Source organism: Scylla paramamosain, chromosome 25 (genome assembly GCF_035594125.1).
Source record: "Scylla paramamosain isolate STU-SP2022 chromosome 25, ASM3559412v1, whole genome shotgun sequence".
Taxonomy (NCBI): Eukaryota; Metazoa; Arthropoda; class Malacostraca; order Decapoda; family Portunidae; genus Scylla; species Scylla paramamosain.
The window spans coordinates 4,192,607-4,264,099 of NC_087175.1; the positions used below are offsets into that span (position 1 = coordinate 4,192,607).

The 71,493-nt window shown below is 39.6% G+C and overlaps 4 protein-coding genes and 1 long non-coding RNA gene across 16 annotated transcripts in view; 2 read left to right on the forward strand and 3 right to left on the reverse strand.

Annotated features, from left to right (window-relative positions):
- Nucleotides 1-2,297: 2,297 nt before the first annotated feature.
- LOC135113118 (apolipoprotein D-like) lies at nt 2,298-13,770 on the forward strand. 4 transcript variants are annotated; one of them, XM_064028171.1, is made up of 8 exons: nt 2,298-2,386; nt 5,037-5,112; nt 5,483-5,639; nt 6,279-6,412; nt 6,984-7,078; nt 7,431-7,526; nt 8,171-8,291; nt 13,638-13,770. In XM_064028171.1, exons 1-8 carry the CDS (start codon nt 2,338-2,340, stop codon nt 13,744-13,746), a joined length of 837 nt encoding a protein of 278 aa, XP_063884241.1. In that variant the 5' UTR covers nt 2,298-2,337; the 3' UTR covers nt 13,747-13,770. The 4 variants fall into 4 exon arrangements, with proteins under 4 accessions (XP_063884241.1, XP_063884240.1, XP_063884242.1 ...); XM_064028170.1 differs by having other exon boundaries at nt 13,635-13,765; XM_064028172.1 differs by having other exon boundaries at nt 8,171-8,318; nt 13,638-13,754.
- On the reverse strand, nt 10,572-18,265 carry LOC135113119 (succinate dehydrogenase [ubiquinone] cytochrome b small subunit, mitochondrial-like). Its single transcript, XM_064028174.1, has 4 exons — nt 18,151-18,265; nt 15,837-15,943; nt 14,789-14,988; nt 10,572-13,272 (listed from the first exon to the last, which is right to left on the reverse strand). Exons 1-4 carry the CDS (start codon nt 18,188-18,190, stop codon nt 13,095-13,097), a joined length of 525 nt encoding a protein of 174 aa, XP_063884244.1. The 5' UTR covers nt 18,191-18,265; the 3' UTR covers nt 10,572-13,094.
- A 1,375-nt stretch (nt 18,266-19,640) lies between these two features.
- LOC135113120 (uncharacterized) lies at nt 19,641-31,190 on the forward strand. Its single transcript, XR_010274713.1, has 2 exons — nt 19,641-20,940; nt 31,015-31,190. It is a non-coding gene; the product is annotated as an uncharacterized LOC135113120 (long non-coding RNA).
- Nucleotides 31,191-39,847: 8,657 nt separating this feature from the next.
- LOC135113121 (SWI/SNF-related matrix-associated actin-dependent regulator of chromatin subfamily B member 1-like) lies at nt 39,848-57,907 on the reverse strand. Of its 6 annotated transcripts, none has more exons than XR_010274715.1 (11): nt 57,753-57,907; nt 57,032-57,149; nt 54,994-55,132; nt 54,278-54,418; nt 53,620-53,747; nt 52,845-53,011; nt 51,655-51,845; nt 51,090-51,224; nt 50,268-50,322; nt 45,396-45,441; nt 39,848-42,028 (listed from the first exon to the last, which is right to left on the reverse strand). XR_010274715.1 is itself a non-coding variant. In XM_064028179.1 (10 exons), exons 1-9 carry the CDS (start codon nt 57,828-57,830, stop codon nt 50,283-50,285), a joined length of 1,122 nt encoding a protein of 373 aa, XP_063884249.1. In that variant the 5' UTR covers nt 57,831-57,907; the 3' UTR covers nt 49,744-49,927; nt 50,268-50,282. The 6 variants fall into 6 exon arrangements, 4 of the variants coding, with proteins under 4 accessions (XP_063884249.1, XP_063884248.1, XP_063884247.1 ...); XR_010274714.1 differs by having other exon boundaries at nt 45,387-45,441; XM_064028179.1 differs by lacking the exons at nt 39,848-42,028; nt 45,396-45,441 and adding an exon at nt 49,744-49,927 and having other exon boundaries at nt 51,090-51,221; nt 57,044-57,149.
- A 6,836-nt stretch (nt 57,908-64,743) lies between these two features.
- The window catches only part of LOC135113122 (serine/threonine-protein kinase Nek8-like), an 18,229-nt gene continuing 11,479 nt past the window's right edge, over nt 64,744-71,493 (reverse strand). For 3 of the 4 annotated variants that reach the window (XM_064028181.1, XM_064028180.1, XM_064028183.1), the window contains 9 exons: nt 70,610-70,784; nt 69,670-69,780; nt 68,648-68,752; nt 67,852-67,956; nt 67,444-67,651; nt 66,754-66,859; nt 66,193-66,314; nt 65,302-65,485; nt 64,744-64,885 (listed from right to left, as the gene is read on the reverse strand). In XM_064028181.1, the coding sequence (XP_063884251.1) occupies nt 65,403-65,485; nt 66,193-66,314; nt 66,754-66,859; nt 67,444-67,651; nt 67,852-67,956; nt 68,648-68,752; nt 69,670-69,780; nt 70,610-70,784 (1,015 nt within the window). In that variant the 3' untranslated portion in view covers nt 64,744-64,885; nt 65,302-65,402. Of the gene's footprint in view, nt 64,912-65,301; nt 65,486-66,192; nt 66,315-66,753; nt 66,860-67,443; nt 67,652-67,851; nt 67,957-68,647; nt 68,753-69,669; nt 69,781-70,609; nt 70,785-71,493 lie in introns of all 4 variants that reach the window. The other variant, XM_064028182.1, reaches the window with a different exon arrangement.

A 71,493-nucleotide genomic window follows, 5' to 3' on the forward strand; every position in this document is an offset into this window, starting at 1 on the left:
TTTTTTCCAATGGTTATATGAAATGTGTTTAGTATTCCAAAGAAGTGTAATTTCTTTAAAACCTTATAAGTTTCTTCACTTCAAAGATGGGAGGTTCCTGAGGGCGTGTGGCATTCAAAACTGTACGAATTACTTATTGTTTATTTGAAATTAGTATAGAATATGTGTTTGTCATTTCAAAGAGGTGAAATTTGTGACAGGAAATATACATGAGATATTTGGGGAAAAAAAATATGTATAGCCTTGGGAGATTGTTCGAATAATTCACTTTACGCTTGAAATTATTATGGTAAATGTGTTTATCATTACAAATAGCGGTTTGTTTGTTTGTTTGTTTGTTTGTTTGTCTTTTTTAAGATGTTATGCCTTCAATTCAAATACGGAAGGTTTCTTAGAATTTGTAGCTTTCAAAAGTGTAAGCAGCATTTTTTTTTTTTTTTTTTTTGGTAGTGGTTATAAAAAGTGTTTTATCGTTGTAAAGAACTGTACATTTGAGGAAAAGAAATGTTTGAAATATATGAAAAAAAGGAGAGAGAAAAGGAAAAAAAAAGACTCAGAAACAAAAAAAAAAAAAAAACGAAGATTTTCATGGCAGCAGAAATTTGTGTAAATATATGAGTGAAGAATAATGACGGTAATGTTTGGCCCTGAAAGGTTTGCAAAAATGTCTAGTTCCTAATACGTTGCAAGGAAAGACAATAATGATAATGATGTACAGCATGAACACACTTCCAATTTGATAAAGTGCATAGGTGTGCGGAACTTTGCAAAGATGTATAACCTTCCACATTTTAGCAAGGTGTATAGTCTCCACGCCACATATACAGGGATTGGCTGACTCGACGCCACTGCTGAAGCCCGCGGCCGCCATCTTGCTTTCCTTTTTTTTTTTTTTTTTTCTTGGGTTATGAAAAGAAAGAAAAGAAAAAAAAAGTTTAACAATACACACTGAAATGTTCAGTTGTGTCCCTCTGGTTCTCAGGGAGTGTTGACGGCACTCGAACTGAAGGATTTCCAAGATGGCGGCAGTGGGCTTCAAACATGGCGTCGAGTTAGCCAATCTATGTATTTTGAGATCCGTGGCTGCAAAGACGCGGGAGATTTGAGAAGTTTAGATTAAAAAAAACAAATAAAATAAGATAAATAAGAATCTACATGAATAAAGCGTGTATGAAGCAAGAATCTAAGAGTAAAAGTTATTATAATAACAAAAAAAAATCATTAAAATTATATATATATAACGGCTTGTGAAATTAAGTTCTCTTGTATATAATGATGTTTTCCTGTGTTGTTATTATTAATTAAGTGAACTAGTGTGATATTTTGTACCTTTGTTTAGAGTTAAGAATTACTATTAATATTCATTATTATTATTATTATTATTATTATTATTATTATTATTATTATTATTATTATTATTATTTCAGAATAGTTAATCTAGGTCTTTTTTATGTATTTATTACATTTGTGAATGTTTATAACAAGGAGAGAAGGAGAAAAGAGAGAGAGAGAGAGAGAGAGAGAGAGAGAGAGAGAGAGAGAGAGAGAGAGAGAGAGAGAGAGAGAGAGAGAGAGAGGAATAAATAGTGAGAGGGAAGAGGAGAGGAGGGAGAGTAAGAGGAAAATAATAGTAATAATGATAACAATGATAATAATGATAATATCAATAATAATAATAATATCAATAATAATAATAATAATAATAATAATAATAATAATAATATAACAAATACAGCAACAACAATAATAATAACCTCCTTTTATAAATCTCAAAAAAAAACTTTCATTCACTTTCGAGTTTTCTTCACTTCTTTTCTTCTTTCTTTCTCTACAAAAATTCAAACTACTTTATAATAATAGATTTTTTTTTATTATTATTATTACCATTAGCCCAAAAAATTCCCCTCTATTTTCTTGTCAACCCAAATATAAAGAATAAGATTTACAAGTGAAGTTAGTTAGGTGACTTGTGAATGCTTCCTTCTCTTCCTCTTCCTCTTCTTCCTTCTCCTCCTCCTTCGTGACAATACAACCACTACGGTCTGTAACATTGACAGCAGCGATGGCGACCTTAAAAAAAACAGGAAAAGAAATATATATCTATGGCTTTGGTTAATACACCTTTTATTCTCCTTAAAACACTTTATTAAGCCCTTACCTTTAAAACTGATATTTTTAAGTATATCTAGACCTTTATAATTCACTACATAACCCTTAATATAGGATGGAAAAACGTGACATCTAATAACTATGCTTGTGACCGTACCCAGCAAGCCATCTAGCGTCCGCCACCAGCACCGAATCCGAGCTAGTACCAATGGCGGTGAGAGAGAGGATATGTCTTCATTTATCTTCAAATATCGGCGCTATCAAGCCACTGAGAAAGGTGAGTAATGGGTTATAGGTGCACTAGGGATTGAGGTATCGGTATATGGTGTTGATAGCAATGGTGAGCGGAAAACTAAGGAGAAAGTGGGAAAGTAGTTTGGTGGGTTGAGGAGGGAGCGATGCTGCACCCGAGACTGGATGAATGGAGTGTTGGGTTCAAAAAGGCAACAGTGAAGGAGTAATTGTCTTCATATATTCTCAAATGTCGTCGCTCCCAAGCCTCTGAGGAAGATGAGAAATGGATTATAAGTGCAGTAATGTCTAGGCTATCAGTGTGTGGTGCTGGCAGTGATGATGAGCGGAGGGGTACGGAAAAATATGACTAATTTTAAAGAAGGTGGTGTGGCGGTCGAGACATGAAAAAATACTGATAAATTAAGTGTTTATCTCTCCATAATGAGATTCTAGAGATGAAAAGACGAGGAGAATAGTAAAAGGGAAAATGTGGAAAGCTTTTAGTACTCAAGTCAATACAGGTAACAAGAACAGGTGACTTAATTAAGGTACTTGGTGCGCAATTATTGAGGCAAACTTCACAAGATTAAAAACTTAATTATAAAACACTATTCACTAATCCACAAACACAAAGGTACAATAGGCTGTAGGGTTTGCCATATCAACATTAATGAACCGAGGACGAGTTGACGAGAGAAAACGGGAGATAGCCATGAACGAGTGACAGAAAACGAAGCACCGAAGCCTCACTTTTAAGGTTCATATTCTCCAAATTCTCTGCTCTCCCACCACGACCATTATCAAAGGCCGCAGAGTGGTTAAGCAGTTTCCAAAGATTATTTCACCTGTTAATTATGTAGAAATCTTGTTAATCTGTCACTAGAACAAGAAAAAAAAAAAAACCCACAAAAATACTCGTCTCATTACTATTTCAGAAGGCCCCACTTGAATTGTCGGATTTTCAAGTGTTTCCCTAGTTAGTAATGTAGGTTATGAACGAACTAGGAACTCTCTCTCTCTCTCTCTCTCTCTCTCTCTCTCTCTCTCTCTCTCTCTCTCTCCTTGTTCTGGTATTTGCTCCTCTCCTCCCCCTCTCCTCTTCCTCCCCTTCTTTCCCTTCCCTCCTCCTCCTCCTCCTCCTTCCTCTCCGTCTCTCTTACCCCCACCCCCTTCCTTCCTCTCACCTATTTCTCCTTCAATCTCCCTCTCTTCCCTTCTCTCCGCAAGCTCCTTCCTTCCCTTCCCTTCTCTTCTCTTCTCTTCCCCCTCTCTTCTCTTTCCTTCCCTCTTCCCTCCTTCGTTTCCTTCTATCCTTCGCTTTTATTATTAAATTCCTACTTTAGAAGAAATGTAGATAAATAGATTAATATTTGAGAGAGAGAGAGAGAGAGAGAGAGAGAGAGAGAGAGCTGACATCTGCTATGTGGTTTGAGGTAGAGAAGAGAAAGTAAAAAAAAAAGTGCAGTTTAGCGAGTAATAACAACAACAACAACAACAACAAACAATTTCTATTTATAATGTACTGTTATATATTTTCTTTTTCATCAGATCAAGAGAGAGAGAGAGAAAGAAACCAGTGTAAGATGCGACCTCGATCTGAAAGTAAAGAAAAAAGTAGTAAATAAATAAATAAATAAGCAAGATTTTTTTTTTTTTTTTTTTCTTTTTTTTTCTTTTTTTCTCGCGCTAGGCTAGACTCAACGCAACCAGTTCCGAGACACACTGGCCCTGGGAACCGGAACTGTAGCGCACTCCAGGCTGGTGTAGAAACTGAGGCTATTGGGGCCACGTGCATGGGCTGGGGGCGCGAGTGATGAGTGGAGATGAGTGAGACAAACGAAGATGAGTTAAGAAAAGGAAATAAGTGGAGGTTATGATGTAATGAGGGAAGAGGAAGAAGAAGAGGGAGGGAAAAGTGAAAGGGAATGACGGGGAAAGATTATGAGAAGGGAAGGCTGTGCTGGTAGTAGTAGTAGTAGTAGTAGTAGTAGTAGTAGTAGTTTAAAAGCCAAGACAAACGAAAATATGATAGTACAGACTGACTAGCACAGAATTAAGATGTATGACGGTAGTAGTAGTAGTAGTAGTAGTAGTAGTAGTAGTAGTAGTGAAAACAGTAGAAGAGGACGTGCTGTGAATATGTATCATTATTTTTTAGATCTACATGTGAAAGTTAATGAAGAGAAAGTTTGTTATCTAACCCTGCATATCCCTCCCTCTCCCTCTCCCTCTCTCCTTCCCATCTCCTCCCTTTTACCTAGTCTGCCTGCGTCCCAAACATTCCCTCTCTCCTTTCCTTCCCCATCTTCCCTTTTCTCTCTCTCTCTCTCTCTCTCTCTCTCTCTCTCTCTCTCTCTCTCTCTCTCTCTCTCTCTCTCTCTCTCTCTCTCCCTTTATCCTCATTCTCCAGTCTACCCCTCCCTTCCTTCATTCCTCCCTTTCTAATGCCTCTCTCTCTCTCTCTCTCTCTCTCTCTCTCTCTCTCTCTCTCTCTCTCTCTCTCTCTCTCTCTCTCTCTCTCTCTCTCTCTCTCTCTCTCTCAGCGTCTTTCCTCCTCATCTTCCTCCTCCCCCTCTCTCTCCCTCCTTCCTACCCTCCCTTCGTCCTCCATCCTCCTCCTCCTCCTCCTCCTCCTCCTCCTCCTCCTCCTCCTCCTCCTCCTTTTCGCGTGTTCCCAAATTCTCTCTGTTCAGTCTTCAGTTCACCGCGTCAGTTTGTACGAGTCAGTGGTGTGGGTGGCTGCTGCTCTCCGCGTCTTGGTCAAAGGAGGTAATGCTTTCTCTCTCTCTCTCTCTCTCTCTCTCTCTCTCTCTCTCTCTCTCTCTCTCTCTCTCTCTCTCTCTCTCTCTCCATTTCAGCTTCTTTTTCTTTCCTAAAATCTTTAATGACGTCCCTTTAAATGTATTTCTTTTTTTTCCTTCTTTCTATTTACATACAATATTTTCAGTTTTTTTTTTTTTCCAATCGAGATCTATTTTTTTCTGCACATCCTCAATTTTACTTCATTTATATACATTTCCACTTCGTTTCTTTCTACATACCCTCAATTTTACATTATCAAAATACATTTCAATTAATTTTTCATTCCTCACACCCTCAATGGCATTTCTTTAACTTCATTTCATCTCTTTCCCTACAGATCTATAATGGCGTGGCCCCGTCTGTGTCTTCCCGCTCTCCTCCTCCCGTCACTGTTGCTGCTACTACTGCTGCAGGGGAGGCGGGCAGACGGACAGGTGGTGCTGCCTGGACGTTGCCCTTCTATTCCCTCCAAAAAGGACTTCGACCCTGATAAAGTGAGTGAGAGGTGTTCTTTAAGGTGATCTTATTGGTTTGATTTTGTTTTATTTATTTGTTTGTTTTTCTTTTGTTTTCTTTTTCTATTTTTTTCTTGTTCTTTCTTTCCTTCTTTCTTTTCTTCCTTTCGTTCCCTCCTTTTCCTTTTTTTTCTTTTATTTCTTTTGTCTTGCCTTTTCTCTTTTCATTTCTTTTTTTCTTTGTCTTTTTCTTTCTTTCCTTTTCCTTTTCTTTTCCTTTTTTTCTTTCTTACTCTTTCCTTTCCTTTGTTCTTTTCTCTCTCTTTTTATTTTTTCTTCATTCTCTTTTTTTTATGATTTCGACAGTTCAACAGAATCTAGTGGATGGAAGTTAGTGTGATTAATACGTGGTAGTTTAATAAGTATATTCTACATCAATAACAAAAATAAATAAATAAAAATAAATACCTTCTCGTTTTAATTTATTTTTGTTTTCCTTTGTGTTCTTTTCTTTTGTTTTTATCTAGAATACTTATTAAACTACCACAAGAGTTTACTTTGCTTTTAAAAATAGAAGCCTATCCCAGATTTACGGTTACACTTCATCTGATTCCTCTCCTCCCTCCCCTTCCCCTCCCCTTCCCTTCTTCTCCCTTCCCCCCATTCTCTCTCCATCAGTTCCTGGGCGCGTGGAATGAGATCGAGCGGTACTTTGTGTCCTATGAGCATCTGGCGGGGATCTGCTGGGTGGAGAACTACCTCTTTGAAGCAGACCGAGGCTACTACACCCGGCTGGATTGGACGGACAGGCTGTATGTGGTGGTGGTGGTGGTGGTGGTGGTTTTTATTAGTTTTTTTTATGGATGGTGCTGTGCTACTACTACTACTACTACCACTACTACTACTACTACTACTACTACTACTACTTCTTTTATGGGTGTTTCTCTTACTGTTATGGATGCTGATGTTACTTATTATTAATACCATTACTACTTATGTGTGTTCTCCTCCTCCTCCTCCTCCTCCTCCTCCTCCTCCTCCTCCTATTCAGAAGATTCCGACATGACTAATGCCCCATAATGCTAAACCAAGGCTAAACCAGCTCTTGCCTTTAGGACTTTAATAAGGACCGACTGAGCTTGCCTATGGAATTAATGCTTGTAAATTTGTATTTACGTATGCATGTATGTATGCATGTATGTATATATGTATGTATGTATGTATGTATGTATTAACAATTTGAAACAACTAGAACGTGACTAATGATATATATAGCCTTGGGAAACAGAGTAAGAATGTATGTATGTATGTATGTGCCTTGTCTCAACTACATTTGAAGAGGGAAGTGTTGGAATGTGTTGATGAATTTTCTTGTTGTTCCAGGTTGGGTCATGTCAACAGTATTGAGAACGCGCTTACCTTTGATGAGAAGGAACCAGGAAGACTCTCGTATGTTGTGGAACAACCCAACATCCCCTGTACGTGTGTGTGTGTGTGTGTGTGTGTGTGTGTGTGTGTGTGTGTGGAAAGGAGGAAGGGAAGGAGGTTTTGTGCTCATAAGTTTATATATTCGAGGACTGCTGCTACTATTGTTTTTTTTCTACTGCTACTACTACTACTATCTATAAGCATTTAGTCTGATATAGTTTTTTTGAAGATAGGTAGTAGGTTTAATTTACATCCTTCAGAAAATACAACTACCACCACTACTAGAATCTCCCCAAGCATTTAATCCACCGTAGTTTTGAAAGTGATGAGATTAATTTGTGTCCTTTGCCATAAAAAAACATGTATTACCATCACCACCACCACCACCACTGCTCCTTTCAGTCTTGAGGGGGCAGTACCAGATCCTGGAGACTGACTACACCCACTACGCCCTGGCCTGGCAGTGCAAGGACCTCCCCCTCGGTGTGGCCCACACTGGTACGGCTTGCTACATGGCCTGCGTCTGGTCCTTTATCAGTTCACTAGCATCTCTTAATGATATACCAGGGTGGCCTAGACAAAGCACCACACAGATAGATAGATAGATAGATAGATAAGGTTATTGTCCACAGCTTATAAGTACAGACAATATAAATAGTATTGGAATATAAGTAAAACATCATTTATACAATTAGAAAGCAACTGCAGTCCACACACACACACACACACACACACTCTCTCTCTTTGCCTTGTCCTCTGGTGGTAAGGTAAGCCTTGTTCCATCCTCCTACACCTCAGGGGCTTAGGCACAGTACAGCTGGCCACACACATCCACAGAAAGGCCCAACAACATATGCTGCTTCATACCCTTCCCTTCATAATGACACTCGCTTACCCTACACCTACTCCTGAGACCCCTCCTCCTCACTCAGTTCCCCAATCTCCACCCTTCATCTATTCCACTCCTGAGACCTCCCTTACTCCTTATTCAATTCCCAATCCCTACCCTTCATCTCCTCCACTTCTGTGACCTTCCTACTCAGTTAGTTCCCCAAACACAACCTTCTTTCACTTCCTACACTCTCGGTTCACAGCCTCAACCTTCACACTTCCTGCCCTCCATAACACAGTCACTCCTGCAGAGATCCTGTGGCTGCTGTCCAAGATGCAGATCCCAACGGCAGTCACCATCCAGCAGGCCAAGGAGGTTGCCACATCGCTCGGCCTGGACACCTCCCTCCTCATACGGCAGGACAGAACGAGGTGCATTAACAACCATCAGTAGTGAAGGTGCTTGTGGTGATGTGTGTGTGTTTTTATGTAGTTGTAGTATAAGATGCACTGGCCAAGGGCAATAAAACATAAAAAAGAAAGGCCCGCTAGAGTGCCATTTGTTAAACCGAGGTCAAAAAAGATCATTGAAATTGGAGGATAAGTGTCTTCAAACCTCCCTGAGCTACAATTAAGTGGTTCTGTCTGTCTATGACCTGTGTTCTGAAATGCTTTGCTCTCTCACCACAACTTGTCAAAGGCCACAGAGATGATTAGCTGGGTCCTCAAGAGGGTTTCTCCAGTTAATTATGAAGAAATGTTATTAATCTGTCATTGGAACCATGAAAATGCTCTTAAAAACATATTTATCTTCAAGTAGAGCCTTTTGAAAGTAGTGAAGGTGTGGCCAGAAGTGTTTCAGAATATGGTCCTGTATTCATCCAGTCTTTTATCCTTCAGTTGATGTGCTTTCCTTGCCTCTCATCTCTTGTAGTCTTCACTCTGCTGGTCAGGGTGATGTGTGTGTGTGTGTATGTGTAGCTGTACTGTAGTTGTTTATGTAACCTAACTTAACCTGAAGGGAGAGGAATGCACTAGACAGGTTATTGGCAACAACACTTAATACCAGCCAACCCCACCAGGGATTAATAAGGTCAAGGAGAAGAAGAAGAAGGGCAGTGTTTGGAAGGGTTTAGGTCAGTTTGTATTGAGGCAGGTGGGTGTGTCAGGGGGGAGGAAGAGCTATAAATGGCCTGAGTTTAGTTAGATATGTTCTTGTGTGTGTGTGTGTGTTTTTTTTTTTTTTTTTTTTTTTTTTTTTTTTTTTTTTTTTTTTTATCATCCCCCCCTGATTGATGTGTGCTCCTCGCCTCTTTATCTTGTTGTTTTTATTTGTCTGAAGTATCTGTATTTCTGTGGGGAAAGCTATATTCATCTTTCAAACTTTTCTTGTTCATCTTCCTTATCTATATTTTTGTGTTGAAGTATTTATTAGCATTCATACTTTTCTTGTAGTTTATCTCTAAGTATTTGTGTTTCTGAGTTGTAGTTGTATTTATTAGCACTCATACTTTTGTAGTTCATCTTTAAGTATTTGTATTTTGTGTGTTGGTCGTATTTATTATAATATTCAAACATCTTCCCTCTCTTTACTCCTCTTTGTTTTTATTAGTATCCAGTCTCTGTGTTTACTTATATATATATATATATATATATATATATATATATATATATATATATATATATATATATATATATATATATATATACTCGTATATATATATATATATATATATATATATATATATATATATATATATATATATATTTTTTTTTTTTTTTTTTTTTTTTTTTTTTTTTTTTTCCATATTAGAATATGTGTATTTACATTGTGTGTGTGTGTGTGTGTGTGTGTGTGTGTGTGTGTGTGTGTGTGTGTTTACAGAATGAAGTCTAACTGGTTGAATTCAATTTCTGGTGTGTGTGTGTGTGTGTGTGTGTGTGTGTCATTAGATATACACTCCAGCAGTAAGTCAGCTGGTCTGGAACTGTCAATTATAAATATGTAAAAGTGTGTCAGCCTCACAGTAATTGTTCCGTGTCAGTGCAGTGACCTGCCGTCCATCCTCAGGCACTTGCTTTTCACCAGTAACTTAATTTCCTTTATGAAGTAGAAAGTTGATAAACAGCTTTCTACATTTTCCTATCACCTGCTTGTCTTGGGAATTTCTGCATTTCACTTCAGCTCTAAAGAATTATTGTGTGTGTGTGTGTGTGTGTCTCTCACTTATTCCTCATTGAAGGGAAGGTGCATATGTGTGTCGTCTCACTTATTCCTCATTATAGAGATGCCAGCCTGTCTGATAGATGAAGAGAAAGGCATGATAGTGATAAGGTTAATAGACTGACACACTGAAATACTGAACACTTCATCTGGAAACTCAGTTAACTCAGAGCTTGAGGAGAAAGGTGTCGCGTTAGAAGTCAAACCCTTGCCTCACTTTTTCTTCATGGTAGAGATGCCAGCCAGATTGATGGAGTGATGAATAGAAACATGATAGTGGCAAGATTAATGGATAGACTGATACACTGAAATACTGAGCAATTTATAGGGGAACTTAAAATCTGAACTTAAGGAGAAGGGTGCCATAGGAGTCCAACCCAGCAGCTGAGCATGAGAGGCCAGCACATTACCAATCAATCAGCAAGGTGCAGCCGACACTCAGGCAGTACTGTACATGGGTCATAAGTCACCAGAAATACAAAGTCACGTTTAACAAGTCCGATACTTTATTCATATATGTACAATCAATCCAGTGCAAAAAAAAAAAAAGATAAATTCCACGATACATAAATCCTTGCCTTCAGTTGCATATTAACAAGAATTTTTCAAGTTTCGGGTGGCAGTGAAATTCGACCAATTTCACTTATAGCTCATCCTCCTCGTCTGCCTTGCACCTCAGAGACAAGGAGGATGTGGTGGTGTTGCTGGTGCCTTCTCCTGCAGCAGTCATACATAAGTGGAAGGAATGGGAGCAGAAGGGAGGGACGTGAGAGGGGACGCACTAAGCTGTTGTGATTTGTGCTGCTGTGACCTCTTCACTTAACACTTGGCATGAAACTGTAGGGGAGATTGGAAGTTCTTTATTTGTTGGGTGATGATGGGTAAGTAGTTGTCATTTCCACCCTGAACTGAATTGTCTATGTATTGGTTTTCATTGAGATAAGCATGAAATTGTCCCTTCATTTAAATAGCAACAGATGAGTATTTTTTTCTAAATTTCTTATGCATGCCTCTATATTTTCTTACAAGTTTGGAGGTGTGCATGAAACTGTTCTAAGACACAAGCAAGGAGTGACAAGGGTTATTTTTAGATATGTACTTAGAACTGTCTCATGACGCAAGTAAGGAGTGATGTTTTCCTCTCTCCCCTCAGCTGAGATGCAAGTGTTGAGTGTAGAGGCTCCAGGTTTCAGTCACATTACATCCATTGCATTGACACCCTAACTGAGCGCTCCATCATGCAAGGCTGCTTTTTATCATGCGCTGCTTCCCTCTGTTACTTGTTGTCTCAGCTTGCATGTTGCATTTATAATATATACTCAAAACTGTTGTAGTAGTGAGGTCATTTAACAATTTTTTTTTTATCATTTTGTTGCCCAGGCCAGTGTCCCTCTTACATAAAAAAATAATAAAAAAAATTAAATGTGTAAGGTTAATATTTTAATGCTGCTCTCAACAAACTACATCTTCAATTAATATATTCAACCAGTGTAGTTGTGAAGCAAACATTAACATTTCAGCCAGGGAACTGCATTTTCAGGTATACATTCTCGAGTCAGTGTAGAAATAGTAACATGCTGTCTCCCAATTAAAGAATAACATTTCTAAACATTCACCCATTGAAATCACAGCATTTAGGCATGCACCACAGCATCATGATGGGGCAGCCAGGTAGGGGTGAAGAAAGAGTGTGATGGGATGGGTGGAGTGAGAGCGTTGAGTAGTATAGGGTGAAATAAGAGTGTAATGGAGCGAGGTAGTTTTTGCCGTCATCGGTTGAATTGAACTGTATGGGTTTTAAGCACAAAGCCAACAGTTGACCATGTGGCACTTACTAACCTATGCATGACAAGGGGGACACTGTTGCTCACCCAGAAACACTCATATTTCTCCCCACATTTCATCAGCAGTCACCACCACCACCACCACCACTAGTAGCACATTATACACCTCTGTAGTGCTTGCATCATAACCAACTACTTTGAGTGCTTCAGGTGCTGTCCAGGGAGGTTCTCAGCAAGTGCCTGTGTGAGTGATTGCCATGTGCAGAAATCAGTAGAGTTAGGGGTAAGTCACGCTGTAAGTTGGGTGTGTCTTCAGAGCATCAAGACAAATAAAAAGGCACAGTGTATATGCAACTTACATCTTTCCCTAGACAGCACCCAAAGCATTAAGTATGAGCTTTTTTATCATCCTAGTCACCGAGCTCAGCTTGATATTACAGGGAGTATTTCCTTCATAAAACTGTTGTTCTCTTGCTGTGCATTCCTATAGATTTGGCCCAGAAATCCTTTTATGGGAGTGTAGCATTTGTGATGATGCCTTCAGTACATTGGTTTTGTTTGGCAAATTCATTATATATTACCTCTTTAACAAAGTATCTCTGCCACAACAATGAAAGGAATGTTCAATGAAGGAACAGCAGTTTTATGAAGAAAGTACTTCCTCTGCAATATGTTGGGAGTAAACCAAAGCAAGTGGAAGTCAGTGTAAATGTAACCTAACTCCCAAAAGCAGTGTTTTTCTCAGACAGCTTACACACGAAAGACACACCTCCACTGACTCCTGACAGCTGACTGAGAAATAATCCAATAAATAGGAAACAGTTTAAATGATTGATTTTCAAACATCATTCTCCTCAGATGGATCCTGTATGAAAGACAAGCCTCCATCACCTGTGCCTTGTTCTTAGGGACGCCTTGCTGTGGAACAGTAAGACAGTAGTAATCACTTTAACTTATGATATGACTTCAATTTGCAGTGTGACCTTCTCACTAATCCAGAGAGACAGAAGACCAAACCGAACTTCCCTCTTTCAATACAATTTATTTACAAAAGACAATGACAAAAAAAACAGCATAATTTAACAAAAACATGGCTAGCAATCTCTACTTAGTTTAGCTGCAGCCCGGCAGTACTTTGGAGAACAGTTCACCCAAATAATAGTACAGAGACGGAAGCTGGAGAACAGAGAGGCAGGGAGGATTAGGGAAGGGGTACAGATGACACCATTATAGTTTCCACAGAAGCTTGACAGCGTTGACAATGCCAACATCAGTGTAGATGAAGTAGCAGAGTCCACCGAGCGTCGCGATGGACAGGGCATAGACAGCGCCGACAGCCAGCTTGGGGATGATCTTGCCAAACACAGAGGGTCTTATGTAGTCCACCACAATGGCCTCCACTCCCCTGCAGAGGATGTGAGGGGAGTTTAGGGTAGGGGAGGTGGTGATGTGCAATGTGTGATGGAAGGGTAGGGTGTGAGGTGAGAAGCAAGTCAAGGCGCACTGACTGTATTGAGGGAAATTTCTATGCAAGGCTGTAGTGAGTGACTGTGGTTTGTAAACATACTGTGGGGGGACATCCTGTGGGTCTGTGGCCTGTAATGTAGTGTGTGTGTGTGTGTGTGTGTGTGTGTGTGTGTGTGTGTGTGTGTGTGTGTGTGTGTGTGTGTGTGTGTGTGTGTGTGAATTATTTGTAAGAAGTCCTCAAACTTTAAAAGTAATGAAATATGCACACATTAATCCATCACATTTCCTCTTTTCAACCAGCAGACAAACAACACTTGCATCAATCACTAATCATGGGAGCTACCGAAGTAAAGCACCATCCAAGGTCACCTGCCACTTTGGAAACCACAACAATACAACAAGAGTGCATTAGATTAGTTTAAGATCAAGTTGGTAAGTTACAAATGTTCTGATAGTTTAGATAGCTTGAAGGGAGGATTGCCAGCATGGGGTTAAGGTGGGAAAGTGTGGTGGTTGTGATGACAAATTTTGAGAGTGAATTAAGTCATCGGTGGTACAGCCATCTCAATTGTGATCTCACTTTGGATGTCCTCCCCCCTCTCTTTTTGACTCCTTTTATGGTACTGTAGGGATATTGTTTGGAGAGAGAGAAAGAGAGAGAGAGAAGGGACATCTAAAGGTTTTTCCCTGTTATTACTCTCTCTCTCTCTCTCTCTCTCTCTCTCTCTCTCTCTCTCTCTCTCTCTCTCTCTCTCTCTCTCTCTCTCTCTCTCTCCTTGCATCCATCACTGAGTTAGTCACAGATTCTACCAATGTTCTATTTTTATCCATCTCAGATTAATTTAGGTAACAACAGAATGAGATGAATTAAGGTATAGCAAAGTTAGCTGGGGTGGCAATCAAAATTAATCAACAAGGATTTAAATGGACTAATTTCAACTGAGATGGAAAAAAACACACACTTCACACTTGACACACTGCAAATCTGTTATGTCGATGACAATGAACATATTTTTGGCAGCCTTTGAGATGATAGCATAATTTTAGTAGTGTCATACAGTACAGAGAAAAATGTACACTAAAATATCATACAGTACAGAGAAAAATGCACAAGTGAGCATCAAATGAGGTGCATAAATAAAGGCAACACATCAGATTAGCACCAAACAATACTCATAAATGCTGTATCACAAATGCACACAAGTACATGAAAACATAAAATAATCATGACACCAAACACTGCATAAATAAATAAATGAAGATATAGAAATGCTAATATCAATGATGTTTGCTAATTTGAATTATGTTTATATACAAAGAACAAATTAACTCCTTCTTAAACAGTAAACAAAAAATTAAGTCTATACATAAATCAATGAAGAAAAATAGAGAAAAATAAAAACCCTCCCTTCCCATCAAAAAGAAAGAAAAAAAAAAAAACACCAAGCACTGACCAATGGGAGTGTAGCGTGAGGGACAGTGCCATGAAGTATTCAAGGGAGGGGGTGGGCCAGACGAAGGCTGCTGGGATGACCCCCATCAGCACCAGCGTCAGGATCCTCTCCGCCGTCCAGTGCAGAACGTGGTCATGGCCGGCCTGCTCGATCTCTGGGGCTGTGGACCGCACGAGGGAGGTGGCCAGGAGCTGCTGTGGCTGTGGGGAGGGGAGGGTGAGATGGACAGGGGTGTGGGAGGAGAGAATGGGGATTATTGGGGGGTGAGACAGGGAAGATGGGGCTGATGTGGAGGTAAGTGTGGGAGAGAATGGAAGTACATGTGAGGTAAGTGGAGGAAGATGACAAGGTGATGTGGCTGTGTGGGAGTGACAGCCATCACAGGGAGAACAGGGGTGTGAATCTTCTGCTTGAGTTAAATTTAATTTTTTTCACTTTATAGAATAAAAATCAATGGTGACAAATACAATGGCAAAAATGAAATGCAATCATCTTGTACAGATTATACAAAAAACAAAACTGTAATTCTTCTCAACAGTTCATGTCAATAAGAGGGTTGTTTGGCTTCCATGAGGTGAGCTGTGCTGTTTTTCACAAGGTAACGTGCTTGTCATCTGTGACGTCCAACCAATTTTAAATTTTGACAAACTAATACAATATAAAATTTATGAAAAATATTATAAAGCCATTACACTAAAGCAACAAAAACTAAGAAAAACAAAAATAGCAAGATCCTAATAGAATATAAAAAAATTGAGCAATGGGAGGAAGAATACACACCAGTACACAAAAAAAATGCAATAATCTAAAACCAAGCATTGCACAACAACACCAAAAACTGATAAAAAAAGACAAACATAAGATTTCAAGAGAATAAAAAATTAAGAAGAATAAGGAACAGTAAAAGAGAACACCCATCAAATCAATCAACAGGTGAGGGCAGGTGACCCAGGTGGTGGAACATGAGGTAGTGATGGGAGACACACCTGTTTAGTGCTGAGTGAATAACCACCTGTGGGATGAGGATGACAGGCTGGGGGAGGCTTACCTGACTAGGGGGCAGGGCCTGGGTGCAGGTGGCTGGCAGGAGGGGTCGCGAGGTCACCCTGTACAGGCCATTTAGTCTCAGTGCCCCAAACCGTGACGCCGCACCACCTGATGAGACACACACACACACACACATAATTATACTGATAGATATTCAAATAGAAAAGTACATAGATAAATACAGAGCATAAATCAGCATTCACGGCGCCTGCCAAGATAAACACACATAAGTACAAACACACAAATTGACATTCAGATGGAGAGGTGCAGGGATAACTAGGTAGATAAATAATTGAGTACAAAGCAACATTCAAGAAGACACAAACAAGAGATGCAGTAATCCATGTTGGTTGACAGGTAGTTGCCCAAAACACAATTACACTCCAAAAAAGGATCCAGATATCTAACCAAAGCATGTTTATGTTGAATGGAGTGCTTGTCTTAGCTCCCCCTACTTGTCAGATGGGCTTGTTAACCACCACACATTCATTAACCCTCTGACTGCCACTTGGTACACCTTTCCCTAATCACCAATCACTGTGAGACATCTTTACTTGTTCTATGGCCACAACCAATCTTCAAACTGGAAAGAAATTGCAAAATGTGTTCTTTTTCATCACTAACTTTATTGTAGATGCTTGTAAAGACTTCACACATTGCTTTTGTTGCTGCTAACTGTTTGTGTCACAGTGAAAGGGTTAACAAGACTAGCTGACAGGTAGTTAAGACCAAAACAATTACACCCCACAAAAACCCTAATATGTAACCAGAACAAATTAACAATGAACAGCATGAATGTCCTGACTAAAACATGATGAGACAGCCTTGTTAGCCACCACACAGCCAGTAACAAGGCTGGCTGACAGTTCAAACACCAAAATAACATTAAGCCCCACAGAAACAATTGAATCCAACCACAATAATGGCATGCTGGTCTTAACTACCTAACGGTCTGCTACCCTTGTTAACCACCACAAGCTCACCCGACAGCTCACCCAGCTCACCTGACAGCTCGTTAAGAACACCCCGAAAGTAAGTCCAACCAAAACACTTCAATAATGGCAGGCTGGCTACAACTAAACTGTCAGATGGTCTTGTTAACCACTACATCAGCATTGCACCAACAGTTTTAACACAACACCACTACACCACAAAAAAATAAAAATAAAATAATAATAATAATAATAATAATAATAATAATAATAATAATAATGATGATAAATAAATAAATAAATAAATAAATAAAACCGTTAAATGCAACAAAAACACATCTGTCATGACATGAAGGTCTTAACTACCTGACTGTCAGATGGCCTTGTTAACTAACCATCACACAAACTTTATCCAAGCCAGCTGATGGTTCAGTAATTAACACAACAAAAATAATGGATAAATAAGTCACATCAAACCAAAGCACAGTCATAAACTCACACAGCTCCGAACTACCTAACTGTCTGACGGCCTAGCTCATTCACCATCCTGATTGGTTGTATCCTATCATTAGTCTATCTTTAATCGGACAGGTAAAGACTAACACACCATTAAACCACCCTGGAAAAGAGAAATAAAAAGTCAGTCTTCGATACACTTAGAAACCATGGTTTTATTATAGTTTAAGCCATTACACACTACGTGGTAATAACCTACCTCATTTTGTTCTTCTCACTATTCACATCATTTCTAATGATTACACTACTTGTCGGAAATTAATAATAACGCCATGGGCCGTGGGTAGAGATTGGGGACATTGGCTTAAACTATAAATTTACCGAAACCATGCACAGTTTGACATTAAGTAATAAAAAAAAAAACATCACTCCTATATTTACACTGTTCGTCTTTTCTAATAATGCCCAATTTTAAACCCATCAAGTAAGCCAACAAACAAACAAACCCCAGCCCTCAAAATAAACAAAACCAGTCCTAATATAAAATTTATTCAAGTCACCGGCTGTCTTAACATACATACATTCATACACACACATTTCCCCTCATATCTCCCTTATCCTACCTTCATCTCTCCTCACACCACCCACACACAAGCCCTAGACACACCGCAACCTCCCCCCCCCACAAGCTTCTAACTAAAAGAATTCCAGGTAAAATAAAATAAAAACTTAGTAATAATTTTTCTCCCTTTCCCTGGTTAGGCACGATTGCGTCATTGCCGTCCCAAATAAACATCTTATTTATCGCCTTATCTCCCTATTTACCGCCCTTATTATCCACCCCACAGGTACATGGAGGCCTTAAATTACGGGAAATACAGGTAAGGTTAAGGTATTAGTGGTTTAAATGGGCGTTTTTAGGCTTACAGTTTCTAGAGAGGCCGCGAAGAGCCAGCAACCCAGCCATCTTGGATCTAACTGCCACTACGAGCTTACGGGATGTTTAGGTATAGACTTGGGTTTAAAGATTTATTTTGGTGTTTTAGGTTATCTTAGGGATTCAAGTAATTTTTTTATGTTTAAATATTAACGTACTTATTAATTTAATGTTGTGGTATATGTATAATAAGCAGGTTTATGTAGATTTAGAGGTTTCTTTAGGCATTTCAATATATTCCACTAGTTTGTTACCTTCAATATATCAACGTATTCATTTTTTTGTTTACATTATTCTATGTATTAGGTATGTTTAAGTGAAAAGTTACCAGCACGAGCCTAAAATATTTCACACTTTTTTTACTTATAAATACGTATATACCTTATTTATGGATTTCATGTGCATCCAAATAATTTAATCGCATTTTTGCTGGACCCGTAAATCCTTAAATAAATAAACCCTCATGATAACATTTCAAGGTCGCTATCATCATTATCCCCTGCAACCATTACCTCAGACAATATCACCTTCCTTATACCATCCTCTCAGCCCCTCGATTTAAACAGGAGCTAATAAGACGATGTGTTCCCTCCACTCTCAGCTGAATTAAAGGGATTGAGGAGAGTGTGGGAGACATGAATGAAAAATAGCACATATGCATAAAAAAATAAATAAATAAATAATAGAAATGATAATAATAATAATAATAAAATAATAATAATAATAATAATAATAATAATAATAATAATAATAATAATAATAATAATAAAAATAATAATAATAATAATAAATTAATAAATAAATAAATAAATAAATAAAGATAAATAAAATAAATTAGATATTATTATTACAAAAATTTTTAATTAAAAAATGTTAACTTAAATAGATATTACAGAAGTTGATAATGACAGACAAAAAGTATATAAAAATTGATAAATATAAACAATATAAATGATACGTGAGTAGACAAATAAAATCAATAAATAAACGAGAGAGAGAGAGAGAGAGAGAGAGAGAGAGAGAGAGAGAGAGAGAGAGAGAGAGAGAGAGAGAGAGAGAGTTAAATATAGATGTATTCCTGTTGCCAAAGCAGATAAACTTGTCATAGAACTGTGTAACCTACGTTCCTTAAGTTATATATTATATAAATATATATTATATCTATATTGCTTGCCATGATCTTAGGATACTGTGTGCTGAGAGAGAGAGAGAGAGAGAGAGAGAGCTTGTGTGGGGCTTGGAGACTGTTTTAGACTGGTGAGGTGTGACAGACAGACAGACAGGCCATACACTAAATTGTCTTAACAATACATCATTTTAACCATACAGAGCCAGTGTCTGACAGACAGACAGACAGACAGTAAAGGAGGCTGTGGTGGGGAGTGACAGACAGACAGACAAACAGACCATATACCAGACTAACTTAGCAATGCAAGACAGAGACAGACACCCGTCACTGAACCTTATATAGTAATGAAGTAACAATGCAATGACAAACAGACAGACAGACAGACAGACAGCCTTAACCTTTTTGAGTAATGAAGTAACAATGCAGTGTTTTGAGGAGCAGTGACAAACAGACAGACAGACAGACAGTAACTCACCCTTAGGTCACTTCTTTGCCGCAGTGAGCTCATTCACAGGTCAGCCCAGGAGAGGAGAGGTAGAAAGTGAAGATTTTGTAGGAAGAAAGATAGTTTTATCCCAATCCAACCCAGACACACCCAGACCTAGCTTAACCAGACCCAACCCAGTATTCAGAGCAGGCACAAAGTCATGACCTAACTTAACCTAACACAGTATTCAAGGCAGGCAGAAAGTTAAGATTTTGTTAGAAGGAAGTTAAAATTTGATCCCAACCCAACCCAGACAAGACCTAACCTGACTTAACACAGTATTCAAGACAGGCAGAAAATTAAAATATTGTTAAGGGACACATAAATTTTATTGCAACACAGACCAGACCAGACCTAACCCAACCTAACCTAACCAGACCTAACCTAATATTCAATACACAAGAAAGTTGACGTTTTGAAGGTGTACAAGTCAAGATTCCTATGGTAACCCAACAGCCAGACAAGACCAGAACCTCCCCTCTCCCCGCCCCCCACCTCCCTAGCGTGCATGCCAGCAGCCTCCCAGCCTCCCAGTGTGCACGAGAAGACCCGTACCTGTGTGTGCGTGTATGTATGTGTGCGCGTGTGTCTGGTCCCTACTTCCAAGATTCTCATTCGTCTAATGGCAGACGAAAAAAAAAAAAAAGACAGAGGTTGTGGGTGTGTCTGTACGTGTGTGCTTGCGTGGGGAAATTTGGATCCTTTCAAAGATTCCTCACTCCACTCACTCCAATACAACACAAACAAGAAAACCTAACCAAAACAAACCTGCCTGCCCCCCTGTCCCCCTTCCCCCTTTTTTTAAATTTGTAAGAAATGCCATTTTTCATATCTTTAAGTCTGAATAGGAAGAAGAAGGAAAGAAAGAAAGAAATGTTACTATTTGGTTGAATGGAAAATTATTTTATGGAGAAATTTATCAATCTTTTTATTATTTGAAGTCATTTATTATTATAGCAACATGTTATGAAAATAAATATACCAGCTATACAATCCACCTGTTTGTTTATGTTCCTTGCAGGGAGGAGGGAAACTGGAGAGTGGAGGGAAAAAAGATGGAGGGGAAAAAATGATTGATGGAGAGAAAGTAAAAGAAATGGAAGGAAAAGTACAGGAGAGATGGAGAGAAGGGGGGAAAAAATAAGGGGAGGAAAAATACTGGAGGTCAGAAAATACTTGATGGATGGAGAGAAAACTAAGATATGCAAGACAAATAGTGGAGAGATGGAGAGAAACATACTTGATGGAGATGAAGGGAAAAATAAGGGAAAAGTGGAAACAAAAATACTTGGAGGAAAAAATATTGCAGTGAAGGAGAGAAAATACTGGAGACATGGAGAGATGGAGAAAAAAATACTTGGAGATATGGAGAGAAAAATAATAAGAAAGAGAGAATTTCTAGCATTGGAGAGAGAGAGACTTTCCTCTGATCACCGCCCCACGTCCTTGTCCCCTTTGTTCCTCCGCCTGTGCTTCGTGGACTTCACAACCTGCCGGGGGATTGAGTTGTTATAAGTTGGGGTTTGGTGAGGTTGTGTGTGTTTATTGCGATTCATTATGTGTTGGAAGAGTTAAAGGCTGGAGTAGTGAGTGAGAGAGGCAGGGAAACTTTTTTCACGAGTACCTGTGCAATGTCAGGCGTGTGGCAAGCCCTTGTGGGTATAACAGACCAGAAAAGATTGTCCTGTATATGTTACGGTAAGATCTGATGAGGTTGTGGTGTTTAAGTTATGTTATTTGGGTTACTGGGGGGCGTGTGTGGTCAAAATACCCTAAAACACACTCAGAACACAAGACACGCACAAAGTTCACCCAAACTGCACTCAGAACATCCTTAACTACAACAAAACTCACCCAAACACACACAAATTGCACTCAAAACAACCCAAAACACACTCAAAACATCCTTAAATACAACAATAATGACTCAGACACACCCAACAAATTCAAACTATCCCAAAATATAACCAAACTCATCCAATCACACCTAACACACATTTAAAACATTCAAAATACACTCAAAACATCCCCACAATACCCAAATATATCCATAAAACTCACCCAAACACACCCAAAACACCGAAAACACACTCAAAACACACCACATCACCTCAATACCCAAAAAAACTCATCCAAACACATCTAAATCACACTAAAAACACCCAAAAAGCACTCAAAACACCCTGACGTGTCCACAAAACTCAGCCAATATAACCAAAACACAGTAAAAATCATCTAAAACACACACAAAACACCACATAACACTCTATATTTGGGGAGAAGTGGAGACAAAAATACTTGGAGGACGGGCGTGTGTGGCCAAAACATCCTTAACTACAACAAAACTCACCCAAACACATACAAACTGCACTCAAAACAACCCAAAACACGCAAACTGCACTCAAAACAACCCAAAACACACTCAAAACATCCTTAAATACAACAATAATGACCCAGACACACCCAACAAATTCAAAATACCCCTATATATATATCCAAACTCATCCAATCACACCTAACACACGTTTAAATCATTCAAAATGCACTCAAAACATCCCCAAAATATCCAAATATATCCACAAAACTGACCCGAACACACCAAAAAACACCGAAAACACACTCAAAACACCCCACATCAACTCAATACCCTAAAAAACTCATCCAAACACATCTAAATCATGCTAAAAACACCCAAAAAGCATTCAAAACACCCTAATATGCCCATAAAACTCAGCCAATATAACCAAAACACGCTAAAAACATATAAAACACACACAAAACACCATATAACACCCTATATAAGGGGAGAAGTGGAGACAAAAACACTTGGAGGAAAAAAAATTGCAGTGAAGGAGAGAAAATACTGGAGACATAGAGAAAAAAATACTTGGACAGATGGAGACAAAAATACTAAGAAAGAGAGAATTTCTAGCATTGGAGAGAGAGAGACTTTCCTCTGATCGCCGCCCCACGTCCTTGTCCCCTTTGTTCCTCTGCCTGTGCTTCGTGGACTTCACAACCTGCCGGGGGATTGAGTTGTTATAAGTTGGGGTTTGGTGAGGTTCTGTGTTTATTGGTATTCGTTACGTGTTGGAAGAGTTAGGGGCTGGAGTAGTGAGTGGGAGAGGCAGGGAGACTTTTTTCACGAGTACCTGCGCAATGTCTGGAGTGTGACAAGCCCTTGTGGGTATAACAGACCTGATAAGATTGTCCTGTACATGTTACGGTAAGATCTGATGAGGTTGTGGTGTTTAAGTTATGTTGTTTGGGTTACTGATGGGGCATGTGTGGCCAAAATATTCTAAAACACACTGAAAATACCCTAAAACACACTCAAAACACAAGACACCCACAAAGTTTACCCGAACTGCACTCAGAACATCCTTAACTACAACAAAACTCACCCAAACACATACAAACTGCACTCAAAACAACCCAAAACACACAGAAACTGCACTCAAAACAACCCAAAACACACTCAAAACATCCTTAAATACAACAATAATGACCCAGACACACCCAACAGATTCAAAATACCCCTATATATATCCAAACTCATCCAATCACACCTAAGCACACGTTTAAAACATTCAAAATGCACTCAAAACATCCCCAAAATACCCAAATATATCCACAAAACTGACCTGAACACACCAAAGAACACCGAAAACACACTCAAAACACCCCATATCACCTCAATACCCCAAAAAACTCATCCAAACACATCTAAATCATGCTAAAAACACCCAAAAAGCACTCAAAACACCCTGATATGCCCACAAAACTCAGCCAAAACACGCTAAAAAACATCTAAAACACACATAAAACACCACATAACACCTTATATAAGGGGAGAAGTGGAGACAAAAATACTTGGAGGAAAAAATATTGCAGTGAAGGAGAAAAAATACTGGAGACATAGAGAAAAAAATACTTGGAGAGATGGAGACAAAAATACTACGAAAGAGAGAATTTCTAGCATTGGAGAGAGAAAGACTTTCCTCTGATCGCCGCCCCACGTCCTTGTCCCCTTTGTTCCTCCACCTGTGCTTCGTGGACTTCACAACCTGCCGGGGGATTGAGTTGTTATAAGTTGGGGTTTGGTGAGGTTGTGTGTGTTTATTGGGATTTGTTATGTGTTGGAAGAGTTAGGGGCTGGAGTAGTAAGTGGGAGAGGCAAGGAGGATTTTTTCACGAGTACCTGCGCAATGTCTGGAGTGTGGCAAGCCCTAGTGGGTATAATAGACCTGGTAAGATTGTCCTGTATATGTTATGGTAAGATCTGATGAGGTTGTGGTTTTTAAGTTATTTGGGTTACTGGGGCGTGTGTGTGGCCAAAATACCCCAAAACACACTCAAAACACAAGACACCCACAAAGTTCAAGCAAACTACACTCAGAACATCCTTAATTACAACAAAACTCACCAAAACACACACAAACTGCACTCAAAAACAACCCAAAACACACTCAAAACATCCTTAAATACAACAATAATGACCCAGACACACCCAAGAGATTCAAAATACCCCTAAATATAACCAAACCCATCCAATCACACCTAACACACATTTAAAACATTCAAAATACACTCAAAACATTCTCACAAATATATCCACAAAACTCACCCAAAACACCGAAAGCACCCTCAAAACACCCCACATCACCTCAATACCCAAAAAAAAAAACTCATCCAAACACATCTAAATCACGCTAAAAACACCCAAAAAGCACTCAAAACACAATGATATGCCCACAAAACTCAGCCAATATAACCAAAACACGCTAAAAAACATCTAAAACACACACAAAACACCACATAACACCCTATATAAGGGAAGAAGTGGAGACAAAAATACTTGCAGGAAAAAATAATGCAGTGAAGGAGAGAAAATACTGGAGACATGGAGAAAAAAAATACTTGAAGAGATGGAGAGAAAAATACTAAGAAAGAGAGAATTTCTAGCATTGGAGAGAGAGAGACTTTCCTCTGGTCGCCGCCCCACGTCCTTGTCCCCTTTGTTCCTCCACCTGTGCTTCATGGACTTCACAATCTGCCGGGGGATTGATTTATAAGTTGGGGTTTGGTGAGGTTGTGTGTTTATTGGGATTCGTTATGTGTTGGAAGAGTTAGGGGCTTGAGTAGTGAGTGGGAGAGGCAGGGAGATCCAATCACACCTAACACGTTTAAAACATTCAAAATACACTCAAAACATCACCACAATATCCAAATACTTCCACAACCTCATCCGAAAACAACCAAAACACGTTTTTAATCATCGAAAACACACTCAAAACACCCCACATCACCTCAATACCCAAAAAACTCACCCAAACACATCTAAATCACGCTAAAAACATCCAAAAAACACTCAAAACACTCTGATATGCCCACAAAACTTAGCCAATATAACCAAAACACGCTAAAAAACATCCAAAACACACACAAAATACCACATAACACCCTAGAATACCCACAAAACTCACCCAAAAACTCAAAATATCCAAAACACACTCAAAGCACTCTGAACTTCCTAACCATCCACAAAATTCACCAACACTCAAAACACTCAAATTCACCCAAAATACCACACAACTCATTGAAGCACACTAAAAACATCCCAGCACACCACAGAATATGCGCAACACACACCAAAATGCACCCAATACACCCCACTCACACTCAAATACACCCAAAAAACCCCACACACACACCAAAACTCACCCAAAACACTTAAAGCACCCAAAACAAACTAACAGCACTTTAATATATTCCCAGACACACCCAAAACACACCAAAACACTCCATAATATACTCAAAACACTCCACAAGACTAAAAACACGTAAAATGCACCTAAAAACATCTTAAGCGAAACTTAAAACACCCTAAATTCACTGCCCCCTCCAAAAAAAAAAAAAAAACACACAACAGCAAGTATACATCCTAAACACACCTAAACACCCCCAAAACTTAAAACACCCAACACTCCTAGATACACCCAAAGCAGGTAAAACACCCAAAACACACGAAATATTAGAGAAAGGCAGGGCAAGAAGGGAAACTAAACTAAACATTCGTATTTACACCTTATGCACTCCTCCTCCTCCATTTCTCCTTACTTCTTCCTCCTCCTCCTCAATTTCTATATTTTTTCTCCTACTACTAGTACAACCTACACACCTGAGTATGGGAACAGCTGGAAACACTTGAAAAAACACTGGAAATTAAGGAAAATACTGACGAGGAGACACCGGAACCGAGCGGGTCCCGGCTTGATGACGTCACAGGCGAACTGCCACCAGCCCGCTGGCTTACGTACGTAACGTATTTCATTTTAAAATTGACCCTTAGAAAAAATGAAGCTAGGCTCGAATGCCTTATATATTCTGACTTGACAATTACTTAAATTAATATTCACAATATCAAAACATCTCCAGCCTGAGTAGTTGTAAAGAAATATTAATATGAAATATGGAAAAGTGTTGGAACCTTTGACACCATTAAAACCATTGAAAAGTCCACCCACTTCACTTTACAACAATGAAAAAACACTTTAAAAAATCTGAACTATTTTTTAAAACAGTGTAAAGTTAGTTACAAGCTGAAATTGAGAAATAAAGAATCTAAAAAATGGCAAAATCAACACTTTTAACGGGATTAAAAGCTATTTTAAATTCCACATACTTAACTCAATAGGAACGCAAAACATTTTAAATATCATAAACGATTTTTTAAAGCAGTAAAATCTTCACTAAAGGCTCAAATAAAAAAGCCAAGAATCGTCTTGGGTAAAAATAACCGTACAAACCGCCCCTTATTTACGCAAAAAAACAACAATAAATTCAGCACATTTACTTAACTGAAGCATGAAACACACTTCATAAGCAACAAAATATTTTTAGAAACCACAAAATTGTACTATAGAAGCCAAATAAAGTAATTCAAAAAAAATAAAAAAAATATTGGAACTTGCGAGCTGGAACATGCAGGAGTCCATCATGGCCGCCCTCGGCGGCGACCACAGTGGGGAAGCCGGCGGCCATATTTCGTTAATTATTCGTTCATGACACCAAAAGCAGGCAATGGCGGCTTTATCTGACCAGCGGATATTAAGGCTAGACATGTGGCTACGTTTTGTGATATGTTTGGCTTACAATAAGTGAAAGACGAGGCAAATAATGGCTGAAATAACTGAAGCCCCGCCTCTACCCCAGCTGACAGCTTGTTTACATATTGACCAACATTCAATATTTGCCTAAATCTCCAACTGTTTCCAGACTCTGATGTAAACGAAACCTAAAAATAAATAAATAACCAAAAAAAATACCTAAACAACGAATAATAAGACCTAAATAAACGAGTACAACACTACAGGGAGGAGGAGGATGCTGTAGGTGAAGGCAGTGAGGCTGGCACTGCTGGACTCACCTTACGTACTCGTGCCTCTCTGGTGCTGCCTGGCGGTGCTCGGTGCAGGGAGAAGCTGCCAGGAATACGGAAACACTGGTTAATAGAGCGTGTGTGGTAGAACTGACCAGTGCTGGCCAAAACACTGCGGGTGGCCAGCTAGCCAGCTGCCCGCTCTCCCTCCCCAACGCCATCTGTCAATGCTCTTGAACCCATCCACAGTCCACACACTCATACACACACACACACACAAGTTGACATGTTATCAAATAGTAATTCAAATAATATAAATATTTTCACTTCCTCACTCCCCTTTCCAAACTTCACACCAGCTACGTGATTATTAACGAAAATTTCACTCACTGCTGCACCGTTACCGCAGCAAACACGAACCAGCCCAGGATAGGCTCAACTAAAATGCTCCTCTCTCTCTCTCTCTCTCTCTCTCTCTCTCTCAGTAGTTGCACAGGTTTTCAAGGGTGGTTTTACAGTTCTAGTGACAGATTAACAACAATTCTATATTAGTAACAAGAAACACGCTTTTAAAAGGTTCTAGTCGAGGTGACAGGTTTTCAAGGGTGCTTTTTACGGTTCTAGTGACACAATAACAACATTTCTACATTAATAACAGGAGAAATACCCCTGAAAACCCAGGAGGGAGGGGAGGGGAGGGGATAATTGGGTTGTTGTTGTTGTTTTTTGGGTTAATGTTTATCTTTGCTTGTTTTTTATTATTATTATTATTATTTGTTTGAATTTGTATTTTTTTTTCTTATTGCTGTTCAACTATTTTTTTATTTAGTTTCGTTTTTCTTTTTCTCTTACTGTTTAACTACTACTACTGATCCCTGTGGCACCCCACTAATTACATGACCCTACTCGGATTTCGAGCCGTTTATTACCACTCTCTGTCGCCTGTTACCAAGCCATGACCCTATCCAGCCTAACACTTTCCCATCTATCCCGTGTGTCCTAACCTTTCTCTGGAGCCTTTGATTGGGTACCTTGTCAAATGCTTTACTAAAGTCCAGATATAAGATATCATAACTATCACCATTATCTACTGCCTCATACACCTTACTGTAAAAACTTAACAAGTTTGTCAGGCAAGACTTCCCCTTCGTGAAGCCATGCTGTGACTGATTTATCAAGTTATGTTTGTCTAAATGTTCCCTAATGTTCCTTGCTATTATTGACTCTAACATTTTACCTACAACTGAAGTTAAGCTGACAGGTCTATAACTAGACACTAAAGTTTTATCTCCTTTCTTAAAGATGGGTACTACATTAGCCTGCCTCCACATTACTGGTACCTCACCCGACTCCAGTGATTTCCTAAAGACAGAAACTAACGGCTCACTAATAATCTCTTTACATTCCTTGAGTAATCTGGGATATACTTCATCAGGTCCTGGTGACTTGAACTTTTTTAGCCTATCTATCTCCTGTTCCACTATCTCCCTATTTATTAAATATTTATTTTATTAAATATTTATTAAATCCTTAACAAGTCATCATAAATAAACCCTCATGATAACATTTCAAGGTCGCTATCATCATTATCCCCTGCAACCATTACCTCAGACAATATTACCTTCCTTATACCATCCTCTCAGCCCCTCGATTTAAACAGGAGCTAATAAGACGATGTGTTCTCTCCACTCTCAGCTGACTTAAAGGGATTGAGGAGAGTGTGGGAGACATGAATGAAAAATAGCACATATGCATAAAAAAAATAAATAAATAAAAAATAAAAAAATAAATAATAATAATAATAATAATAATAATAATAATAATAATAATAATAATAATAATAAAAATAATAATAAAGAAAGAAAAAGAAAGAAAGAAAAAGAAAATAAATTAGATATTATTATTAGAAAATTTTTAATTAAAAAATGTTAACTTAAATACATATTACAGAAGTTGATAATGACAGACAAAAAGTATATAAATACTGATAAATATAAACAAATAAATGATACGTAAGTAGACAAATAAAATCAATAAATAAACGAGAGAGAGAGAGAGAGAGAGAGAGTTAAATATAGATGTATTCCTGTTGCCAAAGCAGATAAACTTGTCATAGAACTCTTTAAGTGTAACCTATGTTCCTTAAGTTATATATTATATAAATATATATTATATCTATATTACTTGCCATGATCTTAGGATACTGTGTGCTGGGAGAGCGAGAGAGAGAGAGAGAGAGAGAGAGAGAGAGAGAGAGAGAGAGAGAAAGAGAGAGCTTGTTTGGGGCTTGGAGGCTGTTTTAGACTGGTGAGGAGTGACAGACAGACAGACAGACATGCCATACACTAAATTGTCTTAACAATACATCATTTTAACCATACAGAGCCAGTGTCTGACAGACAGACAGACAGACAGTAAAGGAGGCTGTGGTGGGGAGTGACAGACAGACAGACAAACAGACCATATACCAGACTAACTTAGCAATGCAAGACAGAGACAGACACCCGTCACTGAACCTTATATAGTAATGAAGTAACAATGCAATGACAAACAGACAGACAGACAGACAGACAGCCTTAACCTTTTTGAGTAATGAAGTAACAATGCAGTGTTTTGAGGAGCAGTGACAAACAGACAGACAGACAGACAGTAACTCACCCTTAGGTCACTTCTTTGCCGCAGTGAGCTCATTCACAGGTCAGCCCAGGAGAGGAGAGGTAGAAAGTGAAGATTTTGTAGGAAGAAAGATAGTTTTATCCCAATCCAACCCAGACACACCCAGACCTAGCTTAACCAGACCCAACCCAGTATTCAGAGCAGGCACAAAGTCATGACCTAACTTAACCTAACACAGTATTCAAGGCAGGCAGAAAGTTAAGATTTTGTTAGAAGGAAGTTAAAATTTGATCCCAACCCAACCCAGACAAGACCTAACCTGACTTAACACAGTATTCAAGACAGGCAGAAAATTAAAATATTGTTAAGGGACACTTAAATTTTATTGCAACACAGACCAGACCAGACCTAACCCAACCTAACCTAACCAGACCTAACCCAACCTAACCTAACCAGACCTAACCTAATATTCAAGGCACAAGAAAGTTGACATTTGAAGGTGTACAAGTCAAGATTCCTATGGTAACCCAACAGCCAGACAAGACCAGAACCTCCCCTCTCCCTGCCCCCCACCTCCCTAGTGTGCATGCCAGCAGCCTCCCAGCCTCCCAGTGTGCACGAGACGACCCGTACCTGTGTGTGCGTGTATGTATGTGTGCGCGTGTGTCTGGTCCCTACTTCCATGATTCTCATTCGTCTAATGGCAGACGAAAAAAAAAAAAAGACAGAGGTTGTGGGTGTGTCTGTACGTGTGTGCTTCCATGGGGAAATTTGGATCCTTTCAAAGATTCCTCACTCCACTCACTCCAATACAACACAAACAAGAAAACCTAACCAAAACAAACCTGCCTGCCCCACTGTCCCCCTTCCCCCTTTTTTTAAATTTGTAAGAAATGCCATTTTTCATATCTTTAAGTCTGAATAGGAAGAAGAAGGAAAGAAAGAAAGAAATGTTACTATTTGGTTGAATGGAAAATTATTTTATGGAGAAATTTATCAATCTTTTTATTATTTGAAGTCATTTATCATTATAGCAACATGTTATGAAAATAAATATACCAGCTATACAATCCACCTGTTTGTTTATGTTCCTTGCAGGGAGGAGGGAAACTGGAGAGTGGAGGGAAAAAAAATGGAGGGGAAAAAATGATTGATGGAGAGAAAGTAAAAGAAATGGAAGGAAAAGTACAGGAGAGATGGAGAGAAGGGGGGAAAAAATAAGGGGAGGAAAAAAACTGGAGGTGAGAAAATACTTGATGGATGGAGAGAAAACTAAGATATGCAAGACAAATAGTGCAGAGATGGAGAGAAACATACTTGATGGAGATGAAGGGAAAAATAAGGGAAAAGTGGAAACAAAAATACTTGGAGGAAAAAATATTGCAGTGAAGGAGAGAAAATACTGGAGACATGGAGAGATGGAGAAAAAAATACTTGGAGATATGGAGAGAAAAATACTAAGAAAGAGAGAATTTCTAGCATTGGAGAGAGAGAGACTTTCCTCTGATCACCGCCCCATGTCCTTGTCCCCTTTGTTCCTCCGCCTGTGCTTTGTGGACTTCACAACCTGCCGGGGGATTGAGTTGTTATAAGTTGGGGTTTGGTGAGGTTGTGTGTGTTTATTGGGATTCATTATGTGTTGGAAGAGTTAGGGGCTGGAGTAGTGAGTGATAGAGGCAGGGAAACTTTTTTCACGAGTACCTGTGCAATGTCAGGCGTGTGGCAAGCCCTTGTGGGTATAACAGACCAGATAAGTTTGTCCTGTATATGTTACGGTAAGATCTGATGAGGTTGTGGTGTTTAAGTTATGTTATTTGGGTTACTGGGGGGCGTGTGTGGTCAAAATACCCTAAAACACACTCAAAACACAAGACACGCACAAAGTTCACCCAAACTGCACTCAGAACATCCTTAACTACAACAAAACTCACCCAAACACAGACAAATTGCACTCAAAACAACCCAAAACACACTCAAAACATCCTTAAATACAACAATAATGACTCAGACACACCCAACAAATTCAAACTACCCCGAAATATAACCAAACTCATCCAATCACACCTAACACACATTTAAAACATTCAAAATACACTCAAAACATCCCCACAATACCCAAATATATCCATAAAACTCACCCAAACACACCCAAAACACCGAAAACACACTCAAAACACACCACATCACATCAATACCCAAAAAAACTCATCCAAACACATCTAAATCACACTAAAAACACCCAAAAAGCACTCAAAACACCCTGACATGTCCACAAAACTCAGCCAATATAACCAAAACACAGTAAAAACATCTAAAACACACACAAAACACCACATAACACTCTATATTTGGGGAGAAGTGGAGACAAAAATACTTGGAGGACGGGCGTGTGAGGCCAAAATACCCTAAAACACACTCAAAACACAAGACACCCACAAAGTTTACCCAAACCGCATTCAGAACATCCTTAACTACAACAAAACTCACCCAAACACATACAAACTGCACTCAAAACAACCCAAAACACACAAACTGCACTCAAAACAACCCAAAACACACTCAAAACATCCTTAAATACAACAATAATGACCCAGACACACCCAACAAATTCAAAATACCCCTATATATATATCCAAACTCATCCAATCACACCTAACACACGTTTAAATCATTCAAAATGCACTCAAAACATCCCCAAAATATCCAAATATATCCACAAAACTGACCCGAACACACCAAAAAACACCGAAAACACACTCAAAACACCCCACATCAAATCAATACCCTAAAAAACTCATCCAAACACATCTAAATCATGCTAAAAACACCCAAAAAGCATTCAAAACACCCTGTTATGCCCATAAAACTCAGCCAATATAACCAAAACACGCTAAAAATATATAAAACACACACAAAACACCATATAACACCCTATATAAGGGGAGAAGTGGAGACAAAAATACTTGGAGGAAAAAATATTGCAGTGAAGGAGAGAAAATACTGGAGACATAGAGAAAAAAATACTTGGACAGATGGAGACAAAAATACTAAGAAAGAGAGAATTTCTAGCATTGGAGAGAGAGAGACTTTCCTCTGATCGCCGCCCCACGTCCTTGTCCCCTTTGTTCCTCTGCCTGTGCTTCGTGGACTTCACAACCTGCCGGGGGATTGAGTTGTTATAAGTTGGGGTTTGGTGAGGTTCTGTGTTTATTGGGATTTGTTATGTGTTGGAAGAGTTAGGGGCTGGAGTAGTGAGTGGGAGAGGCAGGGAGGATTTTTTCACGAGTACCTGCGCAATGTCTGGAGTGTGGCAAGCCCTAGTGGGTATAATAGACCTGGTAAGATTGTCCTGTATATGTTATGGTAAGATCTGATGAGGTTGTGGTTTTTAAGTTATTTTTGTTACTGGGGCGTGTGTGTGGCCAAAATACCCCAAAACACACTCAAAACACAAGACACCCACAAAGTTCACCCAAACTGCACTCAGAACATCCTTAATTACAACAAAACTCACCAAAACACACACAAACTGCACTCAAAAACAACCCAAAACACACTCAAAACATCCTTAAATACAACAATAATGACCCAGACACACCCAAGAGATTCAAAATACCCCTAAATATAACCAAACCCATCCAATCACACCTAACACACATTTAAAACATTCAAAATACACTCAAAACATTCTCACAAATATATCCACAAAACTCACCCGAACACACCCAAAACACCGAAAACACACTCAAAACACCCCACATCACCTCAATACCCAAAAAAAAAAACTCATCCAAACACATCTAAATCACGCTAAAAACACCCAAAAAGCACTCAAAACACACTGATATGCTCACAAAACTCAGCCAATATAACCAAAACACGCTAAAAAACATCTAAAACACACACAAAACACCACATAACACCCTATATAAGGGAAGAAGTGGAGACAAAAATACTTGAAGGAAAAAATAATGCAGTGAAGGAGAGAAAATACTGGAGACATGGAGAAAAAAAATACTTGAAGAGATGGAGAGAAAAATACTAAGAAAGAGAGAATTTCTAGCATTGGAGAGAGAGAGACTTTCCTCTGGTCGCCGCCCCACGTCCTTGTCCCCTTTGTTCCTCCACCTGTGCTTCATGGACTTCACAATCTGCCGGGGGATTGATTTATAAGTTGGGGTTTGGTGAGGTTGTGTGTTTATTGGGATTCGTTATGTGTTGGAAGAGTTAGGGGCTTGAGTAGTGAGTGGGAGAGGCAGGGAGATCCAATCACACCTAACACGTTTAAAACATTCAAAATACACTCAAAACATCACCACAATATCCAAATACATCCACAACCTCATCCGAACACAACCAAAACACGTTTTTAATCATCGAAAACACACTCAAAACACCCCACATCATCTCAATACCCAAAAAACTCACCCAAACACATCTAAATCACGCAAAAAACATCCAAAAAACACTCAAAACACTCTGATATGCCAGCAAAACTTAGCCAATATAACCAAAACACGCTAAAAAACATCCAAAACACACACAAAATACCACATAACACCCTAGAATACCCACAAAACTCACCCAAACACTCAAAATATCCAAAACACACTCAAAGCACTCTGAACTTCCTAACCATCCACAAAATTCACCAACACTCAAAACACTCAAATTCACCCAAAATACCACACAACTCATTGAAGCACACTAAAAACATCCCAGCACACCACAGAATATGCGCAACACACACCATAATGCACCCAATACACCCCACTCACAATCAAATACACCCAAAAGACCCCACACACACACCAAAACTCACCCAAAACACTTAAAGCACCCAAAACAAACTAACAGCACTTTAATATATTCCCAGACACACCCAAAACACACCAAAACACTCCATAATATACTCAAAACACTCCACAAGACTAAAAACACGTAAAATGCACCTAAAAACATCTTAAGCGAAACTTAAAACACCCTAAATTCACTGCCCCCTCCAAAAAAAAAAAAAAAAAACACACAACAGCAAGTATACATCCTAAACACACCTAAACACCCCCAAAACTTAAAACACCCAACACTCCTAGATACACCCAAAGCAGGTAAAACACCCAAAACACACGAAATATTAGAGAAAGGCAGGGCAAGAAGGGAAACTAAACTAAACATTCGTATTTACACCTTATGCCTCCTCCTCCTCCATTTCTCCTTACTTCTTCCTCAATTTCTATATTTTTTCTCCTACTACTAGTACAACCTACACACCTGAGTATGGGAACAGCTGGAAACACCTGAAAAAACACTGGAAATTAAGGAAAATACTGACGAGGAGACACCGGAACCGAGCGGGTCCCGGCTTGATGACGTCACAGGCGAACTGCCACCAGCCCGCTGGCTTACGTACGTAACGTATTTCATTTTAAAATTGACCCTTAGAAAAAATGAAGCTAGGCTCGAATGCCTTATATATTCTGACTTGACAATTACTTAAATTAATATTCACAATATCAAAACATCTCCAGCCTGAGTAGTTGTAAAGAAATATTAATATGAAATATGGAAAAGTGTTGGAACCTTTGACACCATTAAAACCATTGAAAAGTCCACCCACTTCACTTTACAACAATGAAAAAACACTTTAAAAAATCTGAACTATTTTTTAAAACAGTGTAAAGTTAGTTACAAGCTGAAATTGAGAAATAAAGAATCTAAAAAATGGCAAAATTAACACTTTTAACGGGATTAAAAGCTATTTCAAATTCCACATACTTAACTCAATAGGAACGCAAAACATTTTAAATATCATAAACGATTTTTTAAAGCAGTAAAATCTTCACTAAAGGCTCAAATAAAAAAGCCAAGAATCGTCTTGGGTAAAAATAACCGTACAAACCGCCCCTTATTTACGCAAAAAACAACAATAAATTCAGCACATTTACTTAACTGAAGCATGAAACACACTTCATAAGCAACAAAATATTTTTAGAAACCACAAAATTGTACTATAGAAGCCAAATAAAGTAATTCAAAAAAAATAAAAAAAATATTGGAACTTGCGAGCTGGAACATGCAGGAGTCCATCATGGCCGCCCTCGGCGGCGACCACAGTGGGGAAGCCGGCGGCCATATTTCGTTAATTATTCGTTCATGACACCAAAAGCAGGCAATGGCGGCTTTATCTGACCAGCGGATATTAAGGCTAGACATGTGGCTACGTTTTGTGATATGTTTGGCTTACAATAAGTGAAAGACGAGGCAAATAATGGCTGAAATAACTGAAGCCCCGCCTCTACCCCAGCTGACAGCTTGTTTACATATTGACCAACATTCAATATTTGCCTAAATCTCCAACTGTTTCCAGACTCTGATGTAAACGAAACCTAAAAATGAATAAATAACCCAAAAAAATACCTAAACAACGAATAATAAGACCTAAATAAACGAGTACAACACTACAGGGAGGAGGAGGATGCTGTAGGTGAAGGCAGTGAGGCTGGCACTGCTGGACTCACCTTACGTACTCGTGCCTCTCTGGTGCTGCCTGGCGGTGCTCGGTGCAGGGAGAAGCTGCCAGGAATACGGAAACACTGGTTAATAGAGCGTGTGTGGTAGAACTGACCAGTGCTGGCCAAAACACTGCGGGTGGCCAGCTAGCCAGCTGCCCGCTCTCCCTCCCCAACGCCATCTGTCAATGCTCTTGAACCCATCCACAGTCCACACACTCATACACACACACACACACACAAGTTGACATGTTATCAAATAGTAATTCAAATAATATAAATATTTTCACTTCCTCACTCCCCTTTCCAAACTTCACACCAGCTACGTGATTATTAACGAAAATTTCACTCACTGCTGCACCGTTACCGCAGCAAACACGAACCAGCCCAGGATAGGCTCAACTAAAATGCTCCTCTCTCTCTCTCTCTCTCTCTCTCTCTCTCTCTCAGTAGTTGCATTGGTTTTCAAGGGTGGTTTTACAGTTCTAGTGACAGATTAACAACAATTCTATATTAGTAACAAGAAACACGCTTTTAAAAGGTTCTAGTCGAGGTGACAGGTTTTCAAGGGTGCTTTTTACGGTTCTAGTGACACAATAACAACATTTCTACATTAATAACAGGAGAAATACCCCTGAAAACCCAGGAGGGAGGGGAGGGGAGGGGATAATTGGGTTGTTGTTGTTGTTTTTTGGGTTAATGTTTATCTTTGCTTGTTTTTATTATTATTATTATTTGTTTGAATTTGTATTTTTTTTTTCTTATTGCTGTTCAACTATTTTTTTATTTAGTTTCGTTTTTCTTTTTCTCTTACTGTTTAACTACTACTACTGATCCCTGTGGCACCCCACTAATTACATGACCCTACTCGGATTTCGAGCCGTTTATTACCACTCTCTGTCGCCTGTTACCAAGCCATGACCCTATCCAGCCTAACACTTTCCCATCTATCCCGTGTGTCCTAACCTTTCTCAGGAGCCTTTGATTGGGTACCTTGTCAAATGCTTTACTAAAGTCCAGATATAAGATATCATAACTATCACCATTATCTACTGCCTAATACACCTTACTGTAAAAACTTAACAAGTTTGTCAGGCAAGACTTCCCCTTCGTGAAGCCATGCTGTGACTGATTTATCAAGTTATGTTTGTCTAAATGTTCCCTAATGTTCCTTGCTATTATTGACTCTAACATTTTACCTACAACTGAAGTTAAGCTGACAGGTCTATAACTAGACACTAAAGTTTTATCTCCTTTCTTAAAGATGGGTACTACATTAGCCTGCCTCCACATTACTGGTACCTCACCCGACTCCAGTGATTTCCTAAAGACAGAAACTAACGGCTCACTAATAATCTCTTTACATTCCTTGAGTACTCTGGGATATATTTCATCAGGTCCTGGTGACTTGAACTTTTTTAGCCTATCTATCTCCTGTTCCACTATCTCCCTATTTATTAAATATTTTTTTTATTAAATATTTATTAAATCCTTAACAAGTCATCATAAATAAACCCTCATGATAACATTTCAAGGTCGCTATCATCATTATCCCCTGCAACCATTACCTCAGACAATATTACCTTCCTTATACCATCCTCTCAGCCCCTCGATTTAAACAGGAGCTAATAAGACGATGTGTTCTCTCCACTCTCAGCTGACTTAAAGGGATTGAGGAGAGTGTGGGAGACATGAATGAAAAATAGGACATATGCATAAAAAAAAATAAATAAATAAGAAATAAAAAAATAAATAATAATAATAATAATAATAATAATAATAATAATAATAATAATAATAATAATAATAAAAATAATAATAATAATAAAGAAAGAAAAAGAAAGAAAGAAAAAAATAAATTAGATATTATTATTAGAAAATTTTTAATTAAAAAATGTTAACTTAAATACATATTACAGAAGTTGATAATGACAGACAAAAAGTATATAAATACTGATAAATATAAACAAATAAATGATACGTAAGTAGACAAATAAAATCAATAAATAAACGAGAGAGAGAGAGAGAGAGAGAGAGAGAGAGAGAGAGAGAGAGAGAGAGAGAGAGAGAGAGAGAGAGAGAGAGAGAGAGAGAGAGTTAAATATAGATGTATTCCTGTTGCCAAAGCAGATAAACTTGTCATAGAACTCTTTAAGTGTAACCTATGTTCCTTAAGTTATATATTATATAAATATATATTATATCTATATTACTTGCCATGATCTTAGGATACTGTGTGCTGGGAGAGAGAGAGAGAGAGAGAGAGAGAGAGCTTGTTTGGGGCTTGGAGGCTGTTTTAGACTGGTGAGGAGTGACAGACAGACAGACAGACATGCCATACACTAAATTGTCTTAACAATACATCATTTTAACCATACAGAGCCAGTGTCTGACAGACAGACAGACAGACAGTAAAGGAGGCTGTGGTGGGGAGTGACAGACAGACAGACAAACAGACCATATACCAGACTAACTTAGCAATGCAAGACAGAGACAGACACCCGTCACTGAACCTTATATAGTAATGAAGTAACAATGCAATGACAAACAGACAGACAGACAGACAGACAGCCTTAACCTTTTTGAGTAATGAAGTAACAATGCAGTGTTTTGAGGAGCAGTGACAAACAGACAGACAGACAGACAGTAACTCACCCTTAGGTCACTTCTTTGCCGCAGTGAGCTCATTCACAGGTCAGCCCAGGAGAGGAGAGGTAGAAAGTGAAGATTTTGTAGGAAGAAAGATAGTTTTATCCCAATCCAACCCAGACACACCCAGACCTAGCTTAACCAGACCCAACCCAGTATTCAGAGCAGGCACAAAGTCATGACCTAACTTAACCTAACACAGTATTCAAGGCAGGCAGAAAGTTAAGATTTTGTTAGAAGGAAGTTAAAATTTGATCCCAACCCAACCCAGACAAGACCTAACCTGACTTAACACAGTATTCAAGACAGGCAGAAAATTAAAATATTGTTAAGGGACACTTAAATTTTATTGCAACACAGACCAGACCAGACCTAACCCAACCTAACCTAACCAGACCTAACCTAATATTCAAGGCACAAGAAAGTTGACATTTTGAAGGTGTACAAGTCAAGATTCCTATGGTAACCCAACAGCCAGACAAGACCAGAACCTCCCCTCTCCCCGCCCCCCACCTCCCTAGTGTGCATGCCAGCAGCCTCCCAGCCTCCCAGTGTGCACGAGACGACCCGTACCTGTGTGTGCGTGTATGTATGTGTGCGCGTGTGTCTGGTCCCTACTTCCAAGATTCTCATTCGTCTAATGGCAGACGAAAAAAAAAAAAAGACAGAGGTTGTGGGTGTGTCTGTACGTGTGTGCTTGCGTGGGGAAATTTGGATCCTTTCAAAGATTCCTCACTCCACTCACTCCAATACAACACAAACAAGAAAACCTTACCAAAACAAACCTGCCTGTCCCACTGTCCCCCTTCCCCCTTTTTTTAAATTTGTAAGAAATGCCATTTTTCATATCTTTAAGTCTGAATAGGAAGAAGAAGGAAAGAAAGAAAGAAATGTTACTATTTGGTTGAATGGAAAATTATTTTATGGAGAAATTTATCAATCTTTTTATTATTTGAAGTCATTTATTATTATAGCAACATGTTATGAAAATAAATATACCAGCTATACAATCCACCTGTTTGTTTATGTTCCTTGCAGGGAGGAGGGAAACTGGAGAGTGGAGGGAAAAAAAATGGAGGGGAAAAAATGATTGATGGAGAGAAAGTAAAAGAAATGGAAGGAAAAGTACAGGAGAGATGGAGAGAAGGGGGGAAAAAATAAGGGGAGGAAAAATACTGGAGGTGAGAAAATACTTGATGGATGGAGAGAAAACTAAGATATGCAAGACAAATAGTGGAGAGATGGAGAGAAACATACTTGATGGAGATGAAGGGAAAAATAAAGGAAAAGTGGAAACAAAAATACTTGGAGGAAAAAATATTGCAGTGAAGGAGAGAAAATACTGGAGACATGGAGAGATGGAGAAAAAAATACTTGGAGATATGGAGAGAAAAATACTAAGAAAGAGAGAATTTCTAGCATTGGAGAGAGAGAGACTTTCCTCTGATCACCGCCCCACGTCCTTGTCCCCTTTGTTCCTCCGCCTGTGCTTCGTGGACTTCACAACCTGCCGGGGGATTGAGTTGTTATAAGTTGGGGTTTGGTGAGGTTGTGTGTGTTTATTGGGATTCATTATGTGTTGGAAGAGTTAGGGGCTGGAGTAGTGAGTGAGAGAGGCAGGGAAACTTTTTTCACGAGTACCTGTGCAATGTCAGGCGTGTGGCAAGCCCTTGTGGGTATAACAGACCAGATAAGATTGTCCTGTATATGTTACGGTAAGATCTGATGAGGTTGTGGTGTTTAAGTTATGTTATTTGGGTTACTGGGGGGCGTGTGTGGTCAAAATACCCTAAAACACACTCAAAACACAAGACACGCACAAAGTTCACCCAAACTGCACTCAGAACATCCTTAACTACAACAAAACTCACCCAAACACACACAAATTGCACTCAAAACAACCCAAAACACACTCAAAACATCCTTAAATACAACAATAATGACTCAGACACACCCAACAAATTCAAACTACCCCGAAATATAACCAAACTCATCCAATCACACCTAACACACATTTAAAACATTCAAAATACACTCAAAACATCCTCACAATACCCAAATATATCCATAAAACTCACCCAAACACACCCAAAACACCGAAAACACTCAAAACACACCACATCACCTCAATACCCAAAAAAACTCATCCAAACACATCTAAATCACACTAAAAACACCCAAAAAGCACTCAAAACACCCTGACATGTCCACAAAACTCAGCCAATATAACCAAAACACAGTAAAAAACATCTAAAACACACACAAAACACCACATAACACTCTATATTTGGGGAGAAGTGGAGACAAAAATACTTGGAGGACGGGCGTGTGTCGCCAAAATACCCTAAACACACTCAAAACACAAGACACCCACAAAGTTTACCCAAACCGCACTCAAAACATCCTTAACTACAACAAAACTCACCCAAACACATACAAACTGCACTCAAAACAACCCAAAACACACAAACTGCACTCAAAACAACCCAAAACACACTCAAAACATCCTTAAATACAACAATAATGACCCAGACACACCCAACAAATTCAAAATACCCCTATATATATATCCAAACTCATCCAATCACACCTAACACACGTTTAAATCATTCAAAATGCACTCAAAACATCCCCAAAATATCCAAATATATCCACAAAACTGACCCGAACACACCAAAAAACACCGAAAACACACTCAAAACACCCCACATCAACTCAATACCCTAAAAAACTCATCCAAACACATCTAAATCATGCTAAAAACACCCAAAAAGCATTCAAAACACCCTGATATGCCCATAAAACTCAGCCAATATAACCAAAACACACTAAAAACATATAAAACACACACAAAACACCACATAACACCTTATATAAGGGAAGAAGTGGAGACAAAAATACTTGGAGGAAAAAATATTGCAGTTAAGGAGAGAAAATACTGGAGACATGGAGAAAAAAATATTTGTAGAGATGGAGAGAAAAATACTAAGAAAGAGAGAATTTCTAGCATTGGAGAGAGAGAGAGACTTTCCTCTGATGGCCGCCCCACGTCCTTGTCCCCTTTGTTCCTCCGCCTGTGCTTCGTGGACTTCACAACCTGCCGGGGGATAGACTTATGAGTTGGGGTTTGGTGAGGTCGTGTGTGTTTATTGGGATTCGTTATGTGTTGGAAGAGTTAGGGGCTGGAGTAGTAAGTGGGAGAGGCAGGGAGGATTTTTTCACGAGTACCTGCGCAATGTCTGGAGTGTGGCAAGCCCTAGTGGGTATAATAGACCTGGTAAGATTGTCCTGTATATGTTATGGTAAGATCTGATGAGGTTGTGGTTTTTAAGTTATTTGGGTTACTGGGGCGTGTGTGTGGCCAAAATACCCCAAAACACACTCAAAACACAAGACACCCACAAAGTTCAAGCAAACTGCACTCAGAACATCCTTAATTACAACAAAACTCACCAAAACACACACAAACTGCACTCAAAAACAACCCAAAACACACTCAAAACATCCTTAAATACAACAATAATGACCCAGACACACCCAAGAGATTCAAAATACCCCTAAATATAACCAAACCCATCCAATCACACCTAACACACATTTAAAACATTCAAAATACACTCAAAACATTCTCACAAATATATCCACAAAACACACCCAAAACACCGAAAACACCCTCAAAACACCCCACATCACCTCAATACCCCAAAAAAAAAAACTCATCCAAACACATCTAAATCACGCTAAAAACACCCAAAAAGCACTCAAAACACACTGATATGCCCACAAAACTCAGCCAATATAACCAAAACACGCTAAAAAACATCTAAAACACACACAAAACACCACATAACACCCTATATAAGGGAAGAAGTGGAGACAAAAATACTTGCAGGAAAAAATAATGCAGTGAAGGAGAGAAAATACTGGAGACATGGAGAAAAAAAATACTTGAAGAGATGGAGAGAAAAATACTAAGAAAGAGAGAATTTCTAGCATTGGAGAGAGAGAGACTTTCCTCTGGTCGCCGCCCCACGTCCTTGTCCCCTTTGTTCCTCCACCTGTGCTTCATGGACTTCACAATCTGCCGGGGGATTGATTTATAAGTTGGGGTTTGGTGAGGTTGTGTGTTTATTGGGATTCGTTATGTGTTGGAAGAGTTAGGGGCTTGAGTAGTGAGTGGGAGAGGCAGGGAGATCCAATCACACCTGACACGTTTAAAACATTCAAAATACACTCAAAACATCACCACAATATCCAAATACATCCACAACCTCATCCGAACACAACCAAAACACGTTTTTAATCATCGAAAACACACTCAAAACACCCCACATCACCTCAATACCCAAAAAACTCACCCAAACACATCTAAATCACGCAAAAAACATCCAAAAAACACTCAAAACACTCTGATATGCCCACAAAACTTAGCCAATATAACCAAAACACGCTAAAAAACATCCAAAACACACACAAAATACCACATAACACCCTAGAATACCCACAAAACTCACCCAAAAACTCAAAATATCCAAAACACACTCAAAGCACTCTGAACTTCCTAACCATCCACAAAATTCACCAACACTCAAAACACTCAAATTCACCCAAAATACCACACAACTCATTGAAGCACACTAAAAACATCCCAGCACACCACAGAATATGCGCAACACACACCAAAATGCACCCAATACACCCCACTCACACTCAAATACACCCAAAAGACCCCAAACACACACCAAAACTCACCCAAAACACTTAAAGCACCCAAAACAAACTAACAGCACTTTAATATATTCCCAGACACACCCAAAACACACCAAAACACTCCATAATATACTCAAAACACTCCACAAGACTAAAAACACGTAAAATGCACCTAAAAACATCTTAAGCGAAACTTAAAACACCCTAAATTCACTGCCCCCTCCAAAAAAAAAAAAAAAACACACAACAGCAAGTATACATCCTAAACACACCTAAACACCCCCAAAACTTAAAACACCCAACACTCCTAGATACACCCAAAGCAGGTAAAACACCCAAAACACACGAAATATTAGAGAAAGGCAGGGCAAGAAGGGAAACTAAACTAAACATTCGTATTTACACCTTATGCCTCCTCCTCCTCCATTTCTCCTTACTTCTTCCTCCTCCTCCTCAATTTCTATATTTTTTCTCCTACTACTAGTACAACCTACACACCTGAGTATGGGAACAGCTGGAAACACCTGAAAAAACACTGGAAATTAAGGAAAATACTGACGAGGAGACACCGGAACCGAGCGGGTCCCGGCTTGATGACGTCACAGGCGAACTGCCACCAGCCCGCTGGCTTACGTACGTAACGTATTTCATTTTAAAATTGACCCTTAGAAAAAATGAAGCTAGGCTCGAATGCCTTATATATTCTGACTTGACAATTACTTAAATTAATATTCACAATATCAAAACATCTCCAGCCTGAGTAGTTGTAAAGAAATATTAATATGAAATATGGAAAAGTGTTGGAACCTTTGACACCATTAAAACCATTGAAAAGTCCACCCACTTCACTTTACAACAATGAAAAAACACTTTAAAAAATCTGAACTATTTTTTAAAACAGTGTAAAGTTAGTTACAAGCTGAAATTGAGAAATAAAGAATCTAAAAAATGGCAAAATCAACACTTTTAACGGGATTAAAAGCTATTTCAAATTCCACATACTTAACTCAATAGGAACGCAAAACATTTTAAATATCATAAACGATTTTTTAAAGCAGTAAAATCTTCACTAAAGGCTCAAATAAAAAAGCCAAGAATCGTCTTGGGTAAAAATAACCGTACAAACCGCCCCCTATTTACGCAAAAAACAACAATAAATTCAGCACATTTACTTAACTGAAGCATGAAACACACTTCATAAGCAACAAAATATTTTTAGAAACCACAAAATTGTACTATAGAAGCCAAATAAATAATTCAAAAAAATCAAAAAAAAATATTGGAACTTGCGAGCTGGAACATGCAGGAGTCCATCATGGCCGCCCTCGGCGGCGACCACAGTGGGGAAGCCGGCGGCCATATTTCGTTAATTATTCGTTCATGACACCAAAAGCAGGCAATGGCGGCTTTATCTGACCAGCGGATATTAAGGCTAGACATGAAGCTACGTTTTGTGATATGTTTGGCTTACAATAAGTGAAAGACGAGGCAAATAATGGCTGAAATAACTGAAGCCCCGCCTCTACCCCAGCTGACAGCTTGTTTACATATTGACCAACATTCAATATTTGCCTAAATCTCCAACTGTTTCCAGACTCTGATGTAAACGAAACCTAAAAATAAATAAATAACCCCAAAAAATATCTAAACAACGAATAATAAGACCTAAATAAACGAGTACAACACTACAGGGAGGAGGAGGATGCTGTAGGTGAAGGCAGTGAGGCTGGCACTGCTGGACTCACCTTACGTACTCGTGCCTCTCTGGTGCTGCCTGGCGGTGCTCGGTGCAGGGAGAAGCTGCCAGGAATACGGAAACACTGGTTAATAGAGCGTGTGTGGTAGAACTGACCAGTGCTGGCCAAAACACTGCAGGTGCCCAGCTAGCCAACTGCCCGCTCTCCCTCCCCAGCGCCATCTGTCAATGCTCTTGAACCCATCCACAGTCCACACACTCATACACACACACACACACAAGTTGACATGTTATCAAATAGTAATTCAAATAATATAAATATTTTCACTTCCTCACTCCCCTTTCCAAACTTCACACCAGCTACGTGATTATTAACGAAAATTTCACTCACTGCTGCACCGTTACCGCAGCAAACACGAACCAGCCCAGGATAGGCTCAACTAAAATGCTACTCTCTCTCTCTCTCTCTCTCTCTCTCTCTCTCTCTCTCAGTAGTTGCACAGGTTTTCAAGGGTGGTTTTACAGTTCTAGTGACAGATTAACAACAATTCTATATTAGTAACAAGAAACACGCTTTTAAAAGGTTCTAGTCGAGGTGACAGGTTTTCAAGGGTGCTTTTTACGGTTCTAGTGACACAATAACAACATTTCTACATTAATAACAGGAGAAATACCCCTGAAAACCCAGGAGGGAGGGGAGGGGAGGGGATAATTGGGTTGTTGTTGTTGTTTTTTGGGTTAATGTTTATCTTTGCTTGTTTTTTATTATTATTATTATTTGTTTGAATTTGTATTTTTTTTTCTTATTGCTGTTCAACTATTTTTTTATTTAGTTTCGTTTTTCTTTTTCTCTTACTGTTTAACTACTACTACTGATCCCTGTGGCACCCCACTAATTACATGACCCTACTCGGATTTCGAGCCGTTTATTACCACTCTCTGTCGCCTGTTACCAAGCCATGACCCTATCCAGCCTAACACTTTCCCATCTATCCCGTGTGTCCTAACCTTTCTCAGGAGCCTTTGATTGGGTACCTTGTCAAATGCTTTACTAAAGTCCAGATATAAGATATCATAACTATCACCATTATCTACTGCCTCATACACCTTACTGTAAAAACTTAACAAGTTTGTCAGGCAAGACTTCCCCTTCGTGAAGCCATGCTGTGACTGATTTATCAAGTTATGTTTGTCTAAATGTTCCCTAATGTTCCTTGCTATTATTGACTCTAACATTTTACCTACAACTGAAGTTAAGCTGACAGGTCTATAACTAGACACTAAAGTTTTATCTCCTTTCTTAAAGATGGGTACTACATTAGCCTGCCTCCACATTACTGGTACCTCACCCGACTCCAGTGATTTCCTAAAGACAGAAACTAACGGCTCACTAATAATCTCTTTACATTCCTTGAGTACTCTGGGATATATTTCATCAGGTCCTGGTGACTTGAACTTTTTTAGCCTATCTATCTCCTGTTCCACTATCTCCCTATTTATTAAATATTTATTTTATTAAATATTTATTAAATCCTTAACAAGTCATCATAAATAAACCCTCATGATAACATTTCAAGGTCGCTATCATCATTATCCCCTGCAACCATTACCTCAGACAATATCACCTTCCTTATACCATCCTCTCAGCCCCTCGATTTAAACAGGAGCTAATAAGACAATGTGTTCTCTCCACTCTCAGCTGACTTAAAGGGATTGAGGAGAGTGTGGGAGACATGAATGAAAAATAGCACATATGCATAAAAAAAATAAATAAATAAAAAATAAAAAAATAAATAATAATAATAATAATAATAATAATAATAATAATAATAATAATAATAAAAATAATAATAATAAAGAAAGAAAAAGAAAGAAAGAAAAAGAAAATAAATTAGATATTATTATTAGAAAATTTTTAATTAAAAAATGTTAACTTAAATACATATTACAGAAGTTGATAATGACAGACAAAAAGTATATAAATACTGATAAATATAAACAAATAAATGATACGTAAGTAGACAAATAAAATCAATAAATAAACGAGAGAGAGAGAGAGAGAGAGAGAGTTAAATATAGATGTATTCCTGTTGCCAAAGCAGATAAACTTGTCATAGAACTCTTTAAGTGTAACCTATGTTCCTTAAGTTATATATTATATAAATATATATTATATCTATATTACTTGCCATGATCTTAGGATACTGTGTGCTGGGAGAGAGAGAGAGAGAGAGAGAGAGAGAGCTTGTTTGGGGCTTGGAGGCTGTTTTAGACTGGTGAGGAGTGACAGACAGACAGACAGACATGCCATACACTAAATTGTCTTAACAATACATCATTTTAACCATACAGAGCCAGTGTCTGACAGACAGACAGACAGACAGTAAAGGAGGCTGTGGTGGGGAGTGACAGACAGACAGACAAACAGACCATATACCAGACTAACTTAGCAATGCAAGACAGAGACAGACACCCGTCACTGAACCTTATATAGTAATGAAGTAACAATGCAATGACAAACAGACAGACAGACAGACAGACAGCCTTAACCTTTTTGAGTAATGAAGTAACAATGCAGTGTTTTGAGGAGCAGTGACAAACAGACAGACAGACAGACAGTAACTCACCCTTAGGTCACTTCTTTGCCGCAGTGAGCTCATTCACAGGTCAGCCCAGGAGAGGAGAGGTAGAAAGTGAAGATTTTGTAGGAAGAAAGATAGTTTTATCCCAATCCAACCCAGACACACCCAGACCTAGCTTAACCAGACCCAACCCAGTATTCAGAGCAGGCACAAAGTCATGACCTAACTTAACCTAACACAGTATTCAAGGCAGGCAGAAAGTTAAGATTTTGTTAGAAGGAAGTTAAAATTTGATCCCAACCCAACCCAGACAAGACCTAACCTGACTTAACACAGTATTCAAGACAGGCAGAAAATTAAAATATTGTTAAGGGACACTTAAATTTTATTGCAACACAGACCAGACCAGATCTAACCCAACCTAACCAGACCTAACCCAACCTAACCTAACCAGACCTAACCTAATATTCAAGGCACAAGAAAGTTGACGTTTTGAAGGTGTACAAGTCAAGATTCCTATGGTAACCCAACAGCCAGACAAGACCAGAACCTCCCCTCTCCCCGCCCCCCACCTCCCTAGTGTGCATGCCAGCAGCCTCCCAGCCTCCCAGTGTGCACGAGACGACCCGTACCTGTGTGTGCGTGTATGTATGTGTGCGCGTGTGTCTGGTCCCTACTTCCATGATTCTCATTCGTCTAATGGCAGACGAAAAAAAAAAAAAAGACAGAGGTTGTGGGTGTGTCTGTACGTGTGTGCTTGCGTGGGGAAATTTGGATCCTTTCAAAGATTCCTCACTCCACTCACTCCAATACAACACAAACAAGAAAACCTAACCAAAACAAACCTGCCTGCCCCACTGTCCCCCTTCCCCCTTTTTTTAAATTTGTAAGAAATGCCATTTTTCATATCTTTAAGTCTGAATAGGAAGAAGAAGGAAAGAAAGAAAGAAATGTTACTATTTGGTTGAATGGAAAATTATTTTATGGAGAAATTTATCAATCTTTTTATTATTTGAAGTCATTTATTATTATAGCAACATGTTATGAAAATAAATATACCAGCTATACAATCCACCTGTTTGTTTGTGTTCCTTGTAGGGAGGTGGAGGGAAACAGTGGAGAAGTGGAGGGGAAAAAATGATTGATGGAGAGAAAGTAAAAGAAATGGAAGGAAAAGTACAGGAGAGATGGAGAGAAGGGGGGGAAAAAACAAGGGTAGGAAAAATACTGGAGGTGAGAAAATACTTGATGGATGGAGAGAAAACTGAGATATGGAAGAAAAATAGTGGAGAGATGAAGAGAAACATACTTGATGGGACTTTTATGGGACTGGCATTTCAGTGGGCATATTTTTGTTATTGGATTTTTGTTGCCCTTGGCCAGTGTCCTTCCTACATAAAAAAAAAAAAAAAATACAACACCGCCTCGTCCCACCCCTTAAAAATCCCTACCCAGTTCCTTATTCCCTTAAAAAAACACCATTCCGTCCTTTAATTCTCTAAAGCAGTCCCTAACCAGTCCTTTATCCCTTGAAGTAGTCCCTTTATCTGGATCCTACCCTAAACCAGTCTCTTTTGTATCCCTTGTAAATCCTGTTCTTTAAATTCCCTGACCAGTTCCATCATCCCTTAAAATAATCCCATTATGTCTATTGCTTCTTATAATAGATCCTGTACCTTAAATATCCCTTAAGTAGTCCCTTAGAAACAGATTATGCTGCCTTGAAAGTACCTTACCACTCATCATCCCTTTAAACAGTTCCGTCATGCCCCATATCCCTTAAAAGCAGACGAAGGTAATCTCTATAGAAACACACCAACAATATCCAAATTTTCAGTTTTATTGGCATTATCATTATTTTAAGTCTTAATGTCTAAAATGGTACTTAAATGTTATTGTTGTATTTGTATTGGTGTATGTGCGTGTGTGCACATGTTGCTCCCTCGTTCAGTGTCGCTAAAATATAGATACATAATCCCCACACACACACACACACACACACACAGATCTGAAAGAGAAATGTAAATGAGGTTAATAATTGGTTAATATTATTATTATTATTATTATTATTTTCTTCTACTTTATTTAGCTTACGAGGTTAATATTAGCATAAATCCTTTCTCTTCTCTTCCTTGCACATTTCTTCCACTCCTATTTTTTTTTTTTTTATTTCTTCCTTACTTCCTTTCCTATATTTCCTTAAGCCTTTCATTCCATAACCCTATAAATCATTCCTCTCTCTCTATCTCTCTCTCTCTCTCTAAGATACACACACAAATATAACTCGGCCTATGTATATCATTTAATACACACACACACACACACACACACACATGCGCGCGCCTCACCTGTCATTCCCCTCGTTACCAGCCAGGTGTTGTGTTTGCAAGGCGCCTCATTCGTCTGTAAGGAAACACAAACAATTTTCAAGCAACATCACTCTTTTCTAAACTATTAACTTTGATCTTATTCCTAAAACATTCTTCTTCCTTTCATTTTCGCTTTTATTGTCTCATTTCTCATCATCAGCCCCTTTTTTTTGTATCTTAACGGTAACTTATTCTTTTTTAAATATTTCTTCTTTCTATTCTTTCTCTATTATAAACATTTCAAATATTACATCTTCTCTTCTTCCTCTTATTCCATCTTTCTTCCTATCTCTCTCCCTTCTCCTTCCCATCACAGCTCACTCAAAACTATAAATATTCTCTCCCTTCCTCTTCCTCCTTTCTTTCTCATCATATTTTCCTCAGTCACCTTAAATATTCTCTCCTTTTCTTTCCTCTTCCTGTTTCACCTTCCATACCTCACCATTCTAAATTCCTCTCTTTCCCTTTTCTATCCCACCATCTCTCTTAAAACCCTAATTATTCTCTTTTCCTTTCCTCTTCCATTATCTCTCCTGTTTCCTCTTCCATCTCCCTTAAAATTATATTCTCTCCACTCCTTTCCCTTCTCTCTTTTTCCCTCCCATCATATTTCCCTCAAAACCCAAAAATTCTCTCCTCTTCTTCTTTTCCTCTTTTCTATTCCCACCATCACATCCTAGTATCTTATCTTCATTTCCATCTTCCCTTTCTCTAAACTATAATATTTCAAAATCCAAACATTCTCTTCTCCTCCTCCTCCTCTTCTTCTTCTCCCATCCCATCCCACCTTCCCTCCCTTACCTGGTGTTCCTGTCCTGGTCTCTTATCTTCTTCTCCATCTCTGCATCGGTGAGGGTCTCCAGGAAGGGCGACCACTGCTCTGCCTCACTCTGGGACCGGAATGGGACCTCTACACAAGGCAGGGGTGATTCGCTGCTTCCAGTGCACGGGGAGGGGAGGCAAGGGAAGGGTGACGTCAGTGGGGGTAGTGGTGGTGGTGGTAGTGATGGTGGTGGTGGTGGTGGTGGTGGTGGTGGTGGTGGTGGTGGTGATGGTGGTGGTGGTGGTGGGTGGATGGGTGGGTGTGTAGTAATAGTAGCAGTAATTCCTAACACACACACACACACACACACACACACACACACACACACACACACACACACACACACACACAACTGGGTTTCCTAAGTCTCTCTCTCTCTCTCTCTCTCTCTCTCTCTCTCTCTCTCTCTCTCTCTCTCTCTCTCTCTCTCTCTCTCTCTCTCTCTCTCACACACACACACATAACTAGAGTCCCTAAAACATACACACAACACAACTGGAATCCCTAAAACACACACACACACACACACACACACTGGTTTACCTGAAGGCATAGGTGCGCTGGTGCCAGAACAGCTGCCCCCTCACAGAATAGGCGATGGCGGTGACGAACTCCCCGCCCAGGCCCAGCTCGGAGCACAACTTGGAGGCAAAGTCCTCGGGGGAGTTCTCTGGCTCTGACATGTCCCACTCAAACTGGTCGTTGAGCGAGATGTTGCCCACATGGATGTTCAGCTGTGGGGGGTTGTTACAGGGGTTGTTAGTGGTGGGGTGTTAGTGGTGGAGGGTTTGTGGTGTGAGTCAAGCATTGGTGTTTGTGTTGTGGGGTTTTTATTTATTCATTCTTTTCTAAGTAAGAAGGGCTCAGGTTAATGGCTTAAAAAAAAGGCATTAAAAGAGCCACTTAATCTAGTACATGGTGATCCTCATTACTAACCACATCAAACGATCCACACCACCCTTATTACATCCCTTTGAACACTTAAATACCTCCATCGGATGCCCTCTCACCCAACACCTCTCCAACAAATACAAATTCAAAAGCTTGAATCTCCTCTCAAAAGGAAAATTTCACATCCTTTCTTATCTATTTGTATACCAGGCTGGCAATCTGATCACTAACCTCAACAATCTCGTCTATTCCTTGCTACATCCCTTCACACTTACATATCTCAATCAGATCCTCTCCTAATCTACTTCTAGTCCTATCCTGATTACTATGCTCAAGAATATTGTTTATACCGCCCTTGTCATGTCCTTCAGGAGCATGTACGAGTATATCACATCCCTTCCATCTACCTTTACATCACGCTGGCAATCCCACACAGGGTGACCCACACAACACATCACACATTCACACTCTCAGCCCCATCAGCCCCTGGTGGAGAGTGGGAGTCTTGTGGACCAGCGTACTACATCCCAGTTTAAGCACACATGTACACATCCACAGCAAGACTCGACAGCATGCACTGGTTTACCTCTGGCCCTTCATAATGAGACTGTTCCTTACTTATCTTTCTCCCAGTTCTCAGTCTTGCCTCCTTGCCTATAGTTCTCTCACTCCTCCATTTACAGTAGTTCTTAGTCTACCCTTCCTTGCCACCCTCACCCCATCAACAGCACCATTCCTCCCTCAAGTCCTCAGTATCACCTCCATTCCTCCAGTTCCCTCACTCCATTTAATGCTATTCCTCAGCCATCCTGCCACCGTCACCACAGCCCCATTCCTCTCACCTTGATGACTATCCTGGTGTCGGAGTGGTCTGAGATGATGGTCTGGGAGGGGAACTGCTCCATCTGCTGCTTGATGGAGGTGGAGATGGCCGGCACGAACATGAGGGGGTTCAGGTCAAGGTCGTCACACAGCAACTCGGCAAACTGCTCTGGGCTGATCTGCATCTCTGTAGGGGGAAATGTGGTGATGGTGGTGGTCAGTTTGTTTGTCTTTGTGTTGAAAATAAATAAATAAAGTAAAATAAATAAATAAATAAATAAATAAATAAATACATACATACATACATACATACATACATAGATACATACGTACATACACTGGTCTAGGCTGATCTATCTTTGTATGGGGCAAAGAGGATGGGGAAGGTGGTGATGGTGGTGGTGGTCTGTCTATCTGTGCTGTGTTAGTCCTTTCACAGCACAAAGGAACACCTCACAGCACTAGAGGCAACACAGTCTTAAGAAGCATTGGCAAGAAGGAAAAAGGAATAAAAGTACCAGATTTAGCAATTTTTGACAAGACCTCAAAATGGTGATTAGGAAAGACCATACCAAATCACAAGTGTTAAAAATAAAAAAAAAAATAAATAAATAAATAAACAAATACATACATACATGCAACTGTTTTGAACACACACACACACACACACACACAACATCTATCTGTATCTTGTAACCCTCAACCTCTATCTATCTATCTATTTCCCTATCAATCAAACCATCCATCACACACACACACACACACACACACACACACACACACAGAGACACGCACCATTTTTGTTCCAGGTGAAGGTGTCTCTTAGTTTCTGTCCCTCAATCTCCATGTCCAGCCTGATGGGCACCAGTTCCTCCTTCTGGCAGGAGTTCTCGTGGATCTGCGCTGGGTCAAGGTCATCGTAGCTGTGGGAGGTCGTGGCATGAGGGCCTTGTTGGGCGTTGGGTCATGGGAGGGAGGGACGGAAGAAGGGGAGGGAGAAAGGGAATGGGATGGGAAAGGGATGGACAGAGAACAGAAGAGAAGGGAAGGAAGGGATGAAGGAAAGGAAGGAGAGATGAAGGGAAGGAAGGAAGGGAGAAAGGGGGAGAAGGAAAAGAAAGAAGGGAGGAAAGGAAGGGAGGGTGGTGAAGGAGGATGGATATATGGGGGGGTTTTAAGCAAATATAGGATGAGAGACAGTGATAGATTCTCTCTCTCTCTCTCTCTATCAAAATATTCATTAACTTTCAACTTTCTCAATAAATTCCTTCTCTTTACAAATTTTTTCTACATTAATTAAAAAGTTGTATTTTTCTCTATAATTCTCTTCCTCTCTCAACAGATGACTCATTAAGTTTCTCTACAAATTCTTTCTCTCTTTACAAATTCAAATAAGGAGATCTTGTTTGCTACTATCATTCTCTCTCTCTCTCTCTCTCTCTCTCTCTCTCACCACATGGGGAAGGTGCGGATCTTCTTGGAGATGATGCGGTTGCGGTTGATGGGGGTGGCCTGGGGCACAGCATCCAGGTGGGAGGAGTTGGAGATGGTGGGCACCCAGGGAGCTGTGGGCTTCTTCACCTGCCTCTCCGCCCTGTAACACAACAACAATAACAACACTGCCAGGGAGGTTTGATAATGTACTCGTATGTTAATGAGTAATGACAACACCACCACCACCACCAACAACAACAGAAACAAAACAAACACTTATTCATCTGTAATACCAATGATAATGATGAGAGAATTAATGAATGGTGAATAAATGCAAATTCTATTCATGTACAAAATGACAACAAAAGCAAAAAAATGCAATCATTGCCTACACCTAAAAAGGAAAGAAAGAAAGAAAGAATAAAAATAATAAGAAATAAAAAATAGATAAATAAATTCTATCCATGCTCAACAACAACAACAACAAAAACAACAAAAAGTCAACCATCCCACACTGCCAAAAGAAATAAGTAAATAAATCAAATAAATAAATAAAAAAAAATAGAAATAAAAACAAAGATAAATAAATAAAAAATAAACAAAAAAAACAGAAACATCCTCCAAACCAACAAACAAAAAAACAAAAAAACAAGAAACAAGAAAAAAACACAAAACGAAAAAAAAAAAAAAAAAAAACACTACCTCAATCCCCTCCCACAATCCCTCCCTTCCTACCTGGCCGCTGCAGCCTCGGGGTCCTGCTGCTGCCTCACTGACACAGCCTTGTACTTGTCCTCGTTGCCCTCGATGATGTCCTCCACCTCCGAGGCGCGCAGCAGTGAGATGTTGGAGGCCAGGACGTGTTGGGTCAGGCCTGGGTGGTGGAGGGGATGTGTGGAGGAGGTGTGGAGGAGTGGGTGTGGATGGGTGAACGGTGAGACAGAGGGAACAGAGAGATGGATGGAGAGACAGAGAAATGTAGAGGTAAAGTGGTGGTGGTGGTGGTGGTGATAGGGAATAAAGGAGGGAGGGAAAGAGATGAAGAGAAAAATAAACAGATGAAGAGACAGAGATAGACCAATGAAAAGACAGAAACAGAGGAAGTAACAGAGAAACAGGAGAAAATATAAAGACAGACAGAGGAAACGAAAGAACAATTATGAGATGAAAGAAGATGGGAACATGGAAGACAATAAGGATGGTGAAGAGGCATGGAACGGAAAGAAAGAAAGAAGAGAATGAAGACGTAAGAAAGGAAAAAGACAGAAGGTAAGAAGACAAAAGTTCAGAATTAGATAATGAGAAATAGACTAAGAGGATATATATTTGCCATGGACACAAAATAAATAAATAAATAGATAGATAAATAAATAAATAAATAAAAAACTAAATAAATAAATCAGTATGGAAATAAAGTAAATAAAAAACTAAACAAATAAATCAGTATGGAAATAAAGTAAGTTAATAATATGAAAAATTAATACAATGAATCTGATATAGTGTATTTTCTAGTAGGGTAAGCATTATGTGACTAAATAAATAAATAAAACATAAAATAAAACAAATAAATAAATAAATAAATAAATAAATAAATCTAATATATATAAATGTCTCTTTTATTAGGAAACATCATATTATCTTTGTTTTCCTTCCTTTCATCCTTTCACTGCCAGACAAATATTTTCCTTATCCCATCTATGACTTTTTTAAACACTTACTTATTTGCTACAATCTCTTACATTGCCCTGTAGCTGTGAAAGGACAAGATTAACCTCTACCCCACATCTTTTTTCTTTTTTTTCAGCATTGTGTGGGTTAATTAAAAGAAAACATCAACATTTTTCTTCTGTCAATATCCAAGCAAATGTTTCTTAGTTGTGTTCTCATTGTTACCACAGGAAGACATTAACAGTGAAAGACTTGAGAACAAAAAATCAATAAAAAAATAAATAAAGATGTAAATAAAACAAGAACCATGAGTAAAGATACAAATAAAAAGACAAGTGAGACAAAACACAAATTAAAAATGTCATTATAGAAGAACACCCAACTCCGTATAATAACAATAATAATAATAACTTTTCTTAATTACTGTTGGTAAGTTAAGTTTGTTGACAGGCAGACCAGTTCACTAATTAACTGTTATCGGTTTTACAAATACAAATGCATGGAGTCAAAATTTATGAGAAACACGTGAATAATATTTACTAGATTGAGACTGTGAATATTTATAAAAGTGCAAAATAATTAAATAAAGGAATGATATGCAACTGATTATTCTCTCAATTTTACTTTTACCTTGAAATATTAATTATTCTTAAGGCAATTAATGGCAATAAAGAAATCTCTAGTAAAGGAATTTATTTAGATACATTAAGATATTGAGGGAAAATGGAAAAATCACAGGTTAACTGAATGAACAAATTTTGCCACCACAACTGAACACATAACATTAAAACACAAGGGAAGCTGCAGGAAGCCATTAGGCCTACACAGGCCTGGCAGTCCCTATGAAAGACTCTGGCACCACAACACAAACACCTAAACAGAGAAACTCAACAAAACAAAACACAAAACAAAACAAAATGAAAGCAAGGAAGCAGCAGCAAGTCCCAGCACACTTCCACCAGTACTTGTAAGGTTAATTAAACCTTGTATGCTTGGTTTGTTTGGTTCAAGGAGTCAGGAGAGTCGGGCATCATTCTATAAACTTACCCAGCGGCCCAGAAAGCTGTGAACCCCATGACAGGCGAGCACCACACTGAACACACACCCAGGAACCTACCAAGCTCCATCAGCTTCTTGCGCTCATCGTTGGTGATGGAGCGCCGGTACATGCCGGGAAACTTCTTGTACAGCGACCCTCGGAACAGCCGAAGGTAGTTCCCCACCTGAAGGAGACAGAGAGGTGTGGTGTGAGCAATAGCTGTGAGTCTTTGTTTGTTTTATGAAGGGCACTGGCCAAGGGCAACAAAAGGAGTGAAAAAAGGCCCACTGACATGCCAGACCCAAAACAGATGTCTGAAATTTGAGGGTAAGTGTCTTGAGTGTACTGAACTGAATGAACTTCATGTATGTGATGATAATGATAATAAAAATAATGTATAATAATTATAATAATTATAATAATAATAATAATAATAATAATAATAATAATGTATCATAGTCTTATTTTTAAATATTTTTTGCACTAGTTACCCTGCAAATGTTCCCACCTCCCTACCACCTTCCTATGTTAAATCACACGTTTCACTCAGCTAGGGAGAATCTGTATTTGGGAGTTGATCCACAAATGAGATATATGTGACATCTTAATGAAAACAGGCCAAGGAGCGTTTAGGATAGATAGAAAAGCGAAAAAGAGAAGGGGAGACAAACAAAGATTAAAGAAACAAGACGCCGGGTTCAGCATACCACTCATTCCTCTGTCCCTCCCCTCACACTGCCTCCATCCTAGCCTCATCTCTCCCTCAGCATTTCCCTCATCGCCTTACCTCAGATCCAATGCACCAGTACTCGCCATTCTCCTCCAATTGGAAGCTAACTGGCTTGTCTCCGTATGTCTTCGCCATCTTGCATGTAAACAAAGCGGCGGCGTCCTGGGAGTGCTTATGATGATCTTGATCTTGGTGCTAAAGGCGCCTTGGGATTGCTTCTGAGCCCGTAGATCGGTAATTTCTGTAGGGAAAAGAAAAGCGACAAACAGACAACAGGTATCATATATCACACCATTAGTTCCTACATCTGGCACGCCACATTTTCTCCAGGAACACTTTCACAGCCTCAATCATCAATCATCCGTCCATTCATTTTTCCACACAGTCCCAGCAGTACCACCATCCATTCCCTTCCTGCAAAAGAATTATCCAATTTAGAGAAAGTAAACAGATATGAATACACTATTTTTTTATTTTTTTTATTTACACACATACATTAAAAATATGCGTGCTTGCACCTTGCCTAGTCAAACTCTTTCAGCTCTGTCTGTTAACATCTACCTTTCCTTCTTGCTGGAAGTTTGCCTACATTCAACCTGTTCCTAAAAAGGGTGACCGTTCTAATCCCTCAAACTACCGTCCTATTGCTTTAATTTCCTGCCTATCTAAAGTTTTTGAATCTATCCTCAACAGGAAGATTCTTAAACATCTATCACTTCACAACATTCTATCTGATCGTCAGTATGGGTTCCGTCAAGGCCGCTCTACTGGTGATCTTCTGGCTTTCCTTACTGAGTCTTGGTCATCCTCTTTTAGAGATTTTGGTGAAACTTTTGCTGTTGCCTTGGACATATCAAAAGCTTTTGATATAGTCTGGCACAAAGCTTTGATTTCAAAACTACCCTCCTACGGTTTCTATCCTTCTCTCTGTAACTTCATTTCAAGTTTCCTTTCTGACCGTTCTATTGCTGCTGTGGTAGACGGTCACTGTTCTTCTCCTAAATCTATTAACAGTGGTGTTCCTCAGGGTTCTGTCCTGTCACCCAGTCTCTTCTTATTATTCATTAATGATCTTCTAAACCAAACTTCTTGTCCTATCCACTCCTACGCTGATGATACCACCCTGCACTTTTCCACGTCTTTTCATAGACGTACAACCCTTCAGGAGGTAAACATATCACGCAGGGAAAGCCACAGAACGCTTGACTTCTGATCTTTCTAAAATTTTTGACTGGGGCAGAGCAAACTTGGTATTGTTCAATGCCTCAAAAACTAATTCCTCCATCTATCAACTCGACACAACCTTCCAGACAACTATCCCCTCTTCTTCAATGACACTCAACTGTCCCCCTCTTCTACACTGAACATCCTCGGTCTGTCTTTTACTTATAATCTGAACTGGAAACTTCACATCTCATCTCTAGCTAAAACAGCTATGAAGTTAGGTGTTCTGAGACGTCTCCGCCAGTTTTTCCCACCCCCCCAGCTACTAACTCTGTACAAGGGCCTTATCCGTCCATGTATGGAGTATGCTTCACATGTCTAGGTAGGTTCCACTCATACTGCTCTTCTAGACAGGGTGGAATCAAAAGCTTTTCGTCTCATCGACTCCTCTCCTCTAACTGACTGTCTTCAGCCTCTCTCTCACCGCCGCAATGTTGCACATCTAGCTGTCTTCTACCGCTATTTTCATGCTAACTGCTCTTCTGATCTTGCTAACTGCATGCCTCCCCTCCTTCCGCGGCCTCGCTGCACAAGACTTTCTTCTTTCTCTCACCCCTATTCTGTCCACCTCTCTAACGCAAGAGTTAACCAGTATTCTCAATCATTCATCCCTTTCTCTGGTAAACTCTGGAACTCCCTGCCTGCTTCTGTATTTCCACCTTCCTATGACTTGAATTCCTTCAAAGGGAGGTTTCAAGACACTTATTCATCAATTTTTGACCACTGCTTTGATCCTTTTATGGGACTGGCATTTCAGTGGGCATTTTTTTATATTAGATTTTTGTTGTCCTTGGCCAGTGTCCTTCCTACATAAAAAAAAAAAAAAAGCTTGCGTGTCTTGAAACCTTTCATTTAAAGTGTTTCCTTCATTATACGTGATCATCAAATGTTTACTTCTCTTGGACAGAATCAGGCAGACTCTTATTAAAATATCAATACAAGTTTGAATGTGTGTGGATGCGTGAGTGGATGGATGAGTGAATGGGTAGTTGGATGGGTGAGTGGAGGGTGTGGGTCATGGGGTGTGTGAGTGTGGATGGTGGATTTGGTGTAGGTGAGTGGATGGGTGGATGGATGAAGAAGTGGTTACGTGGATGAGTGTAAATGAGTAGATTGGGGCAGGAGCAGTGGACAATGGATGAATGGGTGGGTGGATTAGCGGGTGGTTGTGGTTGTGGATGGATAGGTCAATGTGCAGTGGATGGTAGGTGGATGGTTTGCTGAGTATGGATGGGAAGATGGATGAGTGAATTGGTGGTTATTTGCGCTCAGGCCGACCTGTCTTAAGGATCATCTCTCTCTCTCTCTCTCTCTCTCTCTCTCTCTCTCTCTCTCAGTATAACCAATGCAGTGAGAAGCAGACAAAACAGAGTGGGTAACAGAAGAAGTCCCCAGAACCATTGAGGGTAACAGAACTCAATGGACACGTGGGATATCATTGGGAAACAGCGAACAGGAATGAACAAATATTTCAGTGGGTGGAGAAATATGGACTAAAAATGATAAATGATGGCAAAAAAAAATGTGAAGGAGAGTATACATAGAGTCAAGATGGGCGAAGAAGTGTCATAGGTTGTATATTAGTGTATGTCAATATATATAAAAGGTTTCTTGAAGTGAGGGAACATGACGATAAGGAAATTTACGACTCATCGGACAATAACCTGCTAGACGTGGTAGTGAAGGTGAGAGTAAGGAAAGAAGTGCAAGAAAAATTAATGGGAATATTACAAAAGCAATCTAGGAAAACAGGTAGATTGATAAATTATATGGTGAGCCGAGTAAACCGCTATCATAGGCCTACCCTCCCCATCCTCTCCAACCCCCCCCCCTCTCTCTCTCTCTCAATACGAGGCTTGCTTATTAGAATGAGGCTGATTGAGAATGAAAATTGAACTAAACGAAAGTGAAAAAGGATGAAGGGAAAATGACAGAATGAGTGATGAGGGGAGAGCGTGATATCACTCCCTTGTCCACCTCTGATCTCTGACAAGCAAGGGGAGGGGAGATAACAGGGAGGGAAGTTTGAGACAAGACGAAAGAAGGGAGAGGAAAGGAAAAAAAAAAAGGAGGGGAGAGCGGAGGAAGGGACATACCTGGGGAAGGAGAGTACAAGAAGTGGTGGACGGAGAGGAAAGAGGAGAATGAGAGAACAGGGAGAAAGTAAAAAGGACAGAGAGAGAGAGAGAGAGAGAGAGAGAGAGAGAGAGAGAGTACCTACAGCTTTCCCAGTACTGAAGATATAAATGAAATGGAGAGTAATAAGAGATGACAGAGGCAGACTGTACAGATGCAACGAAAAAAAATAAAATAAACAAAAATACAGATTACTAAAAAAAAAGTTTGGAAAATATAACTAGTCAAGATAATATTCTTTTCTTTAATAAACAAGTAAACAATTAACTACAGTCTACATATACTAAACATTAATTATCATGAACTAATTACATTGTTTTTTACTTATCAATTATATTTCCTGTTTGGCCTTAAGTTTATATTTGTGCACGTGTTATTACTATTATTATTATTGATTACTTAGTTAAATTGTCTTTAACAGTTATCTTTTCTTTCTACATATCCTTTTCCTCTTCTATATTTCCCTTTTCATTCTGCAATTTATTTCCTTATTATTTTTCTTAAACACCCAAATCTTTCATCATCTCTTTTTTCCATTTTTCACTTAACCAGTCTCTCTCTCTCTCTCTCTCTCTCTCTCTCTCTCTCTCTCTCTCTCTCTCTCTCTCTCTCTCTCTCTCATTTATCTTTGCTTTAATTTTTATATTTTTTATTTATCCACATTTATTTTTTGCACCTCTTATTTCTTCCCTCTTCCTAATTCTCTCTTCATCCCCATCTTCCACCTTTCCTCAATTACCTCAATCCTTCATTTTCCTTCATTCTCTACTGTTCCTTTCCTTTTACTTTTCCTCGTTTCTTCTGTGTCTCTTATTTTCTCTTTCCCCTTATTTTTTCCCTTTCTCTTAAACATTCTCACCCTTTTTTTTTACCTCTCTTTTTGTTTTCTTCCCCCTCTACCCCTCCCTCCGCCTCTCCGTCCCTCTATCCTACATGACAGCGCACACCCCAGATTCCTTCTCCTTCTGCTGCTCTCCTTCCTTCATTTCCCGCAGCCTCTGGTCAATAATCGTCTTCTGCTGCTGCTGCTGCCGGTGGAGCTCAGACCGCAGCTTCTCGATCTCTTGGTTCAGGGCCTCCTCCTTCTCCTGGCGGGGGTGAGGGAAGGGGATGAGGGAGTGGAAAGGCATAAGGAGGTAGAGAAATGGAGAGGATGAGGATAATTAGGGAGAGGAAAAGAAATGGGAAGAGGGGAAGAAAATCAGAAGAAGAAAGAGGAAGGGGATAAGGAGCAGGAGGAGGAGGGAAAGGGTTGATTAATATGGGTGTTTGTGTATTGTCATCTTAGTTATTGAAAGGAATATATTGAAAAGAGGAGGAAAGAGAAAGAGGAAGAGACAAAGACAAAAAGATTAAGTGTTTAGTCTCTCTCTCTCTCTCTCTCTCTCTCTCTCTCTCTCTCTCTCTCTCTCTCTCTCTCTCTCTCTGTGAAAAGAAAACAAAATAATAACAATAATAAAAACTTTAAAACTATCTATTCATTACCTCCTCTTCTTTCTTCTTCCTCCACCTCTTTTCCCTTCTACTCCTCATCCTCCTACTTCTCCTCTTTTTTCTCCCACTCCCACTCCTCCTCCTCCTCCTCCTCCTCCTTACCTTGGCCATCTTCTCCTCCTCACTGGTCCGCTTCCTTGGCCTGACCAGCTTCCCCCCCCTCTTGCCCCCTCGCAACGGCCTGGGGGAGGGGACAAAGGGGGACCGGAAGGGGGGATCCTCTTCACCTCCTCCTCCTCCTTTTTTCCTCTTTCCTCCACCTGGTGAGAGTTTGTGGTGATGAATAGAAGAAACAAAAACTTTATTTTATTTATGATTATTTATTTATTTATCTTATCTAGATGTTTAAGCTGATATGATATCTAATTTAATCTAACCTAACTAATGTAACAAAACCTAACCTGGCCTAATCAAACTTAATTTTACCTAACCTAATTTAATGTAATATAACTTAACCTAACCTAATCTAATATAACTTAACCTAACCTAATCTAATCTAACTTAACCTAACATAACCCAACAACCTAACTTAATCAAACTTTACGTAACCTAACCTAATCTAACCCAACTTTTCCTAACCTAATATATTCTATCCTAACCTAACATAATCTAATCAAACCTAATCTAACTTAACCTAACCTAACCCAATCTAATCTAACTTAATCTAACCTAGTCCAGCTTAACCTAACTTAAAATTAAGTAAATGAGGACATCTCTCTCTCTCTCTCTCTCTCTCTCTCTCTCTCTCTCTCTCTCTCTCTCTCTGAAGCTTGCACAGCCAGGTCATGTCAGGTCAGCAGGGCAGGGCAGGGCAGGGGAAGAGATCAACACTTCCTTAACCTGACCTAGTTTCTGTGAGGTCAGGTGAGGAACCTAGCAAGTTGCTCCCCAGCTTAAGCCATGTTAGGTCAGCATTCAGCCAGAGGTCAAACCCAGGTCAGTATCAGGTCAGGTCAGCTGAAGATCATGGAGGTCAGTATGGGATAAGATTAACTGAGGAAGAAGAGAAAGGAGGATGAAGGAAAAGAAGATAAACATGAGGAGGAGGAACAGAGAAGATGAGGAGGAAGAGAAAGAGAAAAGAAAAGAAAGACAAAGAGGAGGAGGAGAAGGTAATGAGGAGGAGGAAAAGAGGAGGAAGAGAAGAAAGACAATGAGAAAAGAGAAGAAAGAAAATGAAAAGGAGGAGGAGAAGGTAAAGAGGAAGAGGAGGAAGAGGAGGAGGAGGAGGAGGAGGAGGAGGAGGAGGAGGAGGAGGAGGAGGAGGAGGAGGAGGAGGAGGAGAAGGAAGTCAAGAGGGAAGGGGAAGGAGGGCAGGACTGACCCAGCCTTAATGGTGCCCCAGGTGTATCAGGTCAGGTGTGAGGAGGTCAGCAATAGTGAACTGCCCTACTAGAAGCTGTGCCCTTGTCTCTCCTCACCCTGCCTTTTTCATAATATTGCTGCCACTTTTCATAATTCTTGGATATATTTCCCACTCATCTTCTCAACCAGTCTTCAGATTTCACAAGGGAAAGGAATTATCTATCAAAGCGTATTAATCCTTTGCAAAAATTAGATATGGAGACGAACAAACTATATTATTTCGGTGTTCTTGCCCTTGATTATTTTTTGGGGGTAGTGTAGTAGTTTTGCGAATGAGAGAGGAAGGAGTGTGCAGCAAGCAAGAGTGGCTACGACAGAGGTAAGTGTGTGTGAAGTCTGGCCAGTGTGTGCTGTCTGGCCTTGCTGTGGGTGTGTGGCCAGCTAGAAGTATGGTGTGCCTGGGCTCCTGAGGTGAAGTGGGATGGACTACAGAGCTGACTGACGGAGCTACGAGTGTGAATGTGTGTGTGTGAGTGTGTGGTGCTTTGTCTGGTTAACCTACTGTGTGACTGCTGGCCTGGTATGTAGATAGATAGACAGAAAAGTGGCAAGTTTATGAATACAGCTTTCTAAAGAGTAGAGGAGGAAGACACCATGGCTTCTAGATCAGCTTAGCCTTACACATACACAGGGCCAGCTGGGTACGAAGAATCAGTGACATTCAGCCAACTGTATAAAGCCAGGGGTCAAGGTAGGTCACATCTCAAGCCAGCCAGCTATCAAGAGAGGTCAGGTCACTCACGATACAGCCTGCTCACTGCCCTTCCCCTGTGGTGGTGAGTGGAGGTGGTGGTGGAGGGGTGGAGGTGCATGATGGGGAGTCTTGTACCTTTAGCGGGGGGGTGCTTGGTGGGGGGCTGGTGGGGGCGGTGCTGGGGCCGGGATGCTGCCTTGCCGGCCTTCCCCTTCTTCTTGTTGTTGCTCTCCATCTGCTCCGCCTCAGCCAGCTCTGCCTTCAGCCAGTCGGGGACCTCAGGGAGAGAGGGACTGGAGGTTACTAAAGGGGAATAAAAAGAAAACAGCCATAGAAAAAAACGATAATAATATGAAGAAAAGACAAAAATAAATAAAAGATAAGAAAATGACAGCAAATAAAAATAAGTATAAAAAGAAAACAACCATAGAAAAAGATAAAATAGAAATAAGGATGAAAAAAACAAAAATACATAAAACATGAACAAAATGACAGTAAATAAAACAAATTAAAAAGGAAAACAAATACTAAAAACATTTAAAAAAAAATAAATAAAAAGATAAAAAAGACAAAATCAAAACTAACATTAGAAAAATAAAGTAAAAAATTTGAAAACCTAAAAAAAAAAAAAAAAAAAAAAAAACTTAATAAATAAATAAATAATAAATAAATAAAAACAATAAAAACACTTACAGGTCCCATGCTGTCATTCAGATCCTTGTTTGAGTCATCATCATCATCGTCATCATCGTCGTCATCTTCATCATCATCATTCTCCTCCCCTTCCTCTTCCTTCATCTTCTTCCCTGCTTCTTCCTTTGTCTCCTTCTGATCTCCCTTGTCCTTCTTCGCTCCTTCCATGTCAGACAGGAGGGAACTGTGGAGGAGGAGGAGGAGGAGGAGGATGAGAAAGGAAGAAGAGGTTAAAGAAAATGTTTAAATCTGAATTTCTCTACCTCTTTCTCTGAATAAAGAAAAAAATAGGAGGAGGAGGAGGAGGAGGAGGAGGTGAAAGGCAAAGCTAGGAGACAGAGAGAGAGAGAGAGAGAGAGAGAGAGAGAGAGAGAGAGAGAGAGAGAGAGAGAGAGAGAGAGAGAGAGAGAGAGAGAGAGAGAGAGAGAGAGAGAGAGAGAGAGAGACTTAATTGTGGTATACTGACTAACAGAAGGATTGAAAAAGCTTTAGGGAAATGATATTGTGATGTGGGATACAAGGGACACTAGGAGGGGAAAAAGAAAAAAAGGGAAAAAAGTAGGAAAGGAAAAAAGTAAAAAAGGACAAAAAAGGGAAAAGACAAAAAATGGAAAAGGAAGGAAAAAAAGGACAAAAAGGAGAAAAAAGGAGAGAAGATAAAAAAAGGAGGAAAAACAAAAAAAAGAAAAGAAAAAAAAGGAAAATGAAAACAGTTCTCCACAGAGCAGTCAACACACAAAACCGTCTAATCAAGAATACGGCGCAGACAAAAAAATACTCATAACATCAAGGCCAGGCAAGATGACAGCAGATAGAGACATGGGGCAGTATGAGCATAGATTCTTTCCCTGACATCACAACTAAAGGCAAATACAAGGTAAGCAGACTCACATGCCAGCTCTGGGAGGGGAACTGTTGTGTCCACCACCAGGAAGATGCTCTGGTTCTGGCAGTGGATGCTGGAGAGGCTGAGTGTCTCCCCCTTGCTGATCTGAGCATGGGAGGCGTACAACCTGGGGAAGGGAGGCAGAGAGGAGAGAGAGGGCATTAGAGGGCTGTTAGATGCAAGACTGAGAGGGAGAGGAGACAGAATTGAAAAGTTATTAGAGGCAAGACTGAGAGAAAGGGACAGAGAGGAGAGAGGATTAGAAACAGAGAGATGGAGAGGAAGAGGAGAGGAAATTAGAGTTATTAGAGGTAAAATTGAGAGAGAGAGAGAGAGAGAGAGAGAGAGAGAGAGAGAGAGAGAGAGAGAGAGAGAGAGAGAGAGAGAGAGAGAGAGAGAGAGAGAGAGAGAGAGAATTAAGAGTTTAAAATCACAAAGGAAAAACAGAAATAGAGTGTTAGTGTGTGTGTGTGTGTGTGTGTGTGTGTGTGTGTGTGTGTGTGTGTGTGTGTGTGTGTGTGTGTGTGTGTGTGTGTGTGTGTGTGTGTGTGTGCACGCCGACTTACGCCAGTATCTCCTGTGGCTGCAGCAGCACATCCCTCATGTCAATGTTCCGGTAGTGCCGCCGCTGTGACGCCTCGCCTTCACTGCTGCTGCCAGTCCTCGCCCCGCCTGTGTGGTGGTGGTGGTGGTGGTGGTGGTGGTGGTAGTAACAGCAGTATTAGTATCATTATTATTATTGTGCTACTTTCCCCTGTGTTTTATGTTATGATGGTCAATAGTAATAGTAGTAAAAGTAGTGGTAGCAGTAGTAGTGGTAATAGTAGTAGCAGTAGTAGTAATAGTGGTGTGATTATTGTATGATTTCTTCTGTGTGCTAGGTTATGGTGAGTAGTAGTAGTAGTAATAGTAGTAGTAGTAGTAGTAGTAGTAATAGTAGTAGTAGTAGTAGTAGTAGTAGTAGTAGTAGTAGTAGTAGTAGTAGTAGTAGTAGTAGTAGTAGCATGGGTCACTGTCATGATCCTCTATGTGTTAGGCTTTCATGAGTAGAAGTAGTAGTCACTCATTAACTTGTACAAGGCACACAAGGTTAGGTTAGGTTAAACAAACTTGAAAAATTATCTATGTAACCTTTAGAAATATATTACGATAAATCAAGTAAAGGTATTGTAGTAAACATTAAGTATCATCACTTAAGTATCAACCACAACAACAACAACAACAACAACAACAACAACAACAGTAGCAACACTCACCACCAGCACTACTACCACCAGCACTGCCAGCCTTCTCCTCCTTCCCATCACCTCCTGCCTCCTTGCTACCAGCACCACCACCACCACCACCATCACCACTGCTGCTGCTGCTGCAGCTGCTGCTAGCTGTGGTGCTAGTGGTGCTGGCGGTGCTTCCCACGGCTGAACCCAACACGCTGCGCTGCCCCCAGTTGTTGGTGAACCCCTCCTGTGGCACCCCAGAGAATATTCATTACAAAAAACACTCCACAGAGAGAGAGAGAGAGAGAGAGAGAGAGAGAGAGAGAGAGAGAGAGAGAGAGAGAGAGAGAGAGAGAGAGAGAGAGAGAGAGAGAGAGAGAGAGAAAGAGGGAGAGAGAGGGGGGGGGGCAGGTGAGGTGAGGGTACTGGCTAGGAGTGCCTGGTTACCTGAGTGTTGGGCCTGGTCAGGGGGCTCACGGCTCGGGTGCCCCATAGGAAGAGTGCGTTCTCCATGGTGCCAGCCACAGTGTACGTGGAGCCACACTGGATCATCTGTGCCATAATGAATGTTGTTATTATCACCAGTGTTATTGTTGTTGTTATTGTTATCGTTAGTGTTGTTATTGTTATTGTTATTGTCAGCATCATCATCATTATCATCTATGCTGTCCTGAATACTGTTATTATCATTGCTGTTATTGTTGTTGGTATTGTTATTATTGTTGTTATTATTAGTGTTGTTGTTGTTATATTATCATTGTGGTTATTAACACCACCCTTATCATAATTACTGTCATCATTATCCCTGTTAGTAAAATCATCATCACCATTATTATCATCATTGCTATCATCATCATTATTATCACCATCATCACCATCATAACATCATAATCATTAATATCATCACCATCACCACCATTGTCATCATCAGTACTGTATAGTCAACATTATTATTATCATTATCATTATCATAGTAGTGGTAATAGTAGCAGTACCACCTATATTTAAAAAAAAATTTTTTAAATATAAAAATGAATAAATACTTTCCATTTCCCATAAATCATCATCATTATCATCATTATTATTATTATCATCTACCAACTCTTACCATAATATTTCTTCATAGTCAGAGAGAGAGAGAGAGAGAGAGAGAGAGAGAGAGAGAGAGAGAGAGAGAGAGAGAGAGAGAGAGAGAGAGAGAGAGAGAGAGCATACAAACACAAACAAACTAAGACACACTCACAGTAACGACTTTATTGGCCATTCCGCGCACAAGGACAGGACGGGAGGTTGATCTGGTGTTGCCTCGACCCAGCTGCCCCTCATAATTACGGCCAAACGTAAGCACCTGATGGGGGGAAGGAATGGGAAGGGAAGGGAAGGGAAGGGAAGGGAAGGGGAGAAGAGGTGAGGTGAGGTAAGGGTTGGGAAGGGAAAAAATGTTAAGTATAATCTTCATTCCATCTTTTCTTTCTCTTCTTCTTCATCTCTTCCTTCTATTTTTTCTGTTCTTCTTCCCTTCAGTTACATATCTCTATTCCTGTTATTGTTTTCATCTTTTGATTCTATTTCATCCTGTTTTTCTCTTCTCCTTCCTGTGTTTTATGTTGTTTTTTTTTGTCATCTATTTCCTTCTTTCCTTTCACTTCTAATCTCTTCTTTGTTTCTTCTTCTCTTACTTTTTATTCTTTCCTATTTTTCCTCACATTTAATCCCCACCTCTATCTCCTTTATTTCCTCGTCTGTCTCTCTTTTACTTCTTTATTTCCTCCTTCCTCATTTCTTCCATTTCATTTACACATCACACACTCTCCCAATCAATAATTTTCTTCTCTAATTTCCTTGCCCATCACTTCTCCTTCCCCATCTTCCTATCCATTCCCTTCCTAGTTACCCTTCCCTTTATTTCTAATCATCCCATCTCTCAAGTTCTTCCTATTCTTCTCTTTATTCCTCTCATACAGTCATTCCCTTTCAAGTTCTTCCCTTTCTCTCTCTTCTTAACCTATCATTTCTCTTTCCTTTATTCCTATCCTCTTTATCTCTCACTGTTTATCCTCATCTACTTATTCATTCCTCCTAATCAAACAATCATTTTCTTTCCTATCCTTTCCTAATCATCTTGTCAACTTATCATTTCTCTTTTCCTACTTTCTTATTTTCCTTTCCATTTTTCAACCTTAATCTCTCTCTCTGTTTTCTCTCACTTTATTTCTCAGCCTCCCTACCTCCCCTCCCTTCATTTCCCAGCCTCCCAGCCCTCACCTGTCCCATCTCAGTCAGCACGGCAGTGTGTGACGGTCCCATTGCTACATCCACTACACGACACCCAATGCTTCTCACTCTCGTGGCCACAAGCGCCTTGGGAACGTCCTTCTGTAATAGAGGAGAAGGAGGAGGTGGTGGTGGTGGTGGTGGTGGTGGTGGTGGTGGTGGTGGTGGTGGTGTGCTTGGAAATTGTGAAGCTTTTATTTATTTATTTTTTTTTATGTGAGGGGTTCTGGCTTAGGATATAAATGGAGGTGTAAATAAAGATCCAGTGAGATGCTAGTTTACATGGGTTTTGGTTGTAATAATGACCCAAAGGTGTATTTTTTGTGTATTTTTAGTAGATTAAGTGCTGTTCTTTTCCCCCAGGGGTTGATGGGGCTATGAGTGTGTGTGTGTGTGTGTGTGTGTTTGTGTGTGTGTGTGTGTGTGTGTGTGTGTGTGTGTGTGTGTGTGTGTGTGTGTGTGTGTGTGTGTGTGTGTGTGTGTGTGTGTGTGTGTGTGTGTGTGTGTGTGTGTGTGTGTGTGTGTGTGTGTGTGTGTAGTTGCCAGCCTGGTATATTGGTAGGTGGATTCAATATATTATTTGTATTCTTGAGGTAAATGTGTGGTGTTGTGTATCTATATAACTGTGTGATGGGATATACAAAGGAATATACAAAGGAAAATAAACAGTGACAAGTCTTTTTTTTTGTGTTTGCTTCGCTGTTTGTTGATGAATAAAATAGTTTACACAAGATCTAACCTAACTTCTCATCTAACTCAACCCAACCCAAACCTCACTTCACCTCACCAAACCAAACCAAACCATAGCAAACCAAACCAAACTAAACCAAACCCTAACCAAACCAAACCTCACCCAACTTTACCCAATCTAACTAAAACAAAACAAACCCAACCCAACCTCACCTAACCTAACCCAGACACTCATACGCACCTTGAAATTGATAGAGAAGAGTCCCGGTGCCTGGTTCAGTCCGAGCTTGTTGTACGTGTTGTTGCCACACGCTAGGAGGCCGCCCTGATCTGTCACCAGCAGCGTGCCATCACCTCCACACCGCACACTGGTCACCACCACCTCCAGGGGCAGCTCGATCTCCGTAGGGTGGCACCTATGATGTGGCGAAGGAAACAGGTTGGGTTAGATTAAATTAGTTTAGGTTAGGTTAGGTGTTTCTATTTTAATTTTTTTTCCTTCTTTCTCTCTCATTTGATTTTTTTTCCAGGTTTTGTTGCTAGATTTGTTTTTTGTTTTTTTCTTGTTTATTTCTTCGGTTTTCTCCTCTCTCTCTTTCTTCTTAATTTTTAGTCTTATCTCTCTCTCTCTCTCTCTCTCTCTCTCTCTCTCTCTCTCTCTCTCTCTCTCTCTCTCATAGCTTTTCTTAGCTTTTCTTCACAAATTTTGCTTACTAATTTATTCTCTTTTCTTCTTTCATTCTTTTCCTCATCTTCCCTTTATATTTTTTTGCTAGTTCGTGATGAGTGAGAAATATATCACAATCGTAAGGTACTTCTCTTCCCATATTTATCTTCTTTTTTCTCATCTCTCTCTTTAAATTATTTTCATAGTTTTTCTTCTTGATTCTTATTAGCACATTTTGTTTCCTTCATCTCTTTTTTTCTTCATTCTCCTTCATTTTTGCTAACTAGTGATGAAAGAGAAATATATTGCTGTTCCTATATTTTTATTTTGTTTATTCTCTCTCTCTCTCTCTCTCTCTCTCTCTCTCTCTCTCTCTCTCTCTCTCTCTCTCTCTCTCTCTCTCTCTCTCTCTCTGCGCTTGAAAATTTACACAAAGCCAGAGGATGAATTCGTGAGTG

Bases quoted from the DNA above. Each gene is read 5' to 3' on its own strand.
- LOC135113119 (XM_064028174.1), bottom strand. From the start codon at position 18,190: ATGGCTGGGTTGCTGGCTCTTCGCGGCCTCTCTAGAAACT. The intron at 15,944-18,150 runs GTAAGCCTAAAA...GTGTCTCATCAG, and splicing joins TCGCGGCCTCTCTAGAAACT to GTGGTGCGGCGTCACGGTTT. The intron at 13,273-14,788 runs GTCAGTGCTTGG...CATCCTCTGCAG, and splicing joins CTCACGCTACACTCCCATTG to GGGAGTGGAGGCCATTGTGG.
- LOC135113121 (XM_064028175.1), bottom strand. From the start codon at position 57,830: ATGGCGAAGACATACGGAGACAAGCCAGTTAGCTTCCAATTGGAGGAG. The intron at 55,133-57,031 runs GTGTGTGTTCAG...TCCACCACCCAG, and splicing joins GGAGCTTGGTAGGTTCCTGG to GCCTGACCCAACACGTCCTG. The intron at 50,323-51,089 runs GTAAGGGAGGGA...GTTTCCTTACAG, and splicing joins GACCAGGACAGGAACACCAG to ACGAATGAGGCGCCTTGCAA.
- LOC135113118 (XM_064028170.1), top strand. From the start codon at position 2,338: ATGTCTTCATTTATCTTCAAATATCGGCGCTATCAAGCCACTGAGAAA. The intron at 2,387-5,036 runs GTGAGTAATGGG...CTCTCTGTTCAG, and splicing joins CTATCAAGCCACTGAGAAAG to TCTTCAGTTCACCGCGTCAG. The intron at 6,413-6,983 runs GTATGTGGTGGT...TTGTTGTTCCAG, and splicing joins CTGGATTGGACGGACAGGCT to GTTGGGTCATGTCAACAGTA.